Consider the following 72089-nt stretch of genomic DNA (forward strand, 5'->3'; position numbering starts at 1 on the left):
AAATATTAAAGAATAGAAATGTTCACTCATAAATAAGTTTGGAATTATTCTAAAATAGGCATGTTTGCAAAAGAAATGATACAGGGATTTTATTCCTAATATACAAAAATTCTTACAAATAAGCATGAAAAAAGTTAATAGGAAAATACTTTGATAATTCACAACAATATAGAAAGGGCTTATACATATAAAAAAGTTTATATCATTGATAATGAAAGATCCTTTTAAAATAATTTTCTTCTGTTTCTTTTCCTCCTGAGGTAGAGGGGAATTCCTTAATATATAGATAGGCTCCCTTTTCTGCAAGCATTGAAAAAAAATCTAAAGCATATTTTGACACGCAGAGTGAAATGCTAACTACCATCAAATGAATGAATATACCAATTATCTCACGCAAATACTCTATTTTGTGGGAAGAGCCCTGCACATCTGCAGTTAGAATATACAATTCAGTGTCACTAACTGTGCTACCGAAGCTGTGCGTCACAGCCTTGGACTTACTGCTCCTATGTAACTGCAACACTGTACCCTTGGGTCTACATATTGCAACTCAAAAAAAAAAAGATTTATTTTTATCTTCACTGGGAAGGCAGACCTACAGAGAGGAGGAGAGACAGAGAGGAGGAGAGACAGAGAAGAAGATCCTCTGTCCACTGACCTACTCCCCAAGCAGCAGCAAGGGCTGATGCTGAGCCAATCCGAAGCCAAGAGCTAGGAGCTTCTTCCAGATTTCCCAGGCAGGTGCAGAGTTCCAAGGCCTCAACTGCTCTCCTAGGCCACAAGCAGGGTGCTGGATGAGAAGCGGGGCTGCTAGGATTAGAACCGGTGCCCACATGGGATCCCAGTACATTCAAGGAGAGGACTTTAGCTGCTAAGCCACTGTGCCAGGCCCTAAATATGGCAATGTTAATTCAGAAACTACGTATTTTACCACATTCCTTATTCTTGTTTCTGATTTATAATTTTCATGTTTTATATTATGTACAAAGGTAAAGAAACAAACACATTTGAAAAAAAATAGGTGGGGAGAAGGTTTTGAAGCAGTGGGTTAAACTGGGGCTTGGACTGCCTGCATCCTGTGTTGGAGTGCCGTTTCCAGTCCTATCTGCTCTTCCCAATCCTGCTTCCTGCTTAACGCATCCTGGAAAGTGGTAGGGGTAGCCTGAGTGCTCAGCCCACAGGAGAAACCCTGACAGGGCTCTGTACTCCTAGTAAGTCTGGTGTAGCGTTGGATGTGATGAACATTCAAGGCATGAACCAGAGGGTAGGCTATATCTGTCTCCTTTTGCACTGCTCCTCAAGTAGTTACAGAAAATAAATAGCATGAGGCAACAGGAATAATACTTTTAGTCTTTGTGGTAGAGTTACAAGTGAATTCTACACTATAACTTGGTATTATTTGAAATTATGCTTGCCTTTATCAGCTAGTTTTACAAGTTGCCATGTTTTCTTTGAGTGGTTAGTGTCCTTTATTTTCTGCCTAAAGAACTCTTTTTAGCTTTTCTTGCTTTATAAGTCAGTGGTGATAAATTCCCTCAGCTTTGCTTGTTTGGAAAAATTGCTTCTTCTCTTCATTTATGAAGGACAGCTTTGTAATATCTAACATTTCTGGTTGTTGGTGCTATTATTGCCTTTTACAGTTTTTTTTACACAAAACCCATTTTTTCCTGGCATGTGAAGTTCTGTTGAGACTCCACTGACAGCCTTTTGACAATTGCCTTACACTTGCCATGCTACTTTTCTTCTTTTGGAATGTCCTCCTTGACTTTGACTTAAAAATTGATTAGAATTTGTCTTTATGAGGAATTATTTGGATCAAATCTGTCTTGGGACTGTTGTAAAATTGGATGTGAATATTGAACATTTTGAATTTTTTTAAGCCACTATTTCTTCCAATCAGCTCTTATTCCTTTTTTCTCTTCCTTTTCCTCTTGGCATCCTATCTATCATGTAATAACGTGCTTAATGATTTCCCATAAACCCTGTAGGTTTTTTCTCATGCTTTTGTTCTCTGGATAGCCTCGTAAGGTCTGAGTAACAACCGACAGATCAGCTTTCTTGTTGCTCTGAGTCTGCTGTTGCAGCTCTCCATCCCATTATAAAATGCCCATTCATTCTATTTTCTCTAGAACTTCTGTTGACTTTTTAGAATTTCTTTGTTGAACTTTTACTTTTGTGCAGCTGTTGTTTTGCTGATTTCGTTCCTATGTCTATGTTCTCTTGTATCTCATTGAGCTTTCTTAACATCATTATTTTAGATTCCTTTTCAGTTTATAGGAGAGGGGGTCTACTATGTTCATTCGGTGCTGTCATGGTTTCTCGCATGACCGTGTTTCTTGTGATCTTGCACTAATGTAAGTGCGTTTGCTGGAGCAGTCCCTTCTACACCTTTCATTGCGGTTGTAGTGGAGAAATACTTTAACTTGCAGTTGGGTGCATGGGTGCTGGATGGCTGTGGTTGCACAGTGTTTGTACTCTTGTCATGTGCATGTAAGTCTACTAGCTTAGGGCAGCATTCATGAAAATTATAGGGGTTTGAATGACCAAGTCTGCAGACGCTTATGGTAGTAGCAATGACTATGTGGGCTGCTAAGAGTCCTCAGGAACAAAGGCTAGTGGAGCCCACTTGTTTTCCATTCCTTTTATCTTTGGTTTGGAGTGACTCATGGGCAGTCTTAGTGATGCCAGGGCACAGCGCAGGTACTCTGGAATTAGGCTTTCACCGGACTCTGGGATTTTGGGTTGCATTCTATGAAGATAGGATATAACAGCAATTTAGAGGGCAGGGTGTGACAGCAGCATTGCTCTAGGAATGAAGGATCATTTTGGTGGCTCAGACCTCAGGGCTGTGGGGCTGTGCAGTGATGCTCTACAGTCTTGGGACACAGAGTGTTATAACAGCTAAGGTGCTACAGGGGTAGGTAAGGCATTGTGGTAGTGAGGACACAGAAATGATGAGGGGTAGGAGACAGCAGGACTTAAGTCCAGGGAAGACAGAGGGACTTGGCACATCATGGGCCCTGGAGGATACAGTGTAACTGCAACTTGGGTCCAGGGATGGCAAGCTGCTAAGTGGCCCAAATCTCAGCTGAATAGATGCGTGACAATGGCAGTGAAGTCCCAGAGGAATGGGGTGAGGCTGTAGCTACCAGAAGCGGGGCGGAGCAGGAGCTCCTTCTCAATTGGCAGTATAATAATACACTCTGGGAAGCTGTTGAGCTCAGCCCAAGTGACAACTGCAGGGGTTCCCAGTGTGGAAGCCTCCAGTGATCCCTGGTAATGATGAAGGTCCTAGTTCCTCCTGCTTGTTTATTCTCCTTAGGAGGAGCCTCCTCTTGGATGTTCAGCACTGGCATTTTCTTGCCTGTCATTTTGCTACCATATTACTCTTCATTGAATATTTTAAATGCTCATTTCCTGCTTACATTTTTGCTACCATATTACTCTTAATGAACTATTAGATGATCGTCTTTAAGTGAATTAAAACTGAATCAAGGAGCGTGATGCCTCAAAGAGGAACTATGATAGAAATATGCTTTTGCTTTATATTCAGTCTACTTCAGTAGCTGATTTTCTCTGCTTGTTTTGTGCTTTTGATTTTAGTGTGTCTTTCTATGAATTGAATTTTCAGGAGTTTCCAGAACATTGACCTAAACAGAATCTCTTGCAGCAGTAAATTCCATAGAGCTTGCCTGAGACAGGCCTGGGAGGTGCAGCCCTGGCAACTCTGGCTCTGTTATTTCTCTAGGGTCCTCTTTTAGCTCATGTGCTCTTCTGTGAATGTATTTGAAAAATCTCATTCATAAAACTTCCTGAGTTTCCCCTTTTTTTGGTGTCCATCGTGATGGCATAGATGACATTGTCAAAAGACGTCCCCCACACCTCACACCGGGGAGTACCTGAGTGGTAATTTGAGTCCTCAGTCCTCACCAAAATCATAGCCATGCTGTGCTGTGGTCAGAAAGGAGATCTTGCATTCTCCCTTCTCCAAATCGCGCAATGTCACTGCTTCCTTGGGGAACCACTTGCAGCCCCTGGTCCTGCCATGCCATCAATGACAAGGCCAGGAATCAAGTCCAAGCACCCATTATTTTTCCCCAGTAGGAAGCAGTCTGGTAAGCCATATCTACCCAAGCTGCCTCTCTACATTACCCCTACACCGTAGACAAATTGGTATCCAAACTACTTGCCCTTCTCTGTCCTAGCCAGATACCATTGAATCCAATTCAGGGTCACCTGCACCATCCATTAACATGTTCACAGGCTGAGTTAGCAATGAAAGATGCCCCACTCTTGTATCTGGGTTTTTCCTTCAGAAAAGAGGAGCTCTGCTTCACCACTAACTCTGCTAATACTTGACCTCAGCTAAGCCGGGTTGCTTGCTGCCCTCCTGGTCTTTCCGCCTAAAATCAATGCCTGTACCTATAGTGAGGCACATGGTGGCACCAAAGTGATTGAGTCTAGTGAAATGGGTGACAGGGAAGTTCAAGACAGGCACAGAGGAAAAAAAAAAATCCAAGACTGTAAACCAACAAATCAACTAGAAAGGTTTAAAAAAGAAAAAAAACCTTTGTAAGAAAGAGAGCTGACCTTCTGAGCGCTTGTCCCTCAGGGAATATTAATTTTACCTTTACTGCTAAAATGATGGCCAACAGGCTGGGAACTTCAGCTGTATTATTTATTCAACATGACAATCCCTCCTCCCCCTCCCTCTCTCCAGTTCTTTACCCATGACCTCTGCAGACTCTACGAGTTTTTTTTTAAACAACCCTCATCAAACAACCAGAATTAGGTGAGTAGGCATTGGAAACCCTTTGTTTCTCATTGTCCTCCAAAAAAAGATTTGAGCAATTTCTGGACAATCTGTGCAAATTGGTTGCCACTGCAGTCTTTTAAAAAAAAGTATGAAATGATCTCACTCATGCACAGAAAGAAATCAACGTTCTATAGGTCCAACTGCCTGTGTGGTAGAAGGAAAAAGGAATCTTGAAAAATCCGTGTTGATAACAGCTTCCTCTTGTTCAAAGACAGATTGCTCAAAGGGAAGTGGGAGAGCACAAATCGTCCGCTTATGGAACTAAATGCTAATAGCATTTTAATACCCCAAGAAAATAAAACCTCCTCCCTCGGTGAGCTACTCAAAAGCTGCATTGCCTGAATAATGTGCTGAGTTAAGTAAGGAGGCCGGCAATGTAGTAATTACCCCAAAGAGGCTTCAGGGAAAGCAGAGTGCATTCCAGACACCTCATCATTCACAATTGTGTTTAATGAGGTAGTAATTTACAGCTTTGGGGGTGGAAGTATGGAAAAGTCCCTGCCAGGAACTGGGCCGCCTCCTTAAATCCTGGAGTTTAATGAAGGCATAGCAGGGTAGATCCGCACAGCAGAACTGGTGTAATTCCATCTGCTCAGTGCTTGGAGAAGAAGTAAATGACAGGGCACTTGGGACCTACATCTGGAAACAACATGTTTCAAAGGATTTTATAAATCCTGCAGTAAAAGAAAAAAGAAAAAAAAAGCCAGAGGTGGAAAGGCATAATTACAAGGCGAACGGGAAGCACAATGAAGAAGGGCTGAGGCAGGTTCTTTCCAGTTGGAAGAAATAAACATTTTCTAATGTCAAGGCTGGTCGTGGATGATAACTGACAAAACACAAAGTACAGATGCTTCCTTTCCGACTGGGGTTTGGGTCAAGACGGAGTTCAGTATCCCCTGAATTTATCTAAAAACCCCTTTTCAATTTTTTTGTAATGCTGCTAATGCCTTTTTAAAATTTTGCATCATTGCTTTGTTTGTAATGTATTGGGTTAATTTTACTTTCTGTTGGCTGCTTCTAAAATCACATTTCTTTTTATTTTAAAGACAGAGATGCCTGCAACAACCTGAGCTGCGTCAGGAATTCCAAGTAGTTCTGCTCATAGAAGGTGGGGACCCAAGCACTTGAGCCATCGTCTGCTACCTCCCGTGGCAGAGGCGGAACTCAATAGCAGGCATTCTGAACTGAATAGCAGGCATTGGGCATCCCAAGTGGTAAGTTAACATGCTGTACCACATGCCTACCTCTCATTGTAGCTTTTAAATTCAGCTAGAACAGGTGTTAAGAGCATGGAGAAAGCTTAACACACAATTGTGGTATGGCAGGAGCCAAAAGCAGCGGCAAAGTAAGATTTCCACTGGAGCTTGACTTATATACATATTTGTGAATCATGATTTATTTGTCCTAATTTTGATGGAATATTCTTGACATGTCACTTTATGCTATCCCAGATTTCCCCTAAAGGTAAGTCATGGACTAAGCCATTTTCAAATCTTCAAAAGACATTTTTCTGTTTCTAACCAAACTTCTTTGGTTTTTCCTTCTGCCAAAACTGAAAATTGTGAAGAAATGATGATAAAGCAAATGGAATGAAAGGCACTTTTGCATTTCTTGTCTTTGAAGAGACTGGATCCACATTAACCCAGTCTCCTAGTTACTATATCACTTGGCTATGTTCCAGGCAGGCCATTGGTGTTAGCAAAAGAAAAGCACTCGTTGATCACTGTTGACTGTGTGGCCACAGCCAGAATTACTGATAGTAGCACTTGGACACTTATAGTATCCGATTCTTTCTGCAAGCCAGTGGAACATGTTATCTCATTTCTTCCAAGTGAGAAAACAGAAGCTCATGGTAGTGGAAAGTTCAAGGCCACTTGGACAATAGGCAGAATGCAGAGATCCAAGTCAAGTTTGGGGGCTGGTGTTTGAGCTAATAATTTGGACATAAGGTGAGGTGCCCATATTCCATGTTTTAGTGTCTGGGTCCAAGTCTTGGTTTTGGTCCCATGTTTTGGCTTCCTGCTAATGCAGACCCTGGAAAACAGTGGTGGTGGCTTAGATAATTGGGTTCCTGCCACCTGCTTGGGAGGCTTGGATGGTTTCTGGTCCTAGCTTCAGGCTGGCCCAGCCTTAGCTGTTGTTGACCTTTGGGGGGGATGAAACAATGATGGGAGTTTTCTCTCTCATTTGGTCTCTCTCTTTCTCACATTTAAACATATATACATACATAAAGTCTAAGAAGTTTGGTTCCAGAGCCAGTGGTCTCAATTTTTATTTTATTTTAGCTTAGCCTTTGAAAGGGAAAGAGAAGGAGCAAATGAGTGTGCAGCTGATTGACTCCTCAAATGTGCACATCGACTAGTTGGAGAACAGGCTATGCTTTTAACTCACTTGGTAGGGTTTTTTTTTTTTCAATTTCTGAATTCCACATGTTTGGATCTCATATTGTGCAAACTTTATAAAGATTTGGGGATTTGGCACTGTGGCATAGTGGGTTAAACCACCAACTGCAGTATTGAAATTCCATATGGGTGCAGGTTCCAGTCTTGGCTGCTCTATTTCCAATCCGGCTCCTGGCCCATGTGCCTGGTAAGGCAGCAGAGGACAGTCCTTGCATACATGATGGATACCTGGAAGAGGCTCCTAACTTTAGTGTATCCCAAACCCAGTCACTGGGCAATCTGGGGAGTGAATCAGTAGATAGAAGACTTCTCTCTGACTGTGTCTCTATCCATACCTCTTTCTCTGTAACTATGTCTTTCAAATAAAAACTATTTTAAAATTTGGTAAGGGGGCACAGTGATGATCCCAATGTCATTACAGAGATACTTCTGTTCTCCCTAACAAGCAAGATTTTTAAAAGTATTTCATATTTGGATTACTGAGTACAGAAAAAGCAAGCATTTGTTTCCACATAGCTCTTAGAATCTGGCTCAAAAAATGGGGAATTTTGTTTTCAAATGCTTTATTTTCTCTTTTTTAAGAGAATGGGCCAGTTTTTCGTATCTTAATTTTGAACACATTCTTTTGCTGATTAAAATTATAAACAAGTTTTCCAGTTTCTCAAGATCTATAGCCTACTTCTTTTTTAAAGTCGAGGTAAAATGTCTGCACTGGAATAAGAATTATTCTTTGGAAAGCTATGTGTATCTACCGACAATAAGAAACATGTGACAAGGTATTGAGTTATGGTTTCAATCCATGTGAACTGGGAGGGACTTTCAACTTCAATAAATCTTCACATGTGTGACAAAAACAATCTCTAATAGACTGTCAGCAGTGCCAGTGGTTGCAATCCAAGAACAGACGTGTAAATGAGGGTGGAAAAAATGTGAAAATTTTAATACTCAGCTTGTATTTCTCCTTCTTCTTTGCACAGTTAACAGCCTGATTAATGGAATTTCCTTTGTACTTTTGGTTTATTTCCTGTCTTGAGACTATTACATAGCTTATCTTAGGAAAACCAATCTCTTCCTTCGAAAAGCTATATTTAGTTACTCACCAACTGTGTTTTTTGGAAGATCACAGAACCAATAAAGAAAGAAAATTGCCAGCCTCTGGGTCAGAGGACATCAGCTGTGTGGGTGATTGGCATCAGATGCCAACAGATGACACGTACTACTTATCAGGAACCACTGGTATGGTATCTACAATATGTATTTCCTCTCTAATTTCTTCATCTTTTTTTGCCTTGTGTTTAATCCAGTGTGGTTGGGAATAGAACTCTGGCATTAGTAGATCTGAGTGTTTTTTTTTTCTAGAAATGCTACCACTTCCTTGCCATTTTTAAAATGTTGCAGCCAGATTATATGAATATCTAAAATACTTGAAGAGAAGACACAGACTATTACTTATCTTTATAACCTCCAATCATTTTTCTAAATAATTGTTTTGAGCCAATCTGTGGTGCTGTTGAGACTTAGTATGGAGGCAGCAATAGCTACTGATGTGTAAAATGCTGTCATAAGGTTAATGAAACTGGATTAGGCCATTTGAGTTCTTGCAAAGTCTTGGAAATTGTTTACATGCTCCTTTTGACCCCACTCTCATAGTTGGCTGTTCATATTATTTAAAAAGATATTTTATCTATTTGAAAGGTAGAGTTACAAAAAGAAGGGAATGAGAGAGAGAGAGAGAGAGAGAGAGAGAATGAGAATGAGAGAATGAATGTATGAGAATCTTCCATCTGCTGGATCACTCCCTGAATGGCTGTGACTACTGCAGTGAGCTGGGACAAACCCAGAAACCTGGTCCCATGTCGATGGCAGGGACATGAGTATGTGGACCACCTTCTGCTGCCTTCTCAGACACATTAACAGGGAGTGGAATGGAAGTGGAGCACCTGGAACTTGAACTGGCACTCAAATCAGATGCTGGTGTGGCAGTCAGGAACTTAAAAAGTATTGGTTCCCAGTTGACTGCATTTAACTTTCTGTGACTCATATACCAATCCCTAAACTTGTGACTTTGGGAGAACCTACAGACCTACAATGTGCAAGATTGGGCTTTGTGACACCTGCTCATGTTGTTTAGAGGCTGTGACTATTCTGTGGTTTGTTCTGGATTGTGTGGGTGATGCCTGAGAGTGCCAGATGACTCACTGCTGGATAATCAGGCAACTTTTCTAATGTTGCACTTACTTTGCAAAATATCAAATTATGTCACAGCTTTCTAGCCCAAGTCTTGCTTCTGCTGCAGACTCTGCTTTACTCATGATGGTATCTCAGTAGAAGCCTAGTTTGTGGAATTAAAGTCATGTACTTCTAGATTTGAATTTCTTCTCTACTTGCTAATCTCATGTCTCAGGCCTCTAGTACTTTCATTTAACAAACATTTATTGAGTATTTGTTATGTGCCAGACAAAATTTTGTGTCCTTGGGATAGAGTTTTGGAATATACTGCCTGGTTGAGACACACTCAATAAATGTGCAAATAAAATCACATCATTCCAAATGGTGATAGTACAGTGGTATGTGGGACACATTGTGAATAGTTGAGAGCAGCTGGAGATGTTTATGAAGGTTGATTCTGCGGAGAATTGGTAGCAAAGGCTGATGTGGATGCTCATGAAATGATGGGGAAGAGTCTAGAGACTCCACCTATGTGCAGATAATGTTATGAAAAGTTTGCACTAAGGGAAATCAACGATGCATTGGAATAACTAAAAAGGATGTGAGGTCAAGTGAGGATTTTATTTTAAAATCTGAATTCTAGTGTTTTGGTATGTTTCTGTGAATAATTAGAGAGAGAGAGAGAGAGAGAAAGTTGAAGAGGTAGAGAAGGGAGGGAAAAGCTATTTTGATTTTGGCAAGAGGACGACCTACTAGATGGTAGAGAGCATGGTCTTAGCTGACAGCACACGTGCAACAAACAACAAGTGCACTTTGTTTTTCAGTGGAAAAGGAAGCAAGGTAGGCATTTGCCCTACCAGTTAAGATTCTGCTTGGGATATCGCATCTCATAGCAGAGTGCCTAGGCTTGAGTCTGGCTCTATTCCCAATTCCTGCTGACATGTCTCAGGAGGTAGCAGTGACAGATCAAGAGCTTTGGGTTCCAGGTTTAATCTGATGCATCATAGTGTCTTGCCCTGTAAACTTTTAGCTCTGTGTTTATGAGCTTTTTGGAATATCCTGGTGCTGGAAGGTCAAAGCCCCTGTGCTTTAGTGATCATCCATATACAGCTAGATTAGTTCATTTGTTTTCATGCAATGTATTTTCTTTTCTGTCTTTTTAAAAACAAGATTATATGTGGTTGTTTCCTTGTCTTAGCTATTGTGAACTGTGATGCTATAAACATGAGGTTGCAGGTAGCTCTCTCAAATGCAGGTTTCATTTTGTTTGGATATAGTCTCATGAGTGGCATGACTGGGTCATGTGGTAGATCTATTTCCAGTTGTCTGAGAGAGCTCCATATTGACTTCCATAACGGTTGCACTAAATTACGTTCTAAATTACATTAGGGCACCTTTCCCCGCATATCCTTAATAAAAATTGTTAATTGTTGATTTCTGTATGTAGGCCATTCTCACCGGAGTTAGGTGAAACCTCATTGTGGTTTTTATTTGTGTTTCCTTGATGCTCAGAGAACCTGTTCATTTTTTCTCTTGGCTATTAGCTCTTTGAATTCCATCTTTTGGAAAATTTCCGCTCATGTCCTTTGCTCCTTTCTTAACTGGATTGTTTGCTGTTGGCTTTCTGCATTTCTTTGTAAATCTTGGATATTGTCCTTTATCTGCTGTGTAGTGTGTGAAGATTTTCTTCCATTCTGCTGTTGTCTTCTCATTTGCAGTACAGAAGTTTCTTATCTTGACATAATCCTATAAAGAAATTGTGGTGCATTTACTCCGTGAAATACTACTCAGCCATTAAAAAAATGAAATCATCTACAGCCAAATGGTTGCAGGTAGAATTCATTATGCTTAGTAAAATAAGCCTGTCTCAGGACAAAGATCATATGTTCTCCCTGTATTCAACAACTAATACACAAAGTAATAATATGTATGTGTGTATGTATATATATATATATATACATATATATATACACACACACAAATATAGGGAGAGGTTAGCATACTGGGAAGTAATGGAGGCATACAGCATGCTTCTTTACTCCTGATCAATAGAATTCCCATTGATAATTACAAATATGCCATTACACTATGATACTATGTTGTCTACCTTTTCCTAGACTTATCACACCATGAAACATTTTTATATCAGAAAGTTAAGCTTGTAATGATGACCTGAGTGACTGTGCTGTTGTGATAACTTGGAGACAAACAGGGGGAGAAGATTATGGGAAGGGATGAATCACTATGTTAATAAAACTGTATCATGAAAAATAATAAATATAACTTAAAGATTTTTAAAATTTTTATTTGACAGTCAGACTTACAGAGAGGAGACAGAGAGCAAGATCTTCCATCTGCTGATTCACTCCCCTGGTGGTCCCAATGGCCAGAGCAGAGCTGATCTACTCTGAAGTGAGCAGGCAGGAGCTTCTGCTGGTCTTTCACATGGGCACAGAGTCCCAAGGCTTTGGGCAGTCCTCGGCTGCCCTCCCAGGCCACAGGCAGGGAGCTGGATGGGAAGCAGGGCCGCTGGTATACAAACCAGTGCCCATATGGTATTCCGGTGCATGCAAGGTGAGGACTTTAGCCACCAGGCTATTGCGCCAGGTCCACAATTTAAAAATAAAAATTGAAAAATCAAAGGATTACGATGCTGGCATTGTCTCTGAGGAGCACTGAAGATGTCTGTTGCGGCTTTTTCCTCCTGTATTCCAGTCACACTTTCTTTGCTCTATGCCTATAGTCCTAAGGAAACAGCAACTCTCTCTTTTGAATTTCCAGAATGTTCTACATGCATCTTTAAAAGATCCTTTTCAACCCATGTTCATTTCTTTACATTTCTGCCTGCATTTTTACTTCTTCTGGAAATGAATTTCCAGTTCCAGTTCCTAGGACAATGTCTTCAGATTATACATTAGAGAATGGAAAATGGAAAGAAAATAAAGTTTCACACAGAGATTTTTTAAAGGTCTATTTATGGTATTGAAAGATGAAAAAGCAAATTCACCTCCCCCTCTGTCTATAGACATTGACCAACAGTGATTTTTTTCTTTGGAATTACTTTGGAGAGTGTACATATTTACTGAATATTTGTTATTTTTCTTCTTGTATATTTAAATGATGAAGAGTATTTTTTGGCACCGCTTTAATAAAACAAAGCAAAAACAATTTATTGTTTAACAACTGTTATCCTTCCAGATAATGGCCATTGCATAAAACATTTCTAGGTCAACCAAGGAAACTGAAAAATTTTGATTTTGACCACAGCTGGGGCAATTTGCTCTGGAGATGGCTGCTGGCACATAGAGGCTTCCCAAAGCCAGTTGGGGGTAATAATAGATTTCAGATGTGCTCTGGAAAACACGGAAGATAAATGTCCCAGAGGTAGATTGTTGGAGAGCTCCTTAGCTGTTTCCAATAAAATTTTCTTTAAAATTCCAAGGTATCTGTTTCTATAGTAGCATATAACTCTAGCATTCATGAATTAATGGACCCAAACGAAACTATACACATGCTTGATAATGATTTCCTATTTCTCCTTCATTATTAAATGAATCTGTGTTTTTAAAGGAAAAAGGGAAAACTATGGATATGCATAAATAAATAATAAGGCAAAGATAATTACTGGATTCTTACATGCATTATTTATGTAGTTGAAATCATGCAGAATATACGTCCATATATTAATTCTAATGGTATCTGGAAATTTGTGCTCATAATTATTCATTTCTCAAAGCATGAAGTCAGTAATCTCTTGATATTATATAACAGTGGCTTTTTTTTCAGCTTTTCATGTTGTTTTGGGGATCCCTAGATACAAGCGTGTTGGGGCCACCACAGGGTTGGGACAAGCAGGAATTAGGAGGGAGGTCATTGAAATGACTGGTTCACGGTTCCTCTTTCACCCATCAAACAGAACAGCTCCATAGTTTACTAATTTTTTTAAAAAAGATTTATCCATTTTTATTGGAAAGAGAGATTTACAGAGAGAAGGAGAGACAGAGAGAAGCTCTTCGATTGCTGGAAGGGAAGCAGTGCAGCCAGGTCGGCCCACATGCAATCCTGGAGCTTGGAGGTGGAGGGTCAGTCGTTTTACTTTCCATTCTGCAATAGCAACGTGACAGTCTCATGGACTCAAAGGGAGAAGTCCAAAGATGGGTGATTTGCCAACATGGACATGCACTCTGAGAGCTTATATGTCAAAGAAAAATGAAAAGAACGTGGAAGGTACAGGGAAGGCTCCTGTGGCTGCATACCTGAGCAAGATAAAATTTCAGACTGCTGCCAATTTCCCACTGCAGTTGGAGGCCTGAAACCACCCTCCAAGGGATCACATCAGGGTGTTTGAGATGGTGGTTCAGTAATGAGACAAATGAATAAGCAAGAGTCAGAATTCATTACACATTCTGCTTATAGACAAAAGTAAGGCCCGAGTGGTTGCCTGTATGTTTAAGCATGAGAAAGAAAACAAAACCATAGGAAATCTATGAACGAATCTTGAATTTGCACTTTTCATCCATTAGAACGATTTCAATGTTATTAGAAACACACTTTAAGCACATTTTAATGGTTATATGCTACGTTGACAGGAAGTGTTAATATTTCCTCATTTTCCTATTGTTATATATTTGTGTTTTTACTAATATACAAACATGAAATAATCCTATTTGTGCTAAAGATTCTACAACAAAGTATTTTTGTTAGAAAGAATCTTAGAACTGGAATTATTGGTAACTTATTACACATTATCAGGCAGCTTTCCATTCGTACTTTGTGTCCATGACAAGTGTGTACTTTACCAGTCTGTTGCCAGCACAGGGATTCTTTGTTTTCCTTTAACTGCAAAATTGGTTAAAATTCATACCCTTATCATAATTTATGAATCATCATGATTAGTTCCTTAAGGAGACACAACTACAATTTTTGGAGCAAGTTAGTGCAGTTATTCTTTTTATAAATCCTCTAATTATGTACTATCGATTATTTTATTGATAAAATAGTGACATGAACAATTGTAACGGTTAAATTTTCTATCTAGGTGAAGGAGGAAGACTGTGGTAGTTGAATGACAGATCATGTCTTTAGTTCATAAAAGCCACAGCATTTTCAGTATTTTAAAAATACTTTTATTATTGCAATAGTCATGATCCAATATTAATAAATATAATAATATTTTAGTGATAAGTACCATTTATTATTTTCCTTAATATGTAAATATCTTAAATTTCAAATGAAAAATTATGTTCGAGTAAAAAGTATATTTTGTTGTATTCATGGTTAGGAAAATAGGATTTGAATTTAAATGCAAATACATTAGTGAGTCCCAAGCCCCGATTCATTAGAGTACAGTGTTTAATTTTCATTCACTTATTTTGTCTATTTGAGAGAATAAGAGGGAAGAAGCAAGGCAGTGGAGGTGAGAAAAAGAGTCATCCATCGTCTTTCTGCTGTTTCACCCCTGAAATGCCTGCAGTCTTTGGTACTTAGCTAAGCCAAAGCCAGGAGCTGGAAACACAGTCCGTGTGTCCCACTTCGGGAACAGGGTTCCAGTCTCTGAGCATCATGGTGCCTCCCAGGGAACACATTAGTAGAAAACTAGAATTGTGAGGTGCGCTGGGACTTGAACACAGGCACTCTGGCCAAGAGTATGGTACTTTAACATATTCCCATCTTTAGATCCCTTTCAAAGACATGAGGTTGTTAGACTGTTGGCATTCTGTATGTTCTGACTTGATTTCTTTTTGTATAATACTGATTTTTAAGACTTGAAATAAAATCTTATAACTAATGGCTATCCAAGGAAAATTAACAAACTTTTCTGGAATCAACAGTAAAAAATTGTTACAATAACAACAATAGAAAAAATTGCAAGACATCTCACAGTTTTCAAATGGTTTTTTCACATACTCATATTTGTGACATGTTATAAATTAAAAAGTTTATGAAGTTGCATGCATGTCTGATCTTAATTTTGCTATGTGTCTTTATAAATATAGTTGTAATAGAAAGTAGATTTCTCAAAATTCACCATATGGTTAGGTGATTTTTAATTTTTTAAATTTCTCTCCACTTAAAACCTATAGTATTTAAGTAGTCTTTTATGATTGCTATACGTAAACCTTTTATGCTTTTTGAAAGCAAGTGTGAGAGAGAAAGAGTACGTTCTCTCATTGAATGATTTATTCTTCCAGTGCCTGTAACTGCTGATGCTGGGCTGCACTAGAGCATTGGGTTGGGCATTAAGTCCAGGTCTGTGACGTGGGCTGCAAGCATCAGATCAGTCCCTTAAGCCAATATGTGCTGTTATAGCATCAGTCCCAGAGGTACTGCTGAACTTGCTGGTTTCAACCCTCTGGAGCAGTCTAGGTTTTGTGTTTGATGTCTGGGCCCCAAACTGCCCTTCAATGGTATGAGCTTTCCTGTATCCTTGCCATAACTTGTCTGCTTAACTTAAAGTCAGTTGAAGAAACTTAATATTCTTATATTCTAATTAAGCATAGTATTTGAAGCAAAACTGGTGAAATTAATAGTATTTAGCTGCCTATGTTTTCTAAGCAGTCTTCCAAATTTCTATATCATGGAGAGTGCTTCCTATGTTTTCCTCTAATAGTTGGATGGTTTCTGGGTGCAGATTTAGGGCTGATTTTGTATAAGGTGATAGTGCGGGTCTTGCTTTTTTACTTCTGCAGACTGCTATCCAGTTATCCCAGGACCATTTGTTGAAGAGACCAGGCAGGTCTTTTCTCAGTTGGCCGTACATATGTAGGATCCCTTCTGGGGTTTCTATTCTCTTCTACTCATCTTCTCTGTTTCTGTACCAGTACCAGACTGCTTTGATGATCACTACCCTGTAGTGTGTCCTGAGGTCTAGGATTGTGATTGCTGCTGCTTGGTCTTTATTCTTCAGGATAGCTTTGGTTACCTGTGGTCTCTTGTGTTTCAGATAAACTTTTGTATCTTCTATTTCTGAGAAGAATGGTGTTGGGATTTTGATTGGAATCACATTGAATCTGTATATTCCTTTTGGTAGCATCGCTATTTTGATGATGTTGATCCTGCCAATCCAAGAACATGGTTTCTCCAGCTTTTAATGTCTTCTTCTATTTCTTTTTTATTTCTGTTTTTAAATTTTAAATTTCTGCTCCTATTTTTATTTCTAATTTATTTTCTCCTTATCTTTATGTGATTCCAAGATGTTTATAATATGTATATACTTTTGATGAGTAAATATTTCTTCTTATTACTTTTAAACAGTATTTTATATGAATTTATTGATGTTTTTAGCTTTTTGAGCACTTATGCCTGTAGTCTACAATTATAAGGCAACTGTGTTAATTCGAACTTATTTCAACCCTTCTTTATGTTTTCCCCTTTTTATTATTTTAAGTGGTTTTCATTAAGTAGACATTCTAAGTTTAATTACACAAGAGCTTGTGGCTCTTTATGCATATTATTATATGTAATGATATACATTTTTGTACCTTTAACGATATTCAATGTTTTTTTAAAAAATAAAGTTATTAATGCCACATTTGGGAACAATTCATTATAGCAGGACTGCACAAGAAAGCGTGAGGGCATCTGGAAAAGTAGATTATGTCTCACAAACTGCCTGTGAAGCCAATTTAGTACTTTGTGACCCAGAGGTGTCTGACCCCTTCAGTTGTCAGAACTAGCACTTGCCTTTAATTCAAAATTATAGGGCCTAAGCCCTCATTATGTTTGACTGCAGAGAAGTGAGAACTTACCAGCACTGCCTGCTTAGTCTCCAGGACTCCCTGTAGATCATGCTCATGTTTCCTGAGCCTGCCTTAGCTTGCACTGTGTGCTTGGGCCCCAGCTGCCCTCTAACTTGTGTCTCTGATCTTTGGATAATGACATCTGACTATTTCCTAAACGGTTTTCCAGGCCACCATGCTTTTCATGCACAGTGTCATCCCAAATGGGTATATAGGCCCATCAATCACTCTGTGGTACTCAGCTAAGATCTGGTTATAGTCATTAAGAAAGCTTTACTAACACTCCCAGATAACTAAAAGACAAATATGTTACATGATTAAGCAATTCACTTAAAGGTGGAATTCCACTATTCATGTGTTTAGTATTTAATTCCATAATTATGTTTGATGTCTATGTTCAAAGACAGCCTTTACCACTGGGAAGGTCAGTGAGCTGGACGACATGGCTCATTTTCACAGATTATTACTGATGAGGGGTAATTCGCATGTCAAGTACATGATTAATTAAAGCTTACAATTGCAATAAGTAGGAACTACATTGTGATAATCACAAAGTGTGAGGCATTGGCACACTTGGAGAATTCAGAGAAGACTGTAGCAACTAAGTGTAGAGAAAGAAAAGGAAGGAATAAATGGAGGTAAATGAGAAGGAGACCTTAGTTCTATGGGTCTTGCTGATGAGGGTGATAGCGAGGGAAAGATACAGAGAAAGAGGTAGGGTGAAAGTGGGGGCAGGGAGAGAGAGAGAGAGATCTTTCATTTACTGGTTCACTCCCTCAATGAATGCAACAGTCCAGGATGGACCAAGCTGAAATCAGGAGCTTCAAAGTCCATCTGGACCTCAGACATGGGTGGCAGGGACCAAGTACTTGAACCATCATCTGTTCCTTCCCAGGCACACTACCAGGTAGATGGACAGGAAGGGAAGCTGGAAATTGACTAAGCATTCAGATATATGACGTAGGTTTCCCAAGCAAAGGCTTTGCCTGCTGTACCATGTTGCTATCTCCTGAACTAACATCAGATATTAAATGTGATATCATCTAGTTTAGTATATGTACATGAAGAGAAAATGTTAGCAATGGTTATGTATAATTTGAGGGTTTCAGTGAATCTTATTTCTTTGATTTTTAAAATTTTTCCATATGTAACAAAAGAACATTAATTTTACAAGTCTAGGAAACATTGCAATATTTTTATATGTGATTCTTCTGAATATGTAGCAAATCCAAGTAATATATTTGTGCAACCACTGAAAGAACATTTTAGGATAAAATTTGATTTATTTGTTCTTACTTTGCATCATTTTTGAGGGTGATTTCTTTTTAAAAACAAGATTTTAGGGCCTGGCGGCGTGGCCTAGCAGCTAAAGTCCTCGCATTGAAAGCCCCGGGATACCATATGGGTGCCGGTTCTAATCCCGGCAGCTCCAATTCACATCCAGCTCCCTGCTTGTGGCCTGGGAAAGCAGTTGAGGACGGCCCAATGCATTGGGACCCTGCACCCATGTGGGAGACCTGGAAGAGGTTCCAGGTTCCTGGCATCGGATCGGCACGCACCTGTCTGTTGCGGCTCACTTGGGGAGTGAAACATCAGATGGAAGATCTTCCTCTCTGTCTCTCCTCCTCTCTGTATATCTGGCTTTTCAATAACGATAAATCTTTAAAAAATATATATTTTATTTATTTTTATTGGAAGGCAGATACATTGAGGACGAAAGACAGAGAGGAAGATCTTCCGTCCGATGATTCACTTCCCAAGCGGCTGCAACGGCTAGAGCTGAGCCAATTCGAAGCCAGGAGCCAGGAGCTCTTCCGGCTCTCCCACATGGGTACAGGGTCCCAAGGCTTTGGTCCGCCCTCCACTGCTTTCCCAGGCCAGAAGCAGGGAGCTGGATGGGAAGCGGGGCCTCCAGGATTAGAACCGGCGCCCATATGGGATCCCGGGCGCGTTCAAGGCGAGGACCTTAACCACTATGCCATTGTGCCGGGCCCGAGGGTGATTTCCATAGCTGCTAGTTTGGCAAATTGTACATTAAAAGTGAATGCATGTGTTTAGAGAAGAGATCAAATAGCAGACCTGACACTGTTATACTTAGGAAGCCTTCCTGGTAAGAGACTTTGCTGATCTCTGGGAACTTGGGTTTCTAGAAGGTTCCCACTGTTCTGGGCACCAGCAAAAGTGGCTCCTCCTGTGCCTACATGATTTGTGCAAACAGTGTAGTTTATGGTGAGTACTTTGCTTCCTTTTTGGAAGTATAGAGTCTGAGACTTGCTGGGTAAAGGGTGCCTGCTTAGTTGCCAGTGATTACCTGGGCGGCTGAGTCGTTCCATAGACAAAACTTCACACCTATTGTCCCATGTCTTTGCTGGAGGAATTCAGTGCGTCCTGTGCAGCTGTGGGGGTAGGGGGAGATAACTCTCAGAGTTGGGGTGTGATTTCCTCTGGCCTTAGTGTTCATCTCACTTTCATATTTTTGCTGTAATAAATTATAACTGTGAGTATGGATGTAGGCTGAGTCCTGTGAGTTTTCCTGGCAAATCATCAAACCAGCAATGAGTTTTGTCGAATGTAGTAGAGTTCAATAAAGGATATTACTTTAGCTTTATGTTTCCTCTATTATATTTTATTGATAAAACATGCTTATTATGGAAAGCAAGTGAGATATGAAAGCATCCTTTAGACACTGTATAGTGACAATCACTGCTGACATTTCTACTTCGATCTGAGCAATCTGCCCTTGTCTTGCCAGCCCTTGTCTTTAATACCCATACACACAAGTTTTTAAAAATAGAATTAGAATCTATCTGTAATTCCTGCTGTGTTGCTGTTCACATTGGATTATTAATATCTTCATGTAAGAAAATATGTTTTTAGATCAAACTCTCGGTTTGGGCCTTGGGTTTGGAGGCAAGTGCCGCTCCTCACAGTGTGGCGGCTGTGGGGGGTGCCCCCGCCGGGTCGGACCCAATGCTGGGGGCTCACGCCAAAGACACTGCCACAGGCAGTGAATGAGTCCTCGGCCTCCCCAAGTGCGGCCAGTGCACCATGTGGTGCCAGGCTATGCCTGCTGGCCGCCCGGCGGCAAACTCTGTGGTTTTTTAAGATACGTTTGCTGCCTGGGGACACCCATGACTAAGTCCAATTTTAGTGTAGGTGAGTAGTGAATCTTGGGTGATTTCCAGTGACAGGGTCATGGAAGTTTTAGGCATACAGAAATGGCCTTTTTGCCTAGAACATCACTGATCGTCACACACTAGCCCACACCAATGCTATGGATGGGAGCCTCTATGGCAGTGATGGGTACCATTACCCAACTGTTTGGTGGAGTGGTGGAATGGTCACATTTGGCAGGGTCAAGACTCTATCCAGCACGCAAGAGAACTTGGTCTGGGGGTAGACTCTGTGGGGTTGTGTGGGCCCAACCCTGTGGAAATACAAGTTCTCCTGGTTAGCTCGCAAGTTGGGGTTGGGATGGACTAAGCTAGATGTGACCATGCCACCTGCCATCACACATGGGTGCAGAAACGCAAAACAGTCAGGGCAGGTCAAGCCAGCAGCACCTGAAAGTGCATCCTTTAACAGGATGTGGGGTGGGCCGTGCTGCCACTGGAAGGGGACAGAATGGGCAGGGCTGAGCTAACCTTAACTCACAAGAAACAACAGAAATCAGGTTGGAGCACAGGTCATGCCAAGTAGGTCCTTGCACCTACTGATCTGCGTAAGACGGGGATGCTAAGCCACAGCATCTAAAGGAACAGGACAAGTGAGGAGCTCTACCAAGTTGAATCAGAGCAACCACTGGCCTTCACAAGATCTAAGGCTGGGAATAGGCCTGGTTGGGCAGCTAAGAGGATACTCTAGCTGGGTTGAGTTTCCCACCAATGAGCGCATGGGTGTAAATGGGGCTGCATTCCAATCAGGATACGAGTGTAATCCCACTTGGCACAAGTGTGGACTGGGAATGGAAGCACCAAGCCAGGCCAGACTCCAACACCATCTGGTGCTCTGCAGGACCAGGGGAAATGTATGACAGACTAGGCTAGGTCTCAGCCCTTACTGAACCATGTGTAAGCTGTATGGGGGTATGGAAGAGCCATGGCTGGGTTGAAACATCCAACAATAAGAACCAGATTGAGTTGAAGAACAGTCAGGAAACACCACTGTTCCTGCTAGGACAGGAGGTGAACTGAACAGGGCTGGCTCATGGACCCACTGGTATGTGCAAAACCTGGCAATGGGAGAGTTTCTGATGGAGGAGCCTGGGCAACTCCTCTGGCAGGACACAGTCCCTGCAGGTAAGCGCAAGAAGCACAATAGGAAACAGCCCAGAACAGGTTATGGAAATTATCCCACTGGCATACATTTGGCATGGATTGGGGGCAGACCAGGCTGAACCTGTTCACATCACCCGCTTGTGAGTCCGAGCGCCAGAACAGAGTGTGGGTCAAGCCAGGTTCGGTTGCAACACATACTAGTACACAATAAGGAATGCCAAGATGAGATGAACCGTACCAGATGTGGTTGCAGCACCCAAACAGCACATGTGATAATCAGGGGGAGGAGGCAAAGCTGACAGAGGAACGTGGGCTCCCCTGCTGGACAACTATTTCCATTGGAAAGCGTGAGTTGGGATGGGGGCAGATCAGAATAGGCAGGGCTGTAACACCTGTGGGCCTCATGTGGACTAGATAAGGGAAGGGCCATGGTGGGCTGACTGTTCCGACTGGTGCAAGCAAAAACTAGAGTGGGTGAGGGTTGGTTGGGTTAGCCGCAGTATTAGCTGGCAGAGACTGGCACTGGGAGCTAATTCTGTCAAGTCAAATGCCAGAACTACCTGGAGAGTGCATAATCTGGGAGTGAGTGTGGCCTAGAAGGGAAATAGTGGCCACCTCCCTCGGGGCTACTACTCTCATTGGACAGCACGAACACCAGGACAGGGGCAGGGGTGGCTGTACAGAAGGGCACCTGCCAGTAGGTGTGTGGGCTGGATAGTAGGTTGGTTGGGTTGAGCTGGGCTTCAATGCCCATCGACATGTGTGAGAGCTAAACAGGATGTGGGACAGACTTGACAAGCCTGCAGTGCGTACTGGCAAGCATGGGAATCAGGGTAGGGGGCAGAACTGGTGGGGTTATGGGGAGTCGTCCCAACTAGGCTGCAGCTCCAACCGGTTTGCGTGAGGACGAGTATGAAGCGGGCAGGATCGAACTGGACTACAACACCAGCTGGTTCACGAGGAAGACAGGGCTGGAAACAGAACGAACCCAGTAATCCCAATGACCAGCATGAGCATAACCTGATTAGTGTGACGGACGGTGTCGGACTCTGTACTAGCAAACTCGCACAAGAATCAGGCCTTGGATCATCTCAGATGAAGTTTCTTTGGAGAACCCTCTAACTGAACTGCTGATCTTAGAACCCCAACCATGAAGAGACTGTAAGCCAGTGGATTCTGAATAGGGTTCATTGTGATTGGAACAGAGAGATTGGCAGCAATCCAGAACTGATGAACAACCAAAACTGTATGAGCAGGACCCTCAGAGCGTGCCTCCCGTTGGGGATCTGGGATGGGTGGGAGGTTGGGTGGGGCTTTTCCCTTTGTTTTTTTCCTCACCCCAGATACAGGGTAAAATGATATTGAAGTGGAAACAATGGTATTACCCACTTTCACCCTGTAGCCCTTGACCCTTTGTTCGCTAATCAACTAAGTAAGATTATTAAAAAATAAATAAAAAAAGTTTAAAAAAAAGATCAAACTCTCTTTTACCACACAGAATTTTTATAGTTGTTCTATACAATCAAATACACTTTTTATGACACATTTAGACATGTTCAATTTTGTATATTTAAGCCACTGACATTCTTGATCTAGATTTTTGAATGATTATATTTTTAGAGTATTCTAGAAATACATACAACACAAAGAGATGCAAATAAACAATTTACATAAAAACATCACAGGTAAAAAATTTTTTAAAGATTTATTTATTTATTGGAAAGTCATAATTGCAGAGAGAAGGAGAGACAGTGAGAAACATCTTCCACTCACTGGTTCACTCACATAGTGGCCGCCTCAACCAGAGCTGAGCTGACCAAAGTCGGGAGCTTCCTCCATGTCTCCCATGTAGATGCAAGGTCCCAAGTCTTCGGGTCTGTACTCTGCTTTCCCAGGACGCAAGCAGGAGCTGAACGGGAGGTGGATCAACTGGGATATGAATCGGCACCCTTATGGGATCCTGGAGCATGCAAGGTGAGGACTTAAGCCACTAGGTTGTTATGCTGGGCCCTTACAGGTAAAATTTTAAAAATATATAATTACACATTGTTATAATCTTGGACAAAACTTTTTAAGCAGGATTTTGAATGATAGAAGCTTTTTTTTTAAAAGGTTAGATTTGTTTGTCTAAGATAAAATGCGTTTGCTATTAAAAACAAATATTTGATAGACAATGAAAAAACCAAAAGCAGAAAAAGAAATTAAGAAAATTGTTTTTCCTATTTAAAAATATCAACGAGGGCCTGGCACGGTGACTCAGTTGATTAATCCTGCCCTTGTAAGAGCCAAGATCCCATATGGGCACCTGTTTGTGTTCCAGCTACTCCACTTTCCACCAGTTCCCTGCTTGTGGCCTGGAAAAGAAGTTGAGAATGGACCAAAACCTTGGGACCCTGCACACACGCGGGAGATCCAGAAGCAATTCCTAGCTTCAGATTTGCTCAGCTGTAACTGTTGTGGCCATGAGGGGAGTGAACCAGTAGATGGGAAAATTTTCTCTCTGTCTCTCATTTTCTCTGTAATTCTGCCTTTCCAATAAAAATAAATAAATCTTAAGAAAAGAAAAATCAGGGAAAATTTATGTACTTATTAGGAATAAATAAACGCAACAAATAAAAATGGGAAAAGGCATTAAATAGACAATTGTAATGTTTAAGGAAAAAATCCAATTTCATTACAGAATATACTGAAGATAAAAGTTAAAATAATGCAAGTATATTCTGTTTTGTCAAACAAATGTCAGTGAAGAATTCTAAGACCCAATATGGAATTGGTAACTATATTTGGGATAAAGTGGTTTTCTAAAATGCTTACTAAATAAACAAAATGTTTTAGAATTGTTTACTTAAAAATGGTGTGGGCACAAATGTAAGCTTCTTTATATAAAGGTGACTAAGGATTTATGTCACATAAATCCCCATTCTTTTGACAGGAACCAGCTTCTAGGTGAAGTAAATTCAATGGATATAATATCTTCATGTCTTCTCTATGGTATCATGACATGACTTTTCCAACATGCTTACAATCAAGAGAGAAACACTTTCGTATAAATCTAAAAGTTATATCTGTTGGAGTTAGGGTTTTTTTTTTTAAGATTTATTTATTTGTATGAGAAAGGTAGACTTACAGAGAGAAGGAAAAAGAGAGAGAAAAAGATCCTCCACCTGCTGAGCCAATCCAGAGCCAGGAGCCAGGAACTTCTTCTAAGTCTGTCACATGGGTGCAGGGTCCCAAGGCTTTGGGCCATCCTCGACTGCTTTCCGAGGCCACAAGCAGGGAGCTGGATGGGAAGTGGAACAGCAGGGATGTGAACCAGCACCGGATGGGGTCCTAGTGCATGCAAGGTGAGGATTTAACCACTGAACCATTGACTCAGGCCCTATTGGTGCTAGTTTTAACTGCTAGTTGTTGGACACCATTCTAGACCTGTTCAATCAGAATCTCTTGAGGTGAGTCTGCAGAATTTACATCTTATCCACAAGATTCATAAATACACTGAGACTGAGTACCTCTGAGCTGGATGCCAGAAACCTGATGGGAACTAATTAATACATAAAGCTATTTTCATAATATGCTACCATCTATATCTCCCAAGATACCCTGATAATTTTAATTAAAAATTTGGATGCTTATATAAGGATTATTCCTTACAAATTTTCAGATATAACAGAGCTGCCAAAATTGAGGAATAGTTTGTATAATTATATCAAATAGAATGGATTGTGACAACTAGGGCAAGGTGAAATTTGATAGAATAAAAGATGTTAGGGCCCAGCGCAGTAGCCTAGTGGCTAAAGTCCTCACCTTGAACGCACTGGGATCCCATATGTGTGCCGGTTCTAATCCCGGCAGCCCTGCTCCCATCCAGCTCCCTGCTTGTGGCCTGGGAAAGCAGTTGAGGATGGCCCAAAGCCTTGGGACCCTGCACCCATGTGGGAGACCTGGAGCAGAGCTCCTGGCTCCTGGCTTTGGATCGGTGTAGTACTTGCCTTTGTGGTCACCTGGAGAGTGAATCACTGGACGGAAGATCTTCCTCTCTGGCTCTCCTCCTTTCTGTATATCTGACTTTTCAATAAAAATAATAAATAAATCTTAATAATAGTAGAAGTTCATGTATCATATTCCAAAAATTGATGGCCAGGGCTATGGTGATGAGCAGTTTTGGTTTTGTCATATTGAGGATTGAAAAGTCTTGTGTTTCTTCTAGTCTGACTGAAAATGAAGTCACACTAAATTAGCCTCTCAATAACTGATAAGTTAGGATGCATGTATATACATTAAGCACCTAGAATATATGAGAAAATGGACCTTGAGTTTGTGCCCATCACTCCATACCCAACAAGATGAAGGTAGGTGCCAGACTCCAGAAAAGATGTTCATAAACTAACCTGAATTTAGAGAAAATCAGTAAGTCTTTAAAAGGGACTTAAAATCATGCCTAAGAGGATACATTGGAAGGATGCAAATCTTGCTACTGAAGCAGGAGTGCAGAGAATGTTCCGGGGTGTTACTTGAATGGCCATTGGATAAAAGGTGATGCATTGCATCTGTCCTCCTAGGGCCTAGCCATTGTTCTCCTGTAGAAGTTCTAAAGCCTGTTCATTGTGCGCGTCTGCCTCAGAGTGTCCACAGACATAGGTATGTTCTGTAGAACTTGGCCTGAAGTGTTGTGCCACTTCCCCCCACCCCAACCCTTTTTGAAGTGGTACTTGAGGATTTCCGTTGTATTTGAGAGACTGGTTGTCAGGTCTTTCTTGTGCATCTGGGCATATTCTTAATCCTTTGCAGTCAGTAATGGAGGTGGCCTGGTCTTGTAGCATGTGCTCTGTATTTGGGCCACATGTCTATGGGATGTCCCTGAGATTGGGCATCCTATTGGCCTAAGGTACTTATACAATTCAGGGGGCTCACTCCTAACCATGTCACCCTAACTGGCCTGCTTCTTGGCAGGTATTGCAGCCTGGTTCAGACCATCCTCTGCCCTATCCACTGTGCATGTCTGCACATGTGTCGACTTGGTCAGGTGGCACCTCCAGAATGCTACAGGCAGATGCCCGGTCCCAGATCAAGCAAGTACCAGCAAGTGTAGTGGTCTGATTTGGCCTGCCCTTAGCCCCAGCTCTCATGAACTGTGACCCAGCTGGGGACACCCTTTGAGCTCCTACTAGACTATTCTGCAGACATAGTTTGTGTGTGTGTCAGTAGGTGCGGAAACCTGGCCCACCCAATCCCAACCCCAGCCCTTGTGTGTATCAGTGGGTTCAATGGCCCAAGCTGCTCTGCTCCCAGACCTGACTCTTTTGCTCACTGGTAGGTACTTTGGCCTGTTTGAGGCAACCCTTCAGAACTCCTACCAGGCTTGTCCCCCCAAATCTGTCTCACATGCCAGTGGGTGCTGTGGCCTGGACTGTCCCAACCTCAGGCTTTCATGTGTGTGAGCAGGTGTATGAGCAGGTGCTGCAGTCTGGGCTGGCCTGCCCCAAACCCAGCTATTAACTAGTTATCATGTGGGGTGGTGGTTGCAGCAGTGACCTCGCCCCTACCTCCCAAATCCCAGCCTTCACACATATTGACAGCTGCAGTGACTTGGTCAGATCTGACTGAAGATCTGGCTATTGCATTCTTGTTAGACTGCTTGGGTTGATCAGGCAGATCTTCCAGTATCTTTATCAGGCTGTCCCCCTACCACTGATCCAGTACTCACACATGCCAGTAACCTCATGTGCTCCAGTGGGACCAACAGCTCAGCCCCGGAAGATCCTCCACATCCTCGCTTTGCTATCCTCTGTATTGACACCAATAGCAGCCCAGCCCTGGGAGACCCTCCAGGCACCCACTCCCCCAGTTCACTCCATCACTGTTCTGCTCTCTTGCCCATATGGGGGTACAGTGGCTTGTTCTATGGAAGTCCTTAACAATCATTTTATATGCCTTAAATAGATCTCAATGGTTCCCATCCAACCTGTGTCTAGTTTGTTGCATAGCCACAGTGGCAGGTTGAGGATCTTGGCCACCCCATGCACCTGTTATCTGGCAGCATGCACAGCCATGGTGTGCTCCCCCTCTCCTTGCCCCCACTGGGGGTTTCAGTTATCCTATGCCTAAGCATTACTTTTGCAATGCCTTTCTACATTCCTAACACTGGCTTATTGTTGCTTCCTAGAATTTTCTCTGGTTAAATTTCTGTACCAACACAGGCCCTCTTTGTTGAGTTTTCCAAAACTGTATTCTCTTCTGTTAGTATGTCATTACAGTGCCTTTGCCTTTTGTTTCTTCCTGGTGATAAATTGTGAGTGCTAAATGTGTCCCTTGCTTATAAAATGCTGTATGGAAAATTCTAATCTTTGGCATTTAGGATGATTTAGAAGGGATTTATATGTGTGCATTTCCACCACTTCTACAAAGGTGCTGGCATGCTTTATCACAGGGGCTTACCATTTTTCCATCTGTCCTTGGTTCTATACCACAAGGTACTACAGGGTCAAGCCCCTGTAACATACATACAACATGTGAGTTTTGACAGCTTGATAGGCCCATAGTTGTTGTAGGTGGGTGACACTGAACCTCCTGGTCACAGATTCACTTTACAATCATAAGTGATTGGAGAGGAAATTCTAATAGCCTGACCATATGGAGGTTCTGAGTTTTCTCTACATTCAGCAGCTCATCTATTATTTCTGGCTTCTCCATTCCTTGGCCAATCGTAAAGAATATAGCATCACACAACAAACTTGATGGTAAAGGAATGTCTGGTCAGTGGATATAACTGGAAATGCTCTTGCCATCTCCTCTCACTCAGACTTTGGCCTATGAACTGCACTTGAGCCAACACCTACTCCTCTAACAGCTAATAACTCCCTTGGCCACATTTATTTTACACATGTTCCTGCAATAATCGGTGCCAACATACTTCTGGGCTGTGCAATTCACAGTTAAAAGCAATTCTGATTTTCCACACTGGCTCAAATATTTACCATTTCCAGTGCCATTTGCTCCTTTGTTGTCAGCACAACCTTACTGCAAACACGTCATTTCCTTCAGTCAATCTAACAATCTCCCTTCAGCATTTCTTCACTTGATCTTAGCCAAAAGGCCGAGAAGTGATCAGCTTTTCTTGCAGTGTAAGTTTTTCTGCTGAGGGGTTCTCTAGCTTTTATTTATCTGAAAATATCCTTGTATCATTCTCAACCTAAAGGCAATATTCACTGATTAGAGACATTCAAGTAAGCTTTCCCCTTGTAATGTTTTAAAGATTAAAATCCTTTGTCTCCCTTGTATTTTTTTTATCTAAAGTTTTCTTTATCTAAACTCCTATAAACTTTTCTTTTTGCTACAACAGACCTCTGTTTTGCCATCATCTTATAGAAACTCTCCATAAAGGCTTTTTATTCATTGAACTTTATTACTCTAAACCCTGTTACTTGCTGACATATCCCAAGTACCTAATCATTCTCCCACCAGTCCTTCTAAAGCGCTGGCATCTGCTTCATCTTCTCCATCTTGATTCTTTGCAGCTTTCCACATTACTTATTTTAAGTGGTGATGGTATGCATGACCCACTCTAAGGGCTTAACACTGAGCTCCCATGACCTTCTTCAGTCATGATCTCATCTTCCACTTTTTCTCTCTGCCACACTCGGTTTAATCATTGGTACTTAATTCGATCCAGTCTCAAAATTGCTGAGTCTACATCACTACGGTCTCAGCACCTTCTCCTTACAGTTGTTTGTCCAACAATTTCAATAGAGTTTTCTTCAAACTTTTTATGACATGTAATTTAATATCCCTTCAAGCATCTTTTTTCTTCGTTTTCCTCTGTCTCCAGGATAGAGAATAGGGCTGGGGATTTCAAAAACACTCCTTCCTGTAGTTAAATTTCTTTCTCCTCTGTTTTGTCCATCAGGTAGGTCTGGTAAGTCTCTGACCCTGGAAGAATCCACGTATCTGTTCTTTCCTTATGCATCTGTACCCAGCACTGCTGTAGACTACAGTAGCTGTTATAAAACTGTAATTCACCCACCCATTCATTCTCGATCAGGACTATTTCAAACCTCCTGTTTCCTGTCCTCCCACTTAAAATCTAACTTAAAATTCCAATTCTGGTTGCGTTTGCTGTATTTCCATCTTCTCCACCTCTTGACCTCCAGGTAGTCCTTCCTTTGTCTTTACTGAAACAGGTGGACCATCAGTACATCTCATTTCCCCGTTAATAAAGTGAAACTCCACAGTTTGTTTTATCTCTTCCTTCAATATTCCTTTCCACGGGATTCCTCAACATATTCAGTCCTTTGCTGCCACTGTGCTTTCCCCACAACAATGAGCTTAGTTCTCAGTCAATCCTGGATGAATTCAACAATTAGGTTTCTTTGTGCTTTTTAAGATTGTGCTAGAAAACATGGCCTAGTCTGCACATTTCTAGCACAGTAAATCCATGGATATTATACCAAGCATGGTCCTTAGTGCCACACAACAGTTCTTTATCCTTTTCTAATCAAATCCTCTACAGCTAGTGGGCTGTGTACTGATTTTAAAGTTTACCTGACTACATGACCTTGAGAAAATCATGTAATAACTCTGAACAGTCCTTTAGTAACAGTTCTTTAATCTGTTGAACTGGAACAATAATATCTACACTGAAATACTGTAAGTATTCAAAAAGCAAAGTATATGAAGCAATTTGTCCACTGGTTGGAACTGAATAACAGAATTCAATTAATGGTAACCATTGTTTTAATGGTGAATCCTAAACTTTACTCCTTTCTTATGTCCTCTACATTTTATTAGACTGGCGTATAACATTATATCTATTATGGGATACCATATAATGTTTCATATGTGTCCATTTATACATCGCATATTATTTAAATCAGAGGAAACATACCTCCTCAAATATTTATCTTTTATTTATATAGTAAATATATAGCATCAAAATCATTTCTTTCAGCTTTTGTTAAAGGAAAACACTTGATGTAGTATTGTTATCTATAGTCACCCTACTTCCTGTAAAACATCAGAACTTTTTACTTCTGACTATTGTTTAAAACTCATCAATCAGCCTCTCCCTTGCCTCTGGTAACCACCATTATAAAGCTCTCTATTTGAAGCTGCCTTTCTTCCTCACTACTCTTCACTCTTAATGACTGTCTTAGCATTTTGGTGAATAGAAACCAAAAATTGTGGAACTCCAGCTTCCTTAAATCTATGACTATAGTAGGAACTGTGTGAAAGGTCTTTAAAAACTGAGGAACATAGGGCCTGGCGTGGTAGCCTAGTGGCTAAATCCTTTTCTTGAATGCACCAGGATCCCATATGGGCACTGGTTTGTACCCCGGCAGCCCTGCTTCCCATAGCTCCCTGCTTGTGGCCTGGGAAAGCAGTCAAGGACGGTCCAAGACCTTGGGACCCTGTACCCAGGTGGGAGACCCTGAACAGTCTCTGGACTCCTGGCTTTGGATCGACACAGCTCTGGCTGTCGTGGCCGCTTGGTGAGTGAATCATCGGACGGAAGATTTTCCTCTCTGTCTCTCCTCCTCTCTGTATATTCTGACTTTCCAATAAAAACAAATAAATCTTTAAAAAAAACTGTAGAAAATAAAACTTTAAAATAGTGCATGTTTTCATGAACAGGTTTACTTTTCTTCCTCTCCCCACCCCCAGTGACTGGCACAGGTCTTGGTACATGAACTATACAGGTGTTTGTTCCACTGAATTTAAAGTATTCTTATTTTTTAATGCTTACTTTATGAGATTAGGAAAAGATAAAGGAGCATGAATCACAGTGCAAGAGCTTGGAAATTAGGTTAAGTATTTGCTTGTGATGATGAGTGAAAAATAAATCCTCTGGCATTAAAAATCTGTCTGAAGGGACTTAGGACTCAGGAGATCTGAACTAAAAGGCTCATTTAGTTCTGATCATTAGCAGTGCAAACAACACACAGATGAATAAGCTGTCTTTATTTGTAAATAGTTATTCACTGTCCAAATAATTTTCCCTCTCTGACAGACTTCCTTAGTCAATATTGCAACATCTTTCAAATATAAACAGTACAACCAAACGACTCTTGACACTGATCAATGTGCTTTATGATTGTAACAAGGAGGGAGAACAAACATTCTTCTATTACCTAAACATAGCCAATGAAACAAAGTCATTTTAATTATATTGGGGTGGAGTGGTATCAAATATAATAAATGTATTGCTTAGTCTATGTCTAACCTTAAATTCTGTAGCCAGTTCTTAAATTAAATTAAATTAATTTTCTTGGATTTGGCTTATATTTAGAAGATATCTTTAAAAGGGTGCTATTTCTATGGGGTTGTTTATTCTAAGAGACACACATTTTAAACTAAGATCTTGGTATAGAAATTTGAGATTGGGAATTCCAGCTAAGGAAACACGTGAAGGACCATTTAACACGTTTGAAGGACCATTTCCTCAGCCCTTTTGTTTTCAAGAATATTCATTTTGTTTCTGTTCTGGTAGTGGTAGATAGACTTTTTTAAACCACTGGTTTTCATTGAGTTTTCAAAGGATAACATGCCATTATCAATTTCAGCAATGGAAGCACATTGGCAAGCTGAAATCAAGCTAATTCTGAGACAAAAACCCTACAATTTTAAAAATCCCTAAGGAAATATCTCGCCATACAAATGTCCATAGATACATTGCTGTGATCCATTTCTGGAGCTGCTTATTCAGTTGCAATGGGGTTTTTTTCTGACATTGTAATAGGAACGTGAACCTACTTAACCCTCAATTTCTTGTCTGTGGTTCTTTTCCATTCAGTCAATATAAGTAATGCTGCTTTCAGTTTTCATTCACTTTTTTTTTAAAGAAATTGCTTGGAATTGACAAGGAAACATTCACGAGTTTGAATTAACCTGATAGACCAATGTATAATGTTGTATTGTCTCACTACGCCATCACAAAAATGACCTATTAGAACTCCAAGGAACAAGAAAATGAGTTCTAATTAAACTAACACAAAATATATATGTTTCCTTGAAGGATTCTGGGAAATCTCATGGGATTCAAGAGCAACAGTATGTTGCTTCAGTAACATACTAGGTGGGGGACCATTCTAGACCTCTTCTTTCTCCATGTTTTCCCCATGGTCTCACTCAACTGCTTTAGTTCTTTATCTATTCTTTTTTATTTCTTTATTCATTATTCTTTTATTCTTTATTTCTTCATGCTATTTACTGACTTAGCTTTTCATATAGGCTAATATAGGCAGATGGAATTCCTCAAAATGGTCTTGGGTTAAGTTGACTAAATCATCATGAAATAATTTGTAGAAATATAGTCATGCAATGATTGCTAAATATCTTAGACAAATCATCTAATTTGCCTCTGATGTCTGAAATCAAGCTTTCTTGATTTCAGCCATCAGCTTTCTTTTTCTATGCATTTTTGCGTTGATTATTCTGTGTGCTGCCTCTGTTTCATCTACCTTATTTGTGCTACCCTGCACTCTTATTTACTCTGGAAAATTGACTTCACTGTCTTACTAAAATTCTCTTGCCACCTTAATTCCAATAAAGTTTAGCTGATGGAGATAAGAAGGTGAGATGAAAGAGATGAGATTGTTTATCATGATCCTTCCTGCCTCAGGGCTGCCTCTCTGCCTAACGTAACAGTCCATGAATTCAGCTGCTTACACGTGACACTTCTCACTGGCCGCCTGTGCCTCATCCCCTCCTCTGGCCCCTCCAGTCTACAAGTGGTAAGGGTTCATGCTGTTCATACTGTTAATGCTCATCCCTGATAAAAATGTATTAATACAGTCTGCATTTTTAAAAGCAGTGCCTTTATTCAATTCTTAATTTGAGCTGTTGAGATGAACTCTGTTGTGACACTCTGAGGAGTACTTAGTACCAAAAGTAGCACCAGAATTGAACTTCAAGGAGGAGAATTCTTGGGCGAAATTGTTCTTTTTATTTTTTTTAAAGATTTTATTATTATTGGAAAGCCGGACATACAGAGAGGAGAGACAGAGAGGAAGATCTTCCATCCGATGATTCACTCCCCAAGTGAGCCGCAACAGGCCGGTACGTGCCGATCCGATGCCGGGAACCAGGAACCTCTTCTAGGTCTCCCACGCGGGTGCAGGGTCCCAAAGCTTTGGGCCGTCCTCGACTGCTTTCCCAGGCCCCAAGCAGGGAGCTGGATGGGAAGTGGAGCTGCCGGGATTAGAACCGGCACCCATATGGGATCCTGGGGCATTCAAGGTGAGGACTTTAGCCGCTAGGCCACGCCGCCGGGCCCGAAATTGTTCTTTTTAAACAAAAAAAGTTTATTTTTTATTTATTTCAAAGTCAGAAGTAGAGGAAGATGGGAGTGAGATCTTCCATCCACTGGTTCATTCCACAGATGTTTCCAATGCCAGAGGCTGGACCAGGCTGAACCTGGAAGCCGGGAACTTCCTCTGGTCTCTCACAATGGTGTTAGGGGTCCAAATACCAGGCCATTAGCATGGAACTGGATTGAAAGTGGTGGTTTTGCCCTCTATGCCACAATGCCAGACTCAAAATTGTTCTTTTTAATTAAATAATCTCCCAAGTTGGGGATACAGTGGGACTGTGACACAATGAGCTGTGTGATATAAGGCTGCATACAGTATAGAGAGAACTTGACTCCTAATACTATTATCCATGACATCTCTGACTGTAACTGCCATTCCAAATATCCTACTGTAGCAAATTGGCACATTCCTGATATTCAATCAACAATTATAATTAATAGAAATAATTGTATTCATCTGGTGAGGAGAGCTGTGTCTTCTTGACAATTATACACTCATTCTCTTTTTTCTGGTGGTGACTTGAAAGGACATGCTAGTTTATTGCACATATGATATTATGCAAATTTCATTGGTGAGCAGGATATATGAACTAATTTATATCCCTTAGTAAGGCATACACTTATCAGATAGTGGAGAATTAATTCTGGCTGTTTAGCTAGCAGATATAGAACAGGAAAAGTGCAATAAAACTCTACAGAATGAAAGTGAAGATATTTGTGACCTAGATGGTATGTATTATAGAAGGTATCAAAATTAACTAAATAGGAAGGTCCATTCTTTGGATTTCAGACAGCCTTTTTTTTCCCAAGTGCAACTGTTTCTTTGGGATGCCATCCCAGGAAGTCCCTCTAGCAGAGTGCAGAAGTGAGATGAAAGGAAGGAAGAAATCCAGGAATAGGCATCCATCAGCCGGGAGGGCTATTTCTACCGGCACCTCTCAGAGATGGGCTAGAATTCCTACATTTTATTGGGTAATGATTCCAGGTCTCCTATAAGTTCCTTCTGAGCCTGTTCCTACATCAGAGAAAGCCCCCAAGCAAGCACTTCAAGGTGTTTGCAGTGAGAAGCTATAACTGTAAGCTGGCAGTAGCAGATGGCTCTGAGTCGGGCACTTCTGATAAAGACCTGTCTTCTTCCCATCGGGGCTTGCTTAATGAACTTACGCTCATGATGGTAGAAATGAGCTCAGGAGTGTGGATTTCTCCTTGCCAAAACTAAATTAGCTGTTATCCTGGTGATTGTCCACCCTACCAGTAAGTCAGACCAGACTAAGGGCCTGTTATGGCAACATTCTCCAAGGGAGCCTGCAAGCACAATCAAACAGAGGGCAGCAATTTATCCTCAAATAAATACCTACCCATTCTTAACACAAATATGTCTCTCTGGGATAGTACTACTCTATATGGGTTTATTATATGGCATTCCATACACTGCTGCTGACCACAATGTAATGAAAGATATAGGACAAATGGCATGTGCAGAAAGCAGGGAGTAACCCATTGAAGGGAGCTGGAGGATAAAACCTGTGGAGTTCAGGCTATTCCTCTGCAGGATGCTGCATATGCTTTGGATCAGTGCAAGAATTTTTGTATCACACAGTCTGTAGGCTTCTGACACATCTGGCCTCTGTGTCTCACAGATATCTGAGAGCTGTCTTGTTCTAGGCTAGCCCTCCAGCAGCCATGGCATTCTTTAGGAATGCTCATTCTTGCAGAAACAAAGAATTGTGTGTCTAAAGTGTTTCAGATATCATATATTGGTCACGTTCCATAACAAATGCTTGTCAAAAATTAGCTGTTTGACCAAAACAAAATAAATATTTCTCGGGCCTGGCGGCTTGGCCTAGCGGCTAAAGTCCTCGCCTTGAAAGCCCCGGGATCCCATATGGGCGCCGGTTCTAATCCCGGCAGCTCCACTTCCCATCCAGCTCCCTGCTTGGGGCCTGGGAAAGCAGTCGAGGACGGCCCAAAGCTTTGGGACCCTGCACCCGCGTGGGAGACCCGGAAGAGGTTCCAGGTTCCCGGCATCGGATCGGCACGTACCGGCCCGTTTTATTTATTTAAAAATAAATAAATAAATAAATATTTCTCAACATTGTGCTATTGGCAGCATCTATTTCTTTCTCTTTTTTTTTTTAAGATTTATTATTATTGGAAAGCCGGATATACAGAGAGGAGGACAGACAGAGAGGGAGATCTTCCATCCGATGATTCACTCAACAAGTGAGCTGCAACGGGCCGGTGCGCGCCAATCCGATGCCGGGAACCAGGAACCTCTTCCAGGTCTCCCACACGGGTGCAGGGTCCCAAAGCTTTAGGCCGTCCTCAACTGCTTTCCCAGGCCACAAGCAGGGAGCTGGATGGGAAGTGGAGCTGCCGGGATTAGAACCGGCACCCATATGGGATCCCAGGGCGTTCAAGGAGAGGACTTTAGCCGCTAGGCCACGCCGCCAGGCCCAGGCAGCATCTATTTCAACATTTTCTTAAAATGCACAGACATTCATGAAAAATATTTCTTCATTTTGGAATGGACCTTTCATTAGTATGAACTGCATTGTTAAACTCAATTCATATTTGGTCTTTAAATCACATTAATGTGATATTAGGAACTATTTGAGTCATGAAGGCACTGCCTTCATGAATAGATTTTTAAAAGATTCATTTCTTTTTATTTGAAAGATTTACAGAGAGACAGAGAGGGAGGGAGAGAGAGAGAGAGATCGAGAGATCTCCCACCCACTGTTTCACTCCTCAAATGGCAGCAATGACCTGAGCTGAGCTGATCCAAAGCCAGGAACCTAGAGCTTCTTCCATGTCTCCCATGTGGGTGCAGGGGCCCAAAGATTTCAGCCATTCTTCACTGTTTTCCCTGGCTGTAAGCAGCGAGTCAGATCAGAAGTGGAGCCTCTGGGACAGCAACAACAACCCACATGGAAGGCCAACACCTCAAGGTGCAGGATTAGCACATTAAGCCACTCACTGGCCTATGAAGAGCTTAGTGTTATGATTATGGGAAAAGCTTTTGCTCTTACCTTTCCACCTTCTACCATGAGATGATACAGCAACAAATCCCATCAATCTTTGTATTTGTAAGCTCTAAAACATAATTACCCTATTATTGGTATTTTGTTATAACAACACAAAATGGATGAAGACAATTGCCTTCAAGAAAAACAAAAAGCTCTCTCAACTCCCTTGCTAGCATTTAACTAACAAGTCACTAAGGGACTTATTCATAAATTGACTTGCAGATAGTCTCTTCCTACAAAACTTTAATACTAGAAAAATGCTTTGACATTTAAATAGCTTGATTTAACATGGTGGTGATCACAATCTTTTGTCAATCCTGCTGAGACGCTGCCCGACAAAAGCAGTGGCGATTCAAAGGCACTGTGTCCTAGAAGGAGCCTTATCTTTGTGTCAGAGCACTAGGATCTAAACCCTGGCCCCAAGTAACTAATTTACTTCTTCTTTCTTAACCTCTTGCTAAAGCAAAGTGGCTGAGCTTTGCCAGAAGGGTTAATGAAAGGGACAAAGCACAGACAAGCACAAGGCTTGTCCAATGCTTAAGAAACTAAGACTGGAACTTCCTCCTCATTCAACCTCAAAATCAGCAGCTGGAGTGAAGATGCTCTTAAGTAATTAAGAAATTTATTCATTTATATTAGAATTCAATACTTGTCTGTTTTATGACATATATATACATAATATACACATACATAATATATTGTATATGTATAATGATATATTGATGTATGCATATTATATGTGTATGATATGTTAATATATGAATACATAAAGTATATATAATATATAAAATAAATGTAGCTGTTCATATTGAACAGCCAGTTGTTAATCTGAAGACCAGGTACAAGACCAGTGTTTGTAATTTCTGTTGGTAAGAAACAGAAGTGTTTGTGTTGATGAGACGTACGGTTGGAGAGGAATATTTTATAGAATCATGGAGAAGTATAAATTTTGTGTTGAGGGGAAGTTTTTAATAGAATGATAGAAAGGTGTATCTTTAAGAACAAAATTGAAGCAACTTTAGAAATCTAGTTATCTTGCTTGTGAGATGTGCGATTTGAGATAAGACGCCTCTGTCCACCTCAGAAAGAAGTCGCATCTGTGAAAGCAGTGGTTCATTTTTATCTTTCTCTCCTTGAGGTAGCCAGAAGGTTCCATCAATTTCCCCTTTTGTCCCACAAAGTTAATAATATTTTAAAAGGTTTTCTGTAGCGCGTGTGTGTGTGTATAAAGAAAAAGAGTCAATAGATCCAAAATCAACTTGGAAATGGGTTTTAAATTGTAATCTGTTGGTAAATTGTTTGTCTTTCTGTATTGCTGATACAAAGGCCAGATGATAGTTGCATGTTCTATGTGTGTACAATACTTCTTACAACCTGCAAAGGAAGTCAGATTTCTTTTAGAAATGGAATTGAAGCACAGAGTTCAACAGCTGGTGCTGGTTTGTCTACAGAGTACCATAGCTGGGATTCAAAATTGGGCTTTTTTTCTCATTGTACTAAGATAATTTCCTTATGTTATTCATTCTACTCATGTTTTATGCTTTTGTAATTCATGCATACTTAGCATTAGCTTTATTTTTAAAGTGTTTGTGGCTATTCTTGTCATAATTGCAAATGACCTCTGTGCTCCTTACCGTAAGTAATAGACCTGAATATCATGTTGTAATTGCTTCAGATTTTTTTCTGTTACCATTATATTTCTGTACCATTACAGCTGAATCCCATCTTCTCTTTTCTCTGCCTCTTGGGACCTAGCCAGTATCTTGGAGTTCTCAAAAATAATTTTAAATCTTTTACTACAAATGTTATACCCCAAAACGTAACGTTCTCAATATGAATAGTGTAGTTACTTCTTCTTATGTGCTTTGGTATTCAAAAGAATCGGACAACATTTCATCTGGAATCCAAGATGAGCCAACAAACAGATGTATTACTTAACAAAAATGTGGGAGAAAAAGCTACTCAAATCATTATATTCAAAACAGATGTTCTAATATCCGAACGGATTTGAAGAAAAGAGAAGTTTAAGTCGTAGAAGGAAAAGGGTAAAATGCTCACTTGTAAGAAAAACAAATGTCACTTTTTGTTTTAGAAGTGGGCTGTGTTAAAACAGTCTTTGGTTAATACTAATCAAGTATTAAAAGCTGATACTAAATGAGGAAATGGAATAGAAAGAAATCTAAGGAGGCTTCTCTATACTTTATATCCCCAAGGATTATAAGATTTCCTGTCCAAGAATCACTGGAGAGATTACTGATGAAACGAATTAGTACAGGGCATTTCTTCTTTGTCTAATTAGGGTGGCTAGATCACAAGAGTTAAATTACACCTGGAGAAGTTCTGTAAAACTGAACTCTCCTGTTTTCCAAGCAATTGAAGCAATTGAATATTAGCCTCTGGCCCATGACATCTGGAAAATTTCTGTCATCTTCCACCAGCCAATTGCACATGCACTTAAAAGCAAATATCTCAAGCCTCCCGAGTGGAATTCATGTTTGTTTTAATTCAACATTTTCTTGAATTCTAATATTCTGCTATAATTATATCACAGAGATAGCAAAATACAATGAAGATGGAGAAACGTGATTCATTTAGGCTTACCTGGACCTTGTTTCTACACTAACTGATGGCATTTCAAAGTATTAGGATTCTGTTGTGGAATGTAACCTGTGAATTATAGGCTCTTAGAGTCCGGAAAACTAAAGCAATATTCAGCTAAGTGCTACTCAGAAGTGTTGACACCTTCAGGTTATTCACCTTCAAAAGCCCAGGGAGTGCTCCCCAAAACCCTGGGGCTGTTTCTTCCAGGTCTGATTGCCCCCCTTTTTTTCCTTTAGCTCTATAGCTTTTAGTTCATTTTAGAGATGTGAAAAATTTACAAGACTATAAACATTTTGATATTTCATTAAAAATATGCAAACTTTGGTTCTTCTATTCTATGGAATACTACTCAGCTATTAAAATAAAAAATGAAATACACTTCTTTGTGGCCAAATGCGCCCAACTGGAAACCATTATGCTAAGGGAAATGAGCCAACCTCAAAAGGTCAAAACATATCATATGTTTGCCTTAATATGAGATAATATGATGTCAAATATTTTTTAAAAATCCATAGAATTTATGCCAGAAATCAAACTACACTAAAGCTGCTAAGCATTGGTATCACCACTTTTCAAATAGTTAATTGTGTTGAAGATATTTTAGAACATGCTCACAACTAATTCAGAATAGTTAGGCCAAAAAAAAAGTAAATTAGCAATGCAATTCTCAGTAGGTAGTTAGGTTGAGAAATGTACAAAAGATGTCTGAAATCATTGTTGATACTATGTGGTCTTGGGCATTATTTCTAAAATTATACATTTTCAAAAACATTGAAATAAGGAGGAATGGCTTAATAAAAATTTCCCCTGTGCAAGTGGTAGGCATTTTGTAATGTAAATAAAACCAAATATTTGAAATGATATATTAAAACTCAAAGTGCAGTGGCCTAGCATGCTAGTCCTTTGTCTGCAGTTATGGTTCTAGTCCTGGCTACTTCCCTTCAAATCCGCCTCCCTGCTATGACCTGGGTAGTCACAGAAAAAAAAACTCTACCCACATGGTAGACACAGAAAAAAAAAAAAAAACTCCTGGCTTCCAGCTTTAGATCAGCCCAGCTCTGGCTGTTGAAATCATTTGAGGAGTGAACCATGAGATGAGATCTCTCTCTCTTTCTCTAATTCTATCAAGTAAAATGAAAGATTTTTTTTTTTAACAAATAAGCTTTTCTTTTTCTTTTTTTTTTAAAGATTTATTTTATTTTTATTACAAAGTCAGATATACTGAGAGGAGGAGAGACAGAGAGGAACTGGAGCTGCCGGGATTAGAACCAGCAGCCATATGGGATCAAGGCAAGGACCTTAGCACTAGGCCATGCTGCCAAGCCCGAAAGATCTTTTTAAAAAGCCAAAATAACAGTGTATCACAACAAAAATGACGTATTTTCATGCTCTATCATGAGACACAGACAACAAAAAGAATTTCCTTTTCTCTTTTTAAAGCTTTATCTATTTCTTATTTGCAAGACAGAATTTACAGAGAAAGAAGGAGAGACAGAGATCTTCCATCCACTGGTTCATTCCCCAAATGGCTACAATATCCAGAGCTGAGCTGATCCAAACAGACAGCTGGATCAAAAGTAGAACAGCTGGAATTAGAACTGGTGCCCATATGGGATGCCAGAGCTTGCAGGTGGAAGATTAACTTGCTATGCCACCATGCTGGCCCTGAACTATGTTTTTTTGCAAATTACATTTGCTCAAATTTTAATAGTCTTAGAAAGGCATTTTTTAAACCATGTATTTTTTAAAGCAAAAAGACTAAGATGTGAGAAGTGAGGTGTTCTGTTTGAACTGACTTGATCATCCAGTGACTGAGCTGCTGAGGTTGATCAACTGTCCCGTGCTAATCACATAGGCTGGGTGCTCAACCTTAGTGCAGTCCCACCTATAGCATTTAGGCATATAGAAGGCCCTGCTACATCCACTTTCCCCAGAAGTTGATCAAATGTATCACTCAACCTGGAGCCAAGAGCAGAGGAAGAATCTGTCTTCTCCTTAGACCCAAATCTTCAGTCCAAACCAGAATCCCCTGAAGATGGTGTAGACAGATTGAGATAGCTGGTGAAGGTCCCTCCTCCATTTGTGAGTGTTGGGTGCTACTAAGAAGATCTTGGTGGATCATGACAGTCTTCACGCATTGTGCAAAGTTTTATCTATAGCTTCTCTCTTGTTAGCCCTGTCCTCAGTTCAGCTCTGCGGGCAATTTTGGGTGTAAATCCTGTGCACCTTGCCACAGCCACTTTCCAAAGCAGCCTCAGCTGAGTCTATTGGATCAAAACAATGTTGACAATGCAATTGTGCTTTGTATTTGAGGTCTTGTGCATTCCATAAGATGCACAGTCTTCTGTAATGACTAAGCTTCCATGTAAACTTCAGACTAGACAGGGCTGGCCACTGCAATGCAACTTGATGGAATCCATTTGGGAATACAATTTGTCTTGTTTTGGGTTCTGGCACAGACCCCCTAGTGCTTTCCTGCTGAGCGCCCAGGTAGAGATGCTGTTTCCCAGTCTCCCTGGCAGCTCAATCAGGCTATTTGACACATTGCTAGTAAGCAGGATAAGTAGAGGTGGTGCTTGCCACATCTGGGTCATCTTGGCATAGTCACTTTAGTTCCTCTTATTTCCCCCATTCCACAAGCCTGAGCAGCAAATAGCTTCAACCATGGTACCTGAGCTCCTATTCCTTGTTTTTGGCCTCAGTATACTCTTAAGCCTTCAAGAATAAAGATGCCCCAACTAGCTTTTGACCCTATGAGTACAGGTATCATATAAGAAAATGAAACTAACAAAATATTGTTAATTCTTTATTCATTAAAAAACAACTTTAACAAACCTTCATATTTATGTAGGTAGTGATACGTAATAAATTTTTTTTATATTTAACTAAATTTTTATTGTCTTTACATGTACAAAAGTTACCGTTAATTTGTATTAATCAAACTTTTCATTTAAATTACCTTTTATTGCATAACAGATCTAATAATTAAAAATAAACTTGAATTTTATTTATTACACAAAAAGTTGAATATTTCTATCACAATATAAACCAAGATAATTATCAAGATCAGAAAAAATTACAGCAACGTAACTTGTGAAATATAAAGATGATTGGTGAAAATTAAAGGAATTATGCTAATTTCCATATCAAAATATTAATTTAAGCATATATTAGCAAATTTAATAACTTATATATTTTTAAAGATTTATTTTTTTATTACAAAGTCAGATATACAGAGAGGAGGAGAGACAGAGAGGAAGATCTTCCATCCGATGATTCACTCCCCAAGTGAGCCGCAACAGGCCGGTGCAGCGCCGATCCAATGCTGGGAACCAGGAACCTCTTCCAGGTCTCCCACGCGGGTGCAGGGTCCCAATGCATTGGGCCGTCCTCGACTGCTTTCCCAGGCCACAAGCAGGGAGCTGGATGGGAAGTGGAGCTGCCAGGATTAGAACCGGCACCCATATGGGATCCCGACACGTTCAAGGCGAGAACTTTAGTCACTAGGCCACGCCGCCGGGCCCCCTAATAACTTATTTTATCCATGTGTACTGCATGTATTCTTTTTGTAAAGATAAACTTTAACTAATACATTTTATGAAAACATTTTTTTCACTGTATTAATCCATTTAAAAATAACTATAACAAACTAGTCTGTATTATCATAAATAAATTTTCATTTTAAATAACCATATTTTCCCATGCAAAAAAAGCTACAGAGAAAAGAGGCATTGTGTCATATTTTCGCAAACCTAATTTCTGGCTTTATGAACATTAGCTAGATTCTCGAATCTGTTTCTGCATTTGATCTGGTATGACGTGTGCTTTGATTGGAATGCAGGAGACTGCAGCCTCCAGCAGAAAGCAGGGAGAAATCGGAGGAGTATTCTAGTGACCATTTCAGAATTTTTAAGATATTCTTTGATTCTGCACCAAATGATAAGTGGTGATTTCTTAAAGGTTAGTTGAAACGTGAAATCTGAAAATTTGTCAAGAAATGTCCATGTTTAGTTACATGGAAGAAATGAATTAGTTCTTAAAAAAAAAAAAAGCCCAATGATGGGGACTTTGGATGTTTCCAGAACAAAGAAATGATCAGTATCTGAAATGATGGGTATGCTAGTTACCCTGCTTGGCTCATTATCCATTGCATACATATATCAAAATATCACTTTGCTACATAAACATGTAAAATTGTTAAGTATTACTTTTTAACTTTAAAATTTTTTAATTTTCTGTTTTTATTTTCAATTCTTGATGATGTTTACATAGTTGACCTGCGTGGGAAGGATCTAGGACTAGGGGAGAGTGGGTGAGACCATTGTTTCTAACTTCTCCATTTCTTCTTCCTATATTTTGGGGAAGGGGAGATTAGGGGAGAAGATGCACCCGGCCTCCTAACTGCTTCAGTACCCGATGTCATCCCAGGATCCCCAATGTGGAGCATGTCCTGAGGCTTCTGCTCAAGTGGTTTTGATAGTTCTGAAATGCTGTCGATCTCACCAGTCCAAGGATAAGGAAATTCTTCCAAAGTCCATTTGCTGACACAGTCCACCCCAGATTCTCCATTTGCCTGGATATTTGCTGTCAATGCTTGGCTGGGGTAGTTGACCAATTTGTTCTTTCCCTTCTCCGCCATGACACCAGACATTCTCTGCAGGCCCCAATGGACTGCCATGTCCTCCATGTGCATCTGGGCATTCTGTCTACTGCTCCATCTTAGCCACTTAGGAGGCCCAGTTCTGACACGTGCAGTCCATGGTCAGACTACATCCTGCGATTCTCCCCATGGCTGGAGTTCTGAGTCCAGTAGTTCAGTTGAGGGGGATCGCCACAGAAGCCTTGTCTGAAGTGATCCCAGGTATGACTCTCATGTGTGCTTGTTAGTATGGGATCTGTCTCAGTCTATCATCCACTCCAGACCATGCACACACTGGTAGTTGGAATTGCTGAGTTAGTTCTGTCTCTATCCCCATCTCTCGCACAAACCAACAGATGCTGCAGAATACCCCAACCCAGCCCACTATGCACTCTTTCCTCACATTAACCAGCAGAAACTGCAGCCTAGTTGGAACAACTCACCAGGCTTGCCACAGCCCTGATTCCTATGCCTGCCAGTATGTGCAGCAGATTGGCCCAGTCTGTCCCACTTCTCATTCAGCTCTTGTACACATCAGTCAGTGTTGGTACCTAGTGCAACCCAACCAACCCAATTATCCAGCCCATATTCATGTCAGCAGATACAACCCCAACCCTCCCACCCCCTGCAAGCCAGGGCAGTCCTCAGCCCTGGTTCTTGTGCTCACCAGTGGGAATTACAGCCCATCAGAGATGCTCACAGTTTCACACTGGGCCCACTCCCAGTCCCAGTTCTTACACTCTTCAGGTGGTTCTGCAGTCTAGCTTAAGAGCACCTGCCCCTAGTACCAGCGCTTGCAAGCTGATGCTGCAGCAAAGCCCAACCAGCCTATACTTACTCTGGCTCATGCCTGAATCAGTGGATACAGTCAGTTAGCCCAGCCTGGCTCTCCCCCAACCCACTTCACATGAAGGCCAACAGATATTGTAGCCCTGTCCAGCCTAGTCTGCCATCAGTTCCAGTACTTATACTCAGCAGTGGGAGCAGTGACCCAGAGGGCGAACACTCCCACAACTCCCTAGTTGGGCTCACATTGCCACCACACCCCCAGGTCTCACATGCACTGTTTGTTGGTACTGAGGCCCTATCTGGCATGGGCTGCTTCACCACAGCATTTGCTGGCATGGCTCAGTTGGCCCCTGGTTCCAGCTTATGCTGGTGGGTGGCTTTCTAAACACCTGGGGCAGGCCTTTGGCCTACAGTTAAGATGCCTGTATGCCAGAGTGAAGCACGTGGGCTCCACCATCACCTCTGTCCTTGTGCCAGCTTTCTGCCAATGCAGATCTCAGGGGTAGTAGTGATAGTTCAAGTCACTCTGTTGCTAGCATGCAGGTGCAACACCTGAATCGACTCCCTGTATCCAGATTCAGCTTTGGCTCAGCTCCTGTCATTGCAGGAATTTAGACAGAGAACAGTCAGCTTGCTCACTCTCTCTCTTTCTCTGTCTCTGCTTCTGAAGTAATTTATTAAAATCAAGATTTAATCAATACTTTTTATTCCTTCATCAAGGACTTTTAAAGTGAAATATGCTTTTCTCCTTGTGAATACATGGCAGCAAAGGATACAGTGGCTCTTAGTTTTCTGGAGCATTCTGGTGGCCTGCCTGCATTGGGAACAGCAGTTTTACCCAACATTACTTTTGTGTCATCAATCCAAATGAAAAAGGTGTGACGTCTTGGTACTGTAATGAAAACAGTTTTGGCCTTATAAGATTCTCAGGACTTTATGGATCCATAACCATGTGACAGATACCACTAGGCTCTATTCCAGCTGAGGCATTAGGGAAGGCCAAGTCCTTTTTGCTCTTAGGAATTTACACACTAGTTGCATGAAGTTGCAGGAGATGTTCAATGCCACATCACTATGGGAGCTACTGTAGAAGGCTCAGAGATGGGGGCCGGTGCCGTGGTGACACAAGTTAAGCCTCCGTGTTAAGTGCTAGCATCCCGTATGGGTACCGAGCCAAATCTTGGCTGCTGCAGTTCCCATTCAACTCTCTGCTGATAGCCTGTGGCGGCAGTGGAGGATGGATCAAGTGTGGGCCCCCTGCATCCACGTGAGAGACCTGAATAGGTCCTGGCTCCTAGTTTTGGTCTGGTATGGGTTTGTGAGGAGTGAACCAATGGATGGAAGTTTCCCTCTCCTCTCTCTCTCTCCCTCTCTCTCTCATCCTGACTTCTAAATAAATAAATAAATAATTTTTAAAAATAAATGTCCAGAAAGGAAATGTGAGCTCCTTGGAGAGGAGGCTGAGAAAGCTGGGAGAGCAAGAGGTATAGACAAGATGTTGGCTTGAGTTCTGGCAGCCCTGAGTTTCCTGGGAAACATAATGTACTGCTTTTCTTCAATGCCTCTGAGAACCTGGACTTTTCAAGGGATGATGGAAAAGAGAATTTCTTCTGCCCAGAGCTTTTCAGCATCTGTAGCGCCATCTGCAGTTTAAAACCTTTTACTTCTGCCAGTCCCAGCAAACAACCACGCCCAAGCTGTGAGAGGTAGCTAACTGCAGTGTGGGCTTCCTGTGCCCTCACCATCAACTCCAGTAGCCAGTGTGCTAGAGGGCTAGCTAGTCCCCCCAGGCTTCTCTGCACTCATTCGTAGGACAGAGTTCTAATGCTTGTAAATGAAATTTGTTTCAAAGTAAAGACTGTACTGAGACCATGGCACAAGTTGGCTCAGCCTGTTTGGGGGAGGGGAAATCTGTGGACCACTTTGAATGGTGTCTTGGATTTTCCTCTTGTTGGTTTAGGATTCGGCTTTCTTGGGTTTGCTGAGTTGGGTATCGTTTGCCTTTGCATTTAGTGCCTAAAAATGTATTGTCATTGTTTTACCTTGAGTCTGCTCTGGTTATGACACCCTATTGGTCATGGTCTACAACTGATGAAATTGTTATGTTAATTTCTAAGGAAAAAAAAAGCAAACAGTGCTGCTTTTCACTGTTACAAAGTTTGTCTGAGCGAAATACTTGGTCCAGGGAATGAACAGACTAGAACTCAGCACTGCCAGTGCCCAAGTCATACCCACAAGGCACTTGGTCTGCCAGAATGGGCATCTTACTTTTTCTGGTGGTTTGGTTTGTTTTGTTTCATTTTGTGCACTTGAAGAATCCTTTTCTGTGCACTGTAATGATGCCATGTGACTAATGCTTGTTCTGTCAGGATCTGTGTTGGCCTGTGGGTGATGTTTTCCTTCTTGCACTGCTCATCTGTGTCCTGCTTAGAAGGGCTGGCTTTAAGGCCTGCCAGATGCAAACCCATCCGTATGTTTATTTCTTGCCAACTTTGCACCTACACAGAGTCCTGGAGGAGTGATCCAAGAGCTGCAATCCCACTGCTCTGTGCAAACACACACTAGGACTTGAACTATCCTCTGCTACCAACTAAACTAAGTTTTGCACCGGGCAATCTCCCTCTTTTAACCACACCTGTATCTTTTGCTCAGCAAAACGAAGATATTGGTTCTATGAGATACTGGAATGAGTTTCTGCTGAGCCAGAAACTGTCTCAGCCAGCTAGTACTCAGTACCCTGTGAGTGAGGACACAAATGTACTTTCGCTCTCATGTGCACAGTCCTGACTGACTACGCCTGCTGGTGATGTAGTACGGTTGGGCAATGCTGATGCAGAGCTACTGCTCACAACCAGAATATGAAACTGATATTTACTTCTCCTGCCTCTTCAGGTCAGAGTGTGCCATTAACCTTCTGTACTTGCTAGATCCTAAATGCATCCAAATTTCTGGGTTTCTTTTCTCGTGATCTCTTAAACAGCTCCTTCATTTTAAAAAAAAGTCTTCCAAGATTGTACTGGAGACTAAGTTTCCTGTTAGATCCATGGCTGGTACTCACATCATCATGAAATCATAAAACCCCAGGGACCAAGCGAAAATCCTATAAACTTGGAGGTGGATGTGGGCGGTAGGAAAGATGTTGGCAGAGAATGATTTTCAATTTCTCAACAGGAATAAAGGAGGTTAAGAATAAGCATTGCAATTTCTTACAAATAATACAGGAAAGTATTTTCAAACTCAGTATTCTGTTTCCAGGCACAGCATCAGTTAAGTATGAAGTGGACTGAAGACATTCCTAGACATGTAAGGATTCCAGGAAGTTACCGCTTAAATATCTTTTCTGGTGAACCCATTGCAGTTCTTCTATAGTGAAACTGCCCTGCCATATCTATCTATCTATCTATCTATCTATCTATCTATCTATCTATCTATCTATCTATCTATCTATCTTGCTCTTCTATAGTGAAAGAGTAAACTGAAAAGGAAGACAATGTGATTTGTGAAATAGGCGATCCTAGGCACGACAGGAATAGAGAAGCAGAGGAGTAGAGCGTGAGTGCCAGGAGATCTCAGCATGGGAGTTCCTTAGCAGGCTTGGGGAGCAGCTGAGCCATGGGCAACATACAGGTCAGCTAGCTGCAGAACAAGTCCTGAAAGGAAAAATGAACGGAATGAAAAAATGTTGTAAGTATGGGAGAGAAAAAAATGCGTTAGCGATAAGCATACAGAAAACAGAGGATGAAAATGCAATTATTAACACCAAAGAAAGCCACATTGGAAAATGAAAAAAGTAATCGTATGATTCCTGGGTAAAGCATTACATATTATTTCTATTAATATAGGAAAAGGAATATGATAACAATAGGGTTTATGTGATTTTTTTTCCTTCATTAATAATCTTCCATAGGACAAAAGCAAATAACAGAAAACATCATTCAGTGTACCTAAAACAAGAGAAGTAGGCACAAAACATTGCCTGGTGCTCCACAGGGCTGGCCTCAGGGCTATGGTCAGGTGCAGGCTCAGCAGCTTTGCAGTATTGATCTCTGTGCTGAATTCAGGCAAAGGGAAAACCTGTTTACTTTTCAATGTGGTCAGAGTTCTCTGTGTTCATTACTTTCCTCACTCCTGCCTTTCCCTGAAAAGGAGTACAGAGTGGTCTCAGTCATGGTCCCTATTTCATATGCCCAAGTCCTAACCCTAGGTATCTACGAATGCAGCTTTAGTTGGAGGTAGCTATTTTAAAAACTTACTAGTATAAACAGAACAAACTTCACAGATATAATTGTAAGCAGATTACCACATTTCCCTCCCTCACCCTTCCTGATTTCTTTCTTCCTCCTTTCTTTTTTGCTTAAATTAAAATGTTTTTTAACAAAGACATATTTCTTTTGTTATTGTTGTTATGTTTTTATTTTGAATTTTTGAGTTTTGTCATACAATTTTTTAATAGACTGGGATTCCCCAACCAAACTCCCACCCCCTGACATATTTTCCCCATGTTGCTATAATACTATAATCCTTCATAAGGAGAAAGACATAATTTCAATCCAGTATTAACTATAATAGTCAGCAAGTAAAAAAGTAGAAAACAGATACAGCTAAGCTAAGAATATCAAAACTAAATCATTCTGATTTTAGTGTGGGTCCTGAATCTAATGGCTTGTGTCCCTGATACGGGTCATGGAGGAGAAATCTGAGACACACAGCAGAGACACATAGCAAAGGGAGCTGGAAAAGATGGACGCAAACCCTCAATGGATTCCTGGGCTGTAAGATTTGTGAGAGAATATATTTCTTTCATTTTAGCCTTCAGAATCTCTGGTCTAGTTATAGCAGCCCTGGAAAATGAATCCAACTGGCTGCTGTTGATGGAGCAGAACCAAGCCTGTGGGCCAACAGTTTCCTGGCCCTGTTCTAAATAAGTGCATAAATGTTGACTGAGCACCGGCTCGTTGGTGGGCCATGTGCTAAGTCTCACAACTAGACAATGGAGTGTGAAGCTAGAGTCAGATTGACAAAGGCACCACAGGCCATTGTGAAAGCTTTTGGGTTTCATCTCATGCACCAGGAGAAGTCACAGACAGATGGCAAAGAGAGGTCCTGTGCTTTACAGCAAGAACTCAAGAGCATGGGGTGGAAGGGAAAATGGCCTTGGAATGAAGGAAACATTAGAAATGCCAGTAAGGGCAGGGAGGTTAAACTAGAGAGTGTTATATGCCTTCAAAAGACAGCCCAGACAAGTCTGTGATGTTTGAGAAAGAAAATCCAATGTATCTATCATTTACATAATTCAAATTACTGGAGAGTTAAGTATGAAAAAATCTGGGGCAACGGAATTATGCAAAATAAAGAGTAACACAGCAATGACTTTTAGATGATTAATGACATACCTAATATTTCCTGAGTATTTTACTATGTATTCTATCAAACAGGTTTAAAAAAAAAAGTTTACTTATTTATCTGAGAGAGACAGGCAGATACAGAGAGCTTCCATCCACTGGTTCTCTCCCCAAAACTCCATCATGACCAAAAGAGTTAGAGCTAGGAACTGTGAAGATAGAGTCATCTTTCAAAGTTTGTATCAGCAGGAAGCTGGAACTAAGAGTCAGTGGCAGGCTAGCACCCAGGCACTAGGACATAGGACAACGTACAAGTCAGTGCCTTAACCACCAGCCCAAGATCCTACGCTCCAAGTGCTTTGGCTTGTCGTTTTGTTTAATTCTCCAACAGGGACTGTTACCACCTCTATTTTATTCATGAAGATTTTGAGGTTTAGATATGAGAGAGATCTCACCCGTCCTCAGTAGAAAAGCTGTAACTCAGGCAATGACAATCCTTGATCACATGCTGCTTCATTCCATCTGAGAAGTTTAGTTAGATACAGTGGGCCAAAAACTGTAAGTGCTTAAATGAGGGCAGTGGCAATCAGTACTGCTGGGGAAGCAGAGGCGAGACCTAGTACAAAATTCATCTCGATGAAACTTGCTGAGCAACTGAATAGCAGAGAGAGAGAATTCAAAGATAACCCAAGCATTTTCCTTTCTGCTTTTAAAATGTAATATGATGCTTAGGGCTTTATATTATTTCAAATATTAGAATTTTTCAGGTTAAGCTCAACCTACTTTGCCCGCAGGACATCACTGAGTTCTGGGATACAGCAGGAAGAGGCCAAACCTCATCTGAACCATAGAATGAATCTAATTGCACGGAATCCTGCTCATCAGTGCATTCTATGCCAAGATGACCAAAGACACAAGAGACCGCACACACATCACTCTGCTGGGTGGTTCCGTCCCTGCAGAACTAGTAAATAGAAGAATACATGTTATGCAACACAATTGTGTGTTATCAATACCCTGACTTGTAAAACAAGACTGATTTTTTTTTAAATTTTATTTTATTTTGGTGAATCACTGCTGCTTTTATTGTGCCATGTCTAGGAAATGCCCTAGTTGGTTTGTGAATGCTGCTTTAACAAGGTGCCGCAGACTGAGAGGCTGCACGGCAGCCATTTGTTGTCTCACAGTTCAAGGCAGAAGCCCAGGACCAAGGTTTCAACAGGTGTAGCCTTTCTTTTCCCTGGGGTTGGTCTCCTCTGGATTGTATTTTTCATAGTCTATGGGCATGCATGTCTCTGTCCACATCTCCTACCCCTATTAAGGCTCACTTTAAAGACCTCATTTTAACTTACATATTTATAGACCCAGTTTCCAAAGATTGCTGTATTCTGAGGTACTGGAGTTAGAATTTCAACATGTAAATTGTTGGAAGGAGACACAATGAAACTCCTAATATTCACCAAAGTCACAAAGTTCAGAAATACTCTTAGCATGCACTGAACTGTTTCTTGAGATAATGGGATCCAATCATTCAGACCATTTATGTTATCAAAAGAGCCAAAAGTGATTTCACTGTAAAACACTTAGGAAAGCTACCACCCTCTTCCTTAGGAGGTGGCCTGTTTCCCAGAGCTAAATAGAAAGTTCTGTCATTCCTTGGCTTTGTTGCTGACTATGGGGACATCTGCATCTAATATCTGGAAGGGATGAGAACATGGGTGGGTGGAAGCCTCTTCAAGGGCATGGAGGGGCTGAATGAGATGCTGTGATCTCAGAGGGTAGGTTGGAACTGGTAGGAAACTTAAACTGCTCATCTGTGAGGCTGTTGGTTCTGTGCTCTTTTGTTAATCAGATACCATGAAAGCAAGCCTCCTCCAATCCCATACATCACTCAAAGTCTATCTACTTGAAGAAAAATTTGGAAGTGTGTATGTATTTCCTTATTTTAAAAATGGAGGGGAAGATTTTGCTATAAATACACATACATGATTTCTGTGCTTTCCTTTCTTGACGACTTCCATTAGCTCTCCATCATCCTGTGCAATGTCCCATAAGTAGTAAGAGATTGATTTCCTCTGCAGAGTCGTTATTTATTTATGTGTATTTTTTTGAATAAAAAATGTCTCAGTGACCTATTCACCAGAATCAGGGCAATTAAGTATGATATAACTTCTCAAAATCCAACCTGTCCTCAAAGAAAGAGAAGATGCCACACCCTATTTACATCTCAGTCTCCCATGTGGATGCTGGGACTCAAGTCTTTGGGCCATCTTCCACTTCGTTCCCTGGGCACATTAGTAGGGAGATGAATCAGAAGGAGAGCCACTGGTACTCGAGTTGGCACACAAATGGGATGCAGCATCACAGGTGGCAGATTAACATGTTGTGCCACATCACCATTTAATAAACAAGTTGTGTGTTTATCTCAGCCCCAGTACATATGGAATGAACGAATGAATAGATAGATTTGTAGTTTCATCTAAGGTGAGGGAAAAAAGCATCACATTATCCAACAGAAATCTGGCTTGCAGGGTTTTACCCTTAAGTATAAGATAGACACAGAAATACAAAATTCAGATTTCTTCATAGGGAAGTAAAACAGTTCCTCTTCTTTTTCCAAATTTTCCTTTTAAAAAATTGACACTGTGGTGATCAGGCCTGGCAAAACTGTGAGTCATTAGCATTCAGAGAAGGGAAAGGCTTTTGTGTCAGATACAGAGGCATCCTGTGGGTCATAAGATTTCAGTGTTACTTCTAATGTGGTGAGATTGAAATAATTTACCTCAGCGTAACTTGTGATCCAGTGCTAATTTGTTTTTATCCGAGTTTCACAAATGGGATTAATATTCTAGCTATGAGTTTATTTGGTTTGCCTTCTGGCAGAATACTCAGAGATAAGTCCTTAAACATGTATACAGTAAGAAACTCTGGATCCCTTGGGAGATTTGCTGGGGATTGGGGCACATCTCTAACAGCCATTTCTTAGAGTACTCTGCAGCTAAGGCAGGGGTTGAAATTTTCTCGCTCTGAGGGAAAGCATGACTCCAAAGCTCCAATTAACTGGCATTAGAGATGCTTGCAAGCCAAGGATCTGGTGGCGGACTGTAAAAAGCCCTCTAAGGCTATTGGCCATTGCCCCCAGGTATTTAGGTAACACCTGTAAGTTAGGACAATGGAAAGTTTATGGAGTAGGATCCTGCTATGCCTGAGGGCATAGAGGAAGCTAATTAAGGCGGAAATCAGAAGCCTGCTGGGATTTCATTTCCTTAAGTGCTACAGACAATTATGGGTTAGTTTAACAGGCTATGCTGATGTCATTCAGTGGTCCTATTCTGAGAGTACAAATCCCCACCAAATGTTAGACCCAAGATGTCAGAGAGCACCTGCTGAGACAGTTTGTGTAATGGAAGTTTCTACCATAGGTCTCTACATGACATCCCAGCTCATCATTAAAAATAGTATTTCAAAAACAAAGAAGTTAACCAAAGAGTTCTCCTGATCTGTCAACAGAACCCAGTAATATCTTCCCAGCTTCTTATCTGGGATTTGTTTCTTAAAGGAAAGAGCTGCCTACACTGCAATCTAAGATTATTTTAAGTGGTCAAAGTCTCACTCGGAAATGCCTTGTGTCCCCTTACAAATGACATGCCCTTGCTTAATTTGGTATTGAGACAAAGAGATGCGAGTCAGTAGTAATGACCGCTGAAGGAGAAGGACGGGTGCAGTGGTTGCATTCTGGGCCGTGGGAGCAGACAGGTGCACATATCTGTATTGTGGTGCTCCTTTCTAGACTTTTACTCACCCATAAATCGAACCTAATCACAATTAGGGATTAAGTGACTTTTAAGCCTGTATCTTTGCATAGTAATTCCCCATTATGAATAAGACCAAATGCCTCATGAATGTGTTTGTCAAAGAAAGAAAACAAAAACAAAACACTACTATTGTCGGCTAATGCTGAGAGGAGTGTCTAGATCTTCATACTTCACTCATTCTGACCTCTGGATGTGGTGAGGTTGGGGACCCTAGAATTATCTTGTTGGGGATCAGTTACCCTGTCTGGGGCTTAGGGAAGCACCCAGTAGGAGTTAGTCCAGCTTCTTGCACTCCCATGTAAGAAAACAGCTGAGATGTAGAGAGACATAAGAAAAGCAGATTTTACTGAAAGGCCAAGGGTTAGCACACATTCAAGATGCTAGGTGTGTGCTACCTTATAAGGGAAAATTGCTCCCACTCTGGCTGGGGTCATCCTTTGGAGAGATGGAGACAGAAAAACAACAACAAAAAATACATGGGTTAACATCAGGCTACCTTTCCTGTGGAAGGATTAAAGCAGCGGGAATGTCACTGTCAAGCCACTGGAAGCTGACTTATTAGAGAAATGTGGTTGTTACCTTTCTAACACTGATTCCTCAGAAGGTCGGAGAAGTAGCTTGGCTTCACTTGGCGATGTGCAACATTGCTGTGAATGACTCCATAATGATTCTTAGACTGGTTTGTTGGGGCCAAATGATAGAGTGCATGGTCCAAAACAATGGCCTCTTATATTTTTCATGTAACAATACTGTAAGGATAGATACACATTATTGTATAGTTGTCTAAACCCATAGAATGTACAACTTTAAGAATAAGGCATTATGTAAACTGTGGGTTTTGAATGATTGTGTTTTATTAGTGTGTGCTCACCAGAACCAACCTTCTACTCTGGAGAGGAGTCTGACAGTATTTTTAAAAATATTTACTTGAGAGATACATTTGCAAAGAGAGAGAGGGAGGGAGGGAGGAAGGGAGAGAGGGAGAGAGAGAGAGAGATTGAGAGACATCTTCCACATAGTGATTCACTCTCCAAATAGCCATAATGGCTAGGGCTAGGTGGAGCCAAAGCCAGGAGCAAAGAGCTCCATCCCGGCTGAGTCTTCCCGGTTGGTGCAGGGATCCTTGATGGCACTGCACCTTCTGTTGATGCTTCCACAGTCATGCCTGCAGGAAGCTGCATCAAAAGCAGAGCCACCAGGATTCGAACTGGTTCCTTTATGGGACCCTGACATTGTGGGTGGTGGCTTAGCCCCTTATGCCATAAGGCCAGGTCATGTATTTGTAGGGAAAGGAGGGTTAATGGAAAACCTCTATATGTTGTTTTCGATTTTGCTGTGAAAAAACTGTCCTCTAAAAAATTTTGAAAACTAACATTCTTTGAACATTTTTTACATGCCAGTGACTATTATAAGGCTTTAAATGAATTTTCTCGTTTAATCCAATAATGACTCCATGAATGGTCAGTATTCAATGTGTGTCTTTAATGGAGAAAAATCAGATACTCAGGAATTATAGGATTATTTTCAGATTAAGCTCTTTTCCCACTTTGCAACCTTTGGAAATATCTTTTGACTTGCCAAAATTCTATGTACAATTTTTGTGCATACGTCTTTCCTATAAGAAAAAGTGCATTTCTTGATTATGAATTTTGGATAACTTTTATTTTTGAGTTGCTCTGATTCATTTAATTACAAATTTGATCAGTATGGGGGTGGTTAAGAAAAGAATTAGGAACCCTGTGAGGCCATGATGAAATAGCTCAACTTTGTCTCTTGGGGCTTCTTGAGTTGCCGTCAAGAAGTTCAGCGGTTGTTATTTCTTGGGCAGGTTGGGGCTGATGAACTACAAGTCTGCTTGGAGCTTGGTCTTTCTCACCTCCTCCTCAGCATTTTACTGTAGGGTTTCATCTTTCTCTCCTTTAGCAATCACGGCAATGTAAGTTTTTGTTTTATCTGGTTTGCTACATGCTCTTCTTTCCTCCTTTGACCATCAGAATGGGTTCCCTTACTTTCCTGTCACGTGAAAGGACTGATTTTCAAGAAGTAGGACAAGGGCCGTGCATGACAGAAATCCAAATAGGGTTATAAAAATACAGATCCTAGGTATTAGACTTACGCAAATTTAGCCAAAACAAAACAACCCTGAAGATGAAGTTCTGAGAAACTGTATAATCAGTAAGTCACTCAGTTGCAGCTTTATGTACTTTCACAGTTGATGACCAATTCAGAAAAACAGGCACACTTTTTTTTTCCTGAGAAACCTAAATATTTAATGATGCTTACCGCGGCTACAGAAGTGGGCAAAGTTTGCCTTGAACTGGAAGGCGCGGTGTAGATCCAGCACGTCACCAAGGCAACGGGGCCCTGGCGGACCAATGATGCGCTCCGGCCCCAGCGTTTCCTCTCCCAATAAAGACCTGAGCGGCACCCAGTTTCCGCGTCCCAACGGTTATAAAAACCTCCTGCATGCTTCTTTGCGTGCCGTTTTTACGTGCCTTTTCGTCCCCGCGGCTCCCCGCTTTCTCTCTGCCTCTGTCTACGTGGAGAAAAGGCCGAGAATGGACTTCAACTCCCCAATAAAGGCCTCTTGTCAACAGTCGGCCAAGGCCTTTTTTCTTTCCCTGGTGCTCCGCAAACTTTGCATTTAACAGAATGGTCACTTTATTCTATTAAAGTAAAAGAAGAAAAATATTTATATAGCAGTGTTCTCAGCGCTGGACTTCAACTCCCCAGGGGAATTTTTAGTGTAAAACCCGTGCATGGGTCACACACTCTACACCAGAATCTCTGGAGAGGAGGCATCAACAGTTTAGGAAGACTCTCCTGGTGGCTCAAATGTGCAGCCACAGCCAGGCACCAGCATTCTGCAGGATGGAAACAGCCTGCAAGAATCAGTGATCTCCAAGCGTAATGTGCCTGTGCGTCACTGGAGCATCCTGCTAAAACACAAACAAACGATGCTGTGGACCTGATGTTGCGTGGGCATTTGATTTTCTAGCAAGTTCCCTGGTCCTCGGTCCTCAGACCACAAACTAAGAAGCCATGCGAGCTGTTTTTCTCCAGCTCTGCTGTGTTCTTGGAGGCGGCAAAGGATGCCTTATTGTCGGTTGCTGCTAAGTCTACACTGCAGGCCAGTTAAAACAGATACATCACAGCAGGCATCTCTACTCCCAAATAGAAGGAGGACTCCCAGTGAAACTGTCAGATATACCTTGACAACATGATACTAGATTTTCTACTGTTGTCTATGCCTACAATCCTGTAATCCCCTCGGATATCAGAATGTTAAACTTGCAACTGTCACTACTGTAATAATATGGGTGAGATAGTGAGGGGGGGATGGGGAAAAGGAGATGCAAGAAGAGCAGGGGAATCTCTACAGCTACAAAACTATCATGGGAAATAATAATAACAACTTCCCAAACACCAGACCTTCTGGAAATGGGAAATTTCTGAGCTTTCCAGGTGATTTTAAACCCCATGGGGAACTCAGAAAGAGCAGAGATCAGTCCCTTACTGTCAAAATCAAGCATAACTGAATTTTTTTTATCTTATTTTGTTTATGGGGAAATTGTTTTTTCTTAAGAATTCCAGTGCCCGTGTGCATGTGCACACAAACACGCACACACCCCCCTCCCTGGTTGCTTTCTCATGGTCAGTTCTCATGTGTTCCTGACGGTTCTTGCTCTCACACAGAACTGGGAAGAGCTTCACGCCCTGTTATTCTGTTACATGACCTTGTTTTGCTCAGACATCATCTATGCAGATTCTGAATAAGATAGAAATCCGCAAAATTTAAGCACATGTGGGGTCACAGGAAAGCTGTTTAAAACAGTTTTGGTGCTCATGGAAACAAGAAGCTTAATGGCATTGTCCAAAAAACTGTCTGGGACGACTTCCCATAGCTCTCAAATGACTTGTGGTGCTCAGTGCTGTGAGCATCCCAACTAGCCGACATGCATCAGTGTGCTGACACATAGGGCTGTTGGAGGGATTTCAGACTTTCCCTGCACGCTTAGCTCCACAGCAGTGGATACGCCACTTCTTTTCTCTGTGATCTAACAAATCTAACAAAAAATAGTGTTTTGAACAAGAAACTAAAAATTTATTCATAACAGTCCTATCTGATTAGACTTCCATTTTTACCCTCGTGCGGACCAAGAGGGGTGATTTCCAAGTTCCTTAAGAGAAGCTTCTTGCTGTTCTCCGGAGGTGGTTGCAACACATGACAAAGCCCGGCGGGCCTTACCTGGTGATCTGTGTGCCTTCTGTAGGATGTGGCATGATGACGCCCTCACTTTCTTGCCTCGGCCCTTCATGTTCGGTCTTGGAATCAAGGTGTCAGGGCTACACTCTTCATATGTTGGGCTTTCTTCCTCATAGGAACAATTTGATACAGACACCATATCTTGAAAGAAGTTGGAATTACATTGAGAGTTCATGGAGAAGGAACATACAGCGTCAATGAATCTGAATTGGCTTGCCCTAGAAAAACATTTCTGTATTCCTTCTGCTAAGACACCAAAGAAAATGGTACTTTGCCATGGTGTCCAGTAACTGCATGTCCTACTCAGCTTACAAGGTTCAGCTCTTCCAGCCATGCTGAGTCACTGACCAGACTTCTGCTCACGGGCAGTCAGAAGCCTTCCCATGCAGTGCCTGTTGGTTCCTCCCGGTTCGGCACAATTGTCTCTCTAATTCTACCCCTCTGAAGACAATACGCATTGGCTTCATATTTTCTAGAATCCAGAATGCAACCTTTGCTAATCATGAAGACACACCCACCATGACGTTATCTGGTTGAATATTCAGACAAAGTTCTCTGTTTTGTATGTAATCTGTAAGTGATTGTTAAATACCTGTTTTCTGGGAGCCTTCTCCTAGGCACAGAGGAAAGTCTAAATGATGAAAAATCCTTGACTTTTACAAAAAGACCATTCCTTTTGAGACTGAAGACATACGGACAAGAAAGATGAGTAGGTGCCAACAGATATAAGTGGATGTACTCACCTCTGTGTGATGCACTGGTCAAAGATGGCTTCAGAGAGGGTGTTACAGAAATCTCTGAGGGCTTGGTTTCAGGGAGACCCTCTAGGAAGTGTGAAAAGGTGGTTTATGCCTGGATTATGTAGTGCTTATGTGATTAGATGACATGCACACAAGTGTATATTTACATGTGCCTATATATGTCTGCATATATCACACCTGTGTATCTTATTGATTTTGGATTCTGCAAGTGTCAAACAACTGTTAACAAAAATTTTAATTAAGAAAATTAGATCAAAGATTATTCAGGTTTTTTAACTTTTTCTCATGCTATTTTTGAGCATTTACATTTAAGAAATACTTATTTAAAAGAGTTACAGATGGGGGAGGTAAGAAGGGAGAGAGAGAAAGAAAGAGAGTGATAAAGAGATATATCTTCCATCTGTTGACTTACCCCTAGTAGGGCCCTAAGAGCCAGGGCTGTGGCTATACAGAAGCCAGAGTATGAATGGGCACCCATACAGAATGCTGACGCTATAGGCGAAAGCTTTAGCTGCTATGCCACAATGCCAGTCCCCCAAATGTTTTTAATTTGTATATGATTTGTTGCTTGATTCACGGATTATTTATTCTTGTGTTTTTACATTTGTCAATATTGAGTACCCAGACAACCTAATTTGTAAAATGTCTAATTTACTGATCTGATAGTTGAGTGTGCTTTTAAAACCTATAAATTCATTAAGATTCCTTTTATGGCTCAAAATCTTCCATGTACACTGAAAAGGACATACATTCCATTGGTGTAGGTTATACAATTTTAGAATTAACAGTTGATCATTTTGTTTAAGTTATTTTTGTCTTCACTGAAATTATGTTGAGTTCCATCAATAGGTGAGACAAGAGTGTCGTCAACTGAAATCTCTGATAGTAAAACTATGTATTTTGAAGTTATGTTTTTTTAGTATATACTGGGTACTAGATTTTTTTGCTTTTCTTATGAATCAACTCTTATTTCTATGAAATACGCCTCTAAATTTTGAACAATACCTTTGCCAAAATTTACTTCATGTAATATTAATATAAACACTATAAGTGTCTAATGCTTATTATTTTTGTAATGTATCTTTTTTGCTATCCAATTCCTTTCTTTTGAAAAAAAAATATATATATATATGTTGTTTGGGGCCTGGTACAGTAGCCTAGCTGCTGAAACCCTTGCCTTGCATGCACCGGTTCTAACCGCAGCAGCCCTTCTTGCCATCCAGCTCCCTGCTTGTGGCCTGGGAAAGCAGTTGAGAAAGCCTTGGGACCCTGTAAAATGTGCGGGGGACCCTGAAGAGGCTCCTGGGTCCTGGCTTCGGATCGGCTCATTTCCAACTGTTGTGGCTGCTTGGGGAGTGAATCCGCACATGGAAGATCTTTCTCTCCGTCTCTCCTCTTCTCTGTATATCTGACTTTCCAATAAAAGTAAAGTAAATCTTTTAAAAAATATACATTGTTTTAAATGTTTGTTGATAAAAGAGAACAACTTTCATATATCGTGTAGGTATACTTCTGAGAGGAAAGCCACACCTCCCCTTCTCCTTGTCTGCTTCCCTAAATCCCCCTCTTTCCTTTCCTTCCTTTATTTCTCTAATTTTTACAAAAACATCATTTCAATCCACTCTGTAATTAAGGCTTAACAGACAAATAGTCATAATAATCACAGTTCCACAGACATATAAACAAGCTCTAAAATCAACAGGCAACTGAAAAGATGTTTGTTTCATTACTATACATTTTTGTTTTACATACTGCCTCCCACATATCAGAGAATTATATGATGTTTATCTTTCGGGGAGTGGCTTGTTTACTAAGCATAATGCTTTCCAGATGCATCCATTTGATTTCAAAGGACATGATTTCGTTCTTTTTACGTCTAAGTAGTATTCCACAGTGAATTATAGCACTTTTTTGAACTAGTCATCATTTGATGGACATCCGGATTGATTTTATATTTTAGGTATTGTGAATTGAGCCATAATTAACTATGCTAATTTAATTTCATTTAGGTAAATTCCCAGGATCAGGATGCTTTGTCAGGTAGTAGGTCTATTTTCAGATTTGTAAACAATCTACATTATGTCTTCCATTATGGTTGTACTGGTTTCATTCCCACCACCAGTGTATTTCAGTACCTTTTCCTCACATCTTCTGCAGTGTTTATTATGTTTTGGTTTTTGGATGAATATCCCTTTAACTGTCCAATATGCTTTCAGCCACTCATACTTTAATACATTTCCAGGCCTTCTTCTCTGGGCAATCTCCAGCCCCCAGGTGGGAGTCACAGTGATGTATCCCTGCCTGATGTTCCCTGCCTTCCCTCATATCTAAAAAAAAAAAAAATAAGCAGTTATGCTGGAACACTGGTATAGTTAACACAAATTTGGCATGAATCAGACCCAGAGTGGCTGCAAGCTACTGCTTGCTTTTCTCCCAGCAGTGTAACACTTGCCATGGTACATGGCAACCTAGGCAGTTGTTGCCTACAGCTGGGAAGATTCTGGATAATCTTGCAGTCAATATTTTTAATTTCTTTGTGGCATTTGGTCAATCTCCTCATCTTCACAGTCTAATATGGAAACATTATTTTGTTCCTTATACAAAATCATATTGTCTTCCATTTTCATATTTCTTATATTTCTACGTTTATTTTATGCATTTGAAAAAAAAACATTTGGAATCTCCTCTGAAGTCTTTGTTCTTAGGAATGTGCCTCAAGGCAGAGTGGGGTGCCTGCACCTTCAGGGGATTAGCCAAAGGTGTGTGGTGATTGGCAACAAGACTGTCTAGCCAGCATGTGTGGGTAGGGCGAAGGTCCAGAGAAGCACCTGAAGCATGCGCGGTGGGTCTCTGTAGCTAGTAGGAAAGTTGGGATAATCGCCCTGCTGGGGAGTTCAGTTCTCTGCCTTTATGCAAAGTGTACTTCTGTGCCTGCCCACCACGACACACACTTTGGTGCATCAAGTGCACAAGTAATCTGTGCCCTCCAAGTGTTCGTATGGAGTCCTCCCAACCTGTATCACTGTCCCAGAATTCCCACAGTCCCAGGATATAGGGTTTCTATAGTCACAAGTCGTAGGAGATCCATTCTCTGACTTGTGAGCTTCTCCATCTGCAGAAAACCACTACATCTTTGAGCTGAGCACCTTGGTTGGAGTGGGGAGGAACAAAATGTGCTGTCTGTTCACAGAGTAATTAAGTGGCAACAATGCCTGGGTTCTAAGTCAGTGGGGACCTCATATTTTTTCTTCTGACAAAGACAAGACAAAACAAAACAAAACAAACAGCCCACAGATGCAGAAAAAGGCTCCACTCTCCTTGTTCGGGGAAGACGATGCTTTTCCTACTGGTCACTGGCACCTTCATCAGGGGAGAGTGCAAGGTATTTTCTAGTCCTGGAGTCAAGTGGGCACCCTACTGCCACCCAGACTCAGAATCTGTGGGAACTTCATAATTCTCCCTTTAACAAAATCCACCAGAGGCACACAGGCTGCTATAGCTCCACTTACTTTATTTTGGGAAGATGGTGCTTTTCCTGCTGGTTGGGAGATGCCCTGGTAGGGGGAAGAGAGCACTGTGCACCCTGCCTCCTCCCCCTCGCTAATTCATCCACCAGGAATCAAGATTAGTGGGGACTGTGGGTCTCTTCCCCCGACAGGATCACCCCGGGAGCACAGGCTTCTGTGGAATCCTCTCACAATGTTCTAGATGTTCTCGGAGGATGGTCCTCCCCACAGCCACACAATTCCTTTCAAACCAGTGTGTATTTTAAGCTTAAAGTATGCCTTTTGTATACATGGTATGGCTTACTCTTATTATTGGCTTTTTTTTCATTCTTACAATTTCTGTATTTTGATTGGAGTTTCTAATCTATTCATACTTAATAGACTGGCATGATTTGTTTGCAGTTGCTGTATTTTGTGATTCCTTCTGCTATTCCAGCTCTCCTTTCCTGAATTTTTGGATCTGCTTCTGTTTATTTTAGCATATACTACAATTCTATTTTATCTTCAGAATTAAATAGCTATACTTCCGTGTGTCGTTTTTAAAAAATGGTTGCCATTAGGGTTGCAATATATATCTTTACCATTTGCAACATATTTATAGTCACAATGTGTTAACTCAAGTAAAAAGGCAAATATAATATTCAAGTTTATGCATACTCTATCACTAATGCTAAGCCTGTTAAACATTAAATCTGGACACATTTAAAATGATGATAATGCTACAATTTACATTTCAAATAGCTCTGTAATTATTAAAGACATTAAAAAGCAAAACCTAAAAGGGAAAAAAAACAACCTGTTTTTTGCATTTGCCAAGCTATTTACAATCTCTGATATTTTTAATTCTTTTTCAAGGATACAAATTTCCATCTAATATTATTCTCTTTCAGCCTGAAGAATAACCTTCAGGCTTTCTTGTAAAGCAGATGTGCTGAGACGAAGTAGTTTTCCAGTATCTCAAAACATTTCTACTTCACCTTCGTTTCTTGCAGGACACGTTTTGCAGGTGTGGAAGTCTGGGTCAATACCCTTCCACTTTCCCAGCCATCCCCTTTGGACCGCTCAGGATACAGTTTCTTTCCCTTCTGGCCTCTGTAACTTCTAACAAGAAAAAGAGAGCCAATGTTTGGATTTTTATTCCTCTGTGTGTAGTATGTCATTCTTCTCTTGTTGATTTTAATATTTGCTTTTATTGTGCCTTTCAACGGCTTCTTTCTGATGTATTTCTGCTTTTCTTTATATTCTTCCTGTCTGTTGACCATGTGTTATCTGTGCATTTTTGCTTTCCTTCTAGGGTTGGGGAATGTTTGGCCACTGTGTCAAATTTTCTTTCCCTCCCGCTTACCCTTCCTCCCTCCCTCTCTTATCTTCTTCTATATTATAATAACACATGAGACCATACAGAACCCTCTAGTAGTTCACGGAGGTTCTGCTTGGTTTTTATTATTTTTCCCATTTTTTATTGTCACTGTAGATAACTTATATTGCTCTGTCTTCAAGTTCAGTGACCTTACTCTGTTATCGCTCATTTTTTAAATCCTCCCTGAGAAATGTTTATTTTCTACAATATATTTTTTCAATTCTAGGATTTACATTTTTTTCCTTTCTCCTTTTGTTGCTTTCTGGGGTTTTCTGTTTCTGTGCTGAGATTTTCACTTACTGTAAATATTCACATGCACAGTTTGTGCAAAAGGTGCATTTATGAACAAACTATTCATGAATTTGAGAATTTGGGGGCACCAAGATGAATGTCTTTTAAATTCCGTTTTCCATGAATGTTTGGAGTGCACACATATGCATCTTTTCACTTCACATGCCATCCAATAGTCATTTTAAAATCCATATGTGTTAATTATAAGTGATTCATCTTAGCATTTGACTGGATTTATTCCCCTCTTGATTATTCTTTTTTTTTTTTGTTCTGAAATGGGTAATTTTTAATTTACCATGGATATTATTAGTGTTAACTTGCAAAAATTTTGGATTTTGTTGTTTTTCTCTGATGACTGTTTTTCATCTGCTTTTTCAGAGTTGTTTTTCTTTCTTTCTTTTTTTTTTTTTTTTTTTTTTTTTGGCTGGGTTAAAATTGCAGACTACTTCTTGGGCCAAAATTCTGGTCTTCAGATCAGATCTTTTAATGTGGCTGAGCTACTTTGAAAATGCTCTATAAATGCATGATTTGGAGTTTAGTTAGTAATTTGGATTACCAGAGTTTGAGAGCCTCTCCACCACCTCTCTCTCTCTCTCTCTCGCTCTCTTTCTCTCTCTCTCTTTTTCAATATCTTTGCTTCCCAGGAAACTCTGTTTCCTGACCTTGCTTTTCTGATACCCTGGACTGGAACGGCTGCATTGTTCTCTGTGGCCACCCCCAATGACTCTCAGCTCATCATATGAACTCCCCATAGCTCAGGCTACAAGCTATGCAGACTGGAAGTTTGGACGCTCCTGAGGATCTGGGCTCTCCTCTTCTGCGTGAGCATGCCCTTGCCACTGATCTGTCCCTGCACACTTCCCAGCAGATTCCTTCTGTGTGTGTGTGTGGTTTTTTTTTTTTAGTTTTATTATAGCAGAAAGAAACGTTATCTATTGGGACTCTAAGGACCAGAGAAATCCTCCTAATTATCTTATGTTATGAGCTGAGCCAGTCTGAAGCCAGGAACCAGGATCTTCTTTAGAGTCTCCCATGTGGGTGTTGGGGCCAAAGTATTCCTCACTGCCTCCACTAGTCATACACTGGGAGCTGGATTGGAAGGGAGCTGCTGAGACTCAAACAGGCACCCAAAAGGGATGCTGGTGTCATGGGTGGAGGCTTAACCTACTAAGCCATATAATTATGTTTTGATTTAATTTGTTATATGGACTAGATTACTAAATCTTAAGAGCTTTATAATTGCTCTTAAGAGCTTTATAATTGCTCTTTTAGTCTCCATCATCTCTTTCATTTAAGGATGCAATTATGTTAACTAATTTTCCTCCTAGTCTTTTTTTTTATAAGATTTATTTATTTTTATTGAAAGGCAGATAAATAGAGGAAGAGAGACAGAGAGGAAAATCTTCTGTCCGATGGTTCACTCCCCATAGTAAAGCCCACAATCAAGAAAATGAAATGGTAAACTACATGGAAAAAAATGTTTATAAGGCATATATCTGATATGGGGTTAATCTCCAATGTCTAGTAAAATTTCTTATATCTCTATAGTTAAAACACACATACACACACACCAACAAAACCTGACAACTTGATTCAAAAATGAGATAAGGACTTAAATAGTTATTTCTCCAGAGAAGACATACAAATGACAAACAGGTATTTTTTCACTAGCCATCAAGGAAAGGCAAGAAAATCTCAAATTGGAATATCATCTCATACATGCCAGGATGGCCATTATAGAAAGAAAACAATAAAAAGAACCAGTGTTGGCAAGCATATGGAAAAATTGGAACCCTTTCACACTATTGGTAATAGTACAAAATGATGTATCTATTATGAGAAAGAGTAGGAAGATTCCTCAGCTACTTCAACAGAACTATCATGCCATCCAATAATTAAATATCTAGGCAAATAACCAAAACTACTGAAATCATTATTAGATCTTGGAGATACAGTACTCCCATGTTCATTATTGCGCTAATCACAATAGGTAAGATACAGAAAAATACTACATGTCTGCTGAAGGGATGAAGGTACATATAAAATAAAGCATATAAGCCCAAAGAAATGCTATTTAGCCTTAAGAAGGAAAGAAATTATGCAATACCTGACAACACCAACGGACCTTGAAACCATTATGCTAAGTAAAAAAAAGCCACATGCAGAAGGGCAAATAGGAAACAATTCCACTTGTATAAGGCTTCTAACCTAGTTAAACTTATAGAGTGGCATTTTCCAGGGGATTAGGAAGAGGGGGAAATGAGTTATTAATCAACAGGCATTACATTTCAGTTAAGTAAGATGAAATAGCTCCTTTAAAAAGCAACATTTGAAAGGCTAAGTGACCAAGAGGGAAGGAGGAAGAAGAGAAAAAGAAAAGGGAAGGGAAGGAGGGGGAAAGAAAAAGAAAGGAAGGAAAGATATTGCAAATAGTATTGCTGTGAACATTTGAACACTTGGTTGCAATTCTGTTCAGTATATATCTAGGACTTAAACTGGTGGCTTGCCTAACAATTCTAAATTTTACTTGTTGAAGGATCAATAAAACTTTTTTTTCGGTAGTTGCTGCATCATTTTGCATTTACCAGCAATGATTTCTTCTTATACCGCTAGTGTTTGTTAAGTTGTGGCCATTCTTTTGGATATGCGCTAGTGTATCACCAAATTTGCATTTACCTAATAATTTATGTTTTGCAGATGCCATAATTTTATTGAGTGCTGGACATTGTGGTTATTATTTTGTGGAAGGTTGGAATTTTGCTGTCTTCCTTTATTCCAGAAGAGAATTCATATACTTCTAGATATTTTTGATCCTTCAAAGTCATGTTAGAGCTCTATTAGAGCAGGCTGAGGTAACTTTTCCTGCAAGGGTAAGACTTATTCTTAAAGGGTACTGATTCTGAGGTGCAGATGCAAAGGATAGCACAGAGTGTTCAATGGGATGTTTTCATTTTGGTTCATCAAAAACCAAAGTGCTTCAACACTGTGAGAGATCTTAGAATTATTTAGTGCTTAGCTCCACATTAGCTTTTCCCCCTAGTAGTTCCTCTTGATCAGTCTTGCCTTACAGATACACAACTTATTAGTTGGTCAGATGTTCAAGGTGACCCCCATGCAGATTTATGGAGCAAGTCATAGATGCAACTCATCCTTTCTAATCTCTGTACAAACGTTAAGCGTGCTGGCCTTCAGCACTCTGATTTCTGTGTCTTTAGCTTATTAGGACTGCACTCTGCAACAATCTTAATAAGATACCAAATATTTATGACACTCATGTTAGGAATGAATCCGTAAGGACAGAGAGATTCGGCGAGCTGGCCAACATCTTACAGTAGGTAATAACTGGATCAAGGTTTGCACTATGACCCATCATCAGAATGGGGCAATATTAACAAAGCCTTTATGAAATAAAAAATACTTTACCTTCTTTTGTTTTCATTGTTTCAAGAATTAAGCTGAGTGAGTATGGCTAATACTGGAGTTTAAGTATCTTAAAAAACCAAAGTGACTGATCTAAGAGTAGATCACTTATGTATAGAAATGGGGCTAAAACCCAAACTAGAGTCTTTCCATGGGAAGTGATCATGTCAATATCTTTTTAGTCATTCACCACAACTTTTAAAAATCTTTTTAGGCTTTTCTCTTACCTGTTAAAATAATAGATTTCAGAACTTCTTTGTGAGCCATTTGGTTTTTGTTTTCTAATTTTATGGCTGAGATCCTTTCACTGGAAGTTGCAAACCACATAACGAAAGATAAAATAATGTGTTTGTTTTAGTCCATTCTTTGCTGAAAGGTCTTGATTCATGGGATAAGTTAGCTTTGCTTGGCAATTGGAGATAATCAGGAATTGACTACTTGAATCATTTTAATCTCTTTATCATTTTCATCTTTTCAAGCAGAATTAGCGATGCTCATAAGTCATGGACTACAGACAAGAAAGTTGAAATACAAGCCTCTTCTCAAAGCAAACAAAATAAAGCAGAAAAGCTGTTAGGAGACAGTATCTTAGAAAGAAAAAGGGCTTTGGAGTTTGGGAGATCTGAAACCAAGTGTTGGGGTCCCTACCATCCACGTGGGAGGTCTGGATGAAGCTCCTGGCTGCTGGCTTTGGGCTGACGCAACCCTGTCAGTTGCAATCATCTGGGAAGTGAACCAGCAGGTGAAAGATTTTCCTCCTCCTTTCTCTCTCTCTGTGCCTCTCCTGCTCTCCTGCTCTCCCTCTCTCCCTCTGTCACTTTCAAATTTGAAAGGCAGAGTTACAGAGAGGGAGAGAGGAAGGGAGGGAGGAATAGAGGAGGGAGGGAGAGAGGGACAGAGGGAGGGAGAGATTGAGAGATTAAGGTAGAGGTAGATATGGGCCCGGCACGGCATGGCCTAGTGGCTGAAGTCCTCGCCTTTACGGTTCCAGGATCCCATATGGGCGCTGGTTCTAATCCTAGCAGCCTCGCTTCCCATCCAGCTCTCTGCTTGTGGCCTGGGAAAGCAGTCGAGGATGGCCTAAAGCCTTGGGACCCTGCACCTGCATTAGGAGACCTGGAAGAGCTCCTGACTCCTGGCTTTGGATTGGCGTAGTACTGGCCATTGCGGTCACTTGGGGAGTGAACCATCGGGCGGAAGATAATTCTCTCTGTCTCTCCTCCTCTCTGTATATATCTGACTTTGCAATAAAAATAAATAAAAAAAATTTTTTTAAAGATAGAGGTAGGGCCCGGCATGATAGCAAGTGGTTAAGGTCCTCGCCTTGCACACACTGGGATCCCATATGGGCGCCAGTTCTAATCCCGGCTGCCCTGCTTCCCACCCAGCTCCCTGTTGTGGCCTAGGAAAGCAGTTGAGAATGGGCCAAAGCCTTGGGACCCTGCTCCCGCATGGGAGACCCGGAGGAGCTCCTGATCCTGGCTTTGGATTGACTCAGCTCCAGCTGTTGTGGTCACTTGGGGAGTGAATCATCGGACAGAAGATCTTCCTCTCTGTCTCTCCTCCTCTCTGTATATCTGACTTTCCAATAAAAATAAAATAAAATAATCTTTTAAAAAAAGATAGAGGTAGATACAGCTAGTGTTTCCATTTGCTGGGTTACGCACCAAATGACCACTGTGGCCTGGGTTGCTTCAGGCCGAACCCAGCAGTGGAAACTGACTTTTCTTCGCCATGATGGCAGAGGATCAAGTACTTGGGCCATTTTCTGCTGCCTTCCCAGGTGTATTAGCAGGAATATGTATTGGAAGTGGAGCAGCCAGGATTTAAAAGAGCAAGTGGTAGTTTAACCTGTTGTATCACACTAGCCCTTTATTGAGCTCTTAAATGCCAGTTGATGTCATATGCCACTTCACATAAGCCTCACAGCAACATAACAGGATAGGCACTGTAGTCAAAGCTATTTTGAATGGGAGTGTGCCATGATGCAGTAGTTTAAACTTTTGCGTATGGGTACCTGTTTGTGTCTCAGCTGCTCCACTTCTGATCCAGCTCCCTGATTGTGGCATGGAAAAACAGTAGAGGTTGGGATCCTGCACCGGCGTGGGAGACTCGAAAGATGCAATCTGAAAGATATCTTTTTCTCTGTCTCTCCTTCTGTCTCAGGAAATCTGCCTTTCAAATAAAAATAAAATTAATCTTAAACTATTTTGAATGAATAAGAATGTATCCCGAATAGTTATTTTTCCAAGTCAGTGTTGGAACTTGCCTTTATGTGAATCACTTTCCTTGCCCTCTGATGTGCTTAAATTTATTGTATGAGCAAAAATGAGACAGACACGTTATGGATAAACAACAGGCCATTAGAGAATAAACACAGTGGACGAAGATAAATAGGAAGCACATTTAGTATAGTGGAAACAATTATTATAAACCGTAAATTATATGCAGTATAAATGCCAACCTTAAAACAATTTAAAATTATTTGTTCAAACTATGGCCAAATGTATCAAAATAATTTTTAGTGTAAAATTTGCTTTCCCCCAACAAGAGAGAACTCCCTGCTATATCTGAATTCTTAGAAATCTGGATTTAGGAGTTATTCCCAGAACTTTTTAGGAAGCCATATGGTTTGAAGTGGGTGTGCCAGGATTCTTTCACCAAACCCCTAGGAGTTCTGCTGATCACATATGGAAACCTCTGTGAGCTCAGTCTCTTCTTTCTGTTTTAATCAGGAGCAGGCGATAGAGAGTTTTACCAAGCCTTAGAATCAACTCGTGCCTCAACAAATCCAGCTCCCCCGAGAGAGAAATCAGGGCCAGGGTATTCAGATTCCCTGCCTGCGTGTGCTCCAGGACATTGGGTGGGGTTCTCCAGTACCCAAGGCTCTTTTCTTTAAGCTGATTCCTTCTTTAAATGACTGCTGATGTGACAAAGTGACTTCAGACCTGGCCCACAGCCATCAGAATATCCTTCCAAGAAGAGGAGTTGGCCCTCTGTGTCATCACCCTCTGTCATCACTCTCTCAAGAGGTCACACACAACCTTCTGCAGCTCTCTGGAGACCCTTGGGACATGCAGTTCTCATCTGATTTCACAAACTTTCTTGTGATGGGAGTAACTTTTCTTCACTTGGGTAATATGCAATCAGCTCTTTTGAAAATTGCCCTGCCCTTATAACGAAGTTCATATCCATTTCTTTGCTATCTGGCCTTTGCCCCGGTCAATTTTCCTACTCAAACTCTAATTAAATTAGTTGTTTCTTTAGATTGATTATTCTCTCCATCAATGCTTCAACCAGTAAACACTCTTTTCAAAATTTCCCTCGAAGATGGGTTTCTATAGCTTTGTCACTGAATGTAGTTTCCTATCTCAATTTTTCCCTTCTACTAGCTATCTACAAATAAGGTGTTCTTGTTACTGGTAACTGCAGGGCTTTTCCAGAGCCCGTCCTCCTCCTTCCTTCTCCCTTGAATAAGGGTATCACTGCTATTTCCAGACAATCAACTGCATCCCAAGTCTCCTACCAGCAGGACTTGGATGGATCCTGACTTTTCATGCTGGAACAAAGGAGGAATATTTTTAATATTTTCCCTTAGATTGCCTCTGAAGAGTGGGATTGGGGGGGAGAGAGTTTGGGGTCTTCTCTCACGTAAGAGTTTGCTGTGGATATATATAAGATGAGACTCCCTCTCAGGTGTAGCACTAGCATCTTTCTTTTTGGGAAATAAATAGATGCTTTTACACTAAAAAGAACTCACTCCAAAATTTTAATGAGACTCAGCAACTATGAGTGGGCACAGTGCTGAGGTTTCTTTTACTCTGGCCTGTCCCTGTGGGCAGTTTTTGGACTGTGTTCTCTAATGAGCAGCATGAGGAAGTAAGAAAAGCTGATGAGGAGAGGAAAATGGTGACAGGTTCCAAATTTCCTTTGCTTTGCTTTGCTTTTCTTTCTTTAGCTCAGGTTGGAAGAAAAGTGATATTAACTTCTTGTAAATCTGCAAGGATTATCCCCTCAAAGCAAAAAAGAGAAAACCCTTGAAAACAGTAAAACTAACCTAAAGCAGGTATCTTTTGGAGTATTTCATTTCATGGAAAGTTCACAGATAGTCGTTAAGATTTCTTTTCCCATTTGCCAGATCTTTTTAATTTTTCTGCTTTCTCTGCTGTTCAACACTTATTTGAAACCAGACTATATTAAGCCATAAAACTGTGCAAGGGCAAAAGCAAAAATAGGTTAGTAGTACAGCTGAAGTCAAATCTGAGAGAGTGGCCTTTCTTACCCATTGTGTGTATCTGGAGTCAAATGGGGATGTAAACAGTAGAGACACAGGAATAGTGCTCTGTCTCCTTGCTGAATTCATTGTTTACTGGAAGATTAAGCTTGTGATTATAGAGTAAATTATGAGTATTTTGCTCCCCAAATTAAGAGACAAATACAAAAAGAAAGAGGAGGGAGGATGGGAAGTGTTGTTATGTTCTTAAAAATGCATATAGGAAATGATGAAATATGTTCCTTATAAATAAATGAATTTACTTTTTTTAAAAAAAGAATAAATCTGG

The 72089-nt window shown here is 40.8% G+C and overlaps 1 pseudogene; it reads right to left on the bottom strand.

Annotated features, from left to right (window-relative positions):
- Positions 1–27578: 27578 nt before the first annotated feature.
- LOC101526545 (tRNA pseudouridine(38/39) synthase-like) lies at positions 27579–58241 on the bottom strand (annotated as a pseudogene).
- Positions 58242–72089: the final 13848 nt, after the last annotated feature.

The sequence above is a fragment of the Ochotona princeps genome, chromosome 14 (assembly GCF_030435755.1).
Source record: "Ochotona princeps isolate mOchPri1 chromosome 14, mOchPri1.hap1, whole genome shotgun sequence".
Taxonomy (NCBI): Eukaryota; Metazoa; Chordata; class Mammalia; order Lagomorpha; family Ochotonidae; genus Ochotona; species Ochotona princeps.